Source organism: Pongo abelii, chromosome 1 (genome assembly GCF_028885655.2).
Source record: "Pongo abelii isolate AG06213 chromosome 1, NHGRI_mPonAbe1-v2.0_pri, whole genome shotgun sequence".
Lineage (NCBI taxonomy): Eukaryota > Metazoa > Chordata > Mammalia > Primates > Hominidae > Pongo > Pongo abelii.
In genome coordinates, this window is record NC_071985.2 from 86,920,794 (window position 1) to 86,992,882 (window position 72,089).

The window sequence follows — 72,089 nt, forward strand, 5'->3', positions numbered from 1 at the left end:
ATAATGCTTTTATATATTTTTGAGTTAGTATTGTAGTGTATAATTTTATATAAATGGTTGAGGCGATAGATATTTTGAAAGTACACTAGTATTTAAAGAAAATGGTAAATTCTAGTAACACTTTTGAATATACAGCATATTCACTGGGTGGCGCTGTTGCATTAATGTTAACCTTACATATTTTGAAAGTTTTATTTCATTTTCATTCATAAAAGTAAATTAGAGTGATAAACATTGAACACAATGTTCTGGATGAAAAAAATTAGATTCTAAATTTATTGGCATTAGAATACATGTTTAGAGCCCAGGGTTAAGAAGAAAAATAGCATTGAATTCAAAATAGCTATCTGCTCTTTATTACCCTTTCATCATTACAAGCCTGTTAATCCACTTGACTTCTCAGCTGTGTTCATCTTTATTAGTGGATTTGAGAACTGAGCTGTACATTTGCAATACAGTATCTTTGTTAAGGACTCGCATGGAATTCTTAGTTTGGAACTATAAAGTACCTATTCTTTGCTAATTTGTGGTGAGCTCTAAACAAGATCCAGGGAAGCAAAAAGTTGCTATATTAAACTCTAACCTCTCTAGTATCATTTCCCCAACTTTCACAGCAAGCTCTATTATTTTAATATAGTTAGTATAGAGAACCTTAGGAATTATCGGCTGAAACAAATTAGATATTCTTAAAATTTTTTGTTCAATGTGACTTTTTAAAATTCAGTTTTCTTTTATAGAGATGGGGTCTCACTATGTTGGCCAGGCTGATGTCGAACTCCTGGCCTCAGGCAGTCCTCCTGTCTTGGCCTCCCAAAGTGCTGGAATTACAGGAATGAGCCAACATACCCGGACTAACTTCAATTTTTATATTCTGTATATTTTCAATATTAGTATTACAATATCCAGTGCTATTTTTCAGTTATTTCAAATGAGTTAATGAGATTCTCAAGAAAAATACTGATCTTAATGTATTCTAATTTTATTTGAATAGTTTTTGGGGCACAGGTCATTTTTGGTTACATGGTTGAATACTTTATTAGTGATTTCCGAGATTTTAGTGCATGTGTCACCCGAGCAGTGATTGTACTCTAATTTTTAAATTAGTCAGTTATAACACATTTTAGAAGGGTGTCTTAGTTCGTTCAGGCCGCTGTAACAAGCTACCACAAACTGGGTACCTTATAAGCAACAGAAATGTATTTCTCACAGTTCTGGAGGCTGGAAAGATCAAGGCTCTGGCAGCTTTGATGTCTGGTGAGGGCTTGCTTTCTGGTTCATACATGGCATCTTCTAGCTGTGCCCTCGCATAACGGAAGGCTTGAATGAGCTTTGTTGGACCTCTTTTTTAAGGGCACTAGTCCCATTCATGAAGGCTCCCCTGTCATTAATTAATCATTTCTCAGAGGCCCCACCTCCTAATATCACCTTGGGAGTTGGAATTTCAAAATATGAATTTTGGGGAGACACAAACATTCATGCCATAGCAGAAGGGGAATTTTTAAAAAATGAAACCCATAATAACTATCATAAATCAGAAAAATTTGGGGATAAGTAGGTTTTTTTGGTTGTTGTTTTGTTTCATTGGTGTTTTGTCACAGTTCTGGTGCCATGTTATCATTCTCATGAATTCTTTATGATAGTGATTTATATTGTCTAGAGTACATTTTCTAATATGGACCGTTAGGAGAAAATCACTTCTAAGTTCTCTATATCTTTTTCTAATCCTATTTTCTCAAAAAGGGGTCTAAGTCTATGCATTTCTATATAAGTACCAAGTAATATTATCTCATTTCATCTTTAGTCTTTGGAAAAATCGACTGCCAGTTTTTCTTTACTCTTTATTAAGCAAGTTCAACCTCGTAAACACAGATTGACCATATCTATTCAAAATTAATACCTGAATATTGTTCCTAGGACAATCCATTAAGATAATTTCCATTTATACACCTTTATACAATATTTTATAATAATGATAGTGCATATTTGCAGAAGATGTACCAGATGCCAGGTCTTCTCCATGTATTACCTCATTTAATTATCACAACAACTGCATGAAGTAGTTTCTCTTCCTATTCCATTTATAAACACACACACACACACACCCCTTATTTACTTTAAGAAAACTGGAACAACTAGCTCAAGGTCATGTATCTAGGAAACCAGGAAGAGAAAAGTTGAACCCAAGTAATTAATGTTAGAAGCTCTGTCCCTAGCTCCTATACTGTGCTTCCTAATCTCAAACCCTTACACTGGTGGAGGCAGTGTTAATTTTTGTAACCTGTGCAGCAGACCCTTTTTATGTTCTACAGATTTTATCCCTGAATCCTTCTAGAAAGGATTGTATCCTTAGATACCTACTATTCTACCACTTCCCTACAGTACAACACAAAATACGTAGACCCATGAAGGATTCCTCAGTTCCGTGGGGAAGGATTTAGTTGATTGGATACTTTGAATTTTTTTGCTATGCTTTGTTGTTCAAGGGATTGTGTGTCTCTCTCCCTCCATAAGCCTTTGGGTGGGTTGGCAGTCTCACACAGACCTTCTAGGCCTTCAGAGATGTCCTACATATGTATTGTCTCATTCCTGACTGTTTTTCATTCCGCTGGAAGCCTCTATGGTCTCTCCCATCCCTTTCTTTCCTAGAATCTCCTATCACTCCAAAGAGAGAATAAAGTTCTCTCTCAGTTTTCTTCCTTTGTGTTAAATATTTCACAGCTTAGTGATTTGTTGATTGCTAGTTGCCTCTGGTTCTGTTCATTGGCTAGGGATTTTCTGAAGATTTTCTCCTAGAGTTAGTATTAACTAAAACAAAACACATTTAACCATTTATTCTACCCTGAGGATTAATTTTTTAAAGAAAATAACTATTTTTCTGCATGAGGAATTTATAGTAACATAATTTTGACATTATTTCTTTAGAATAAACCAGACTATATTGTGTTAAGAGACATTTCTACCCCAATTGATATTGAACTATTTATCTGAAGTCACTGTTTATCCCCTTACCACAGCTCAGGTGTAACGTTATATGGGGAATTAGTACATTTTATTTCACCCTGTTATATTTTTATTTTAGGTTGAAAGACAGAAAGTAGAATGGGAAACCATGCAGGTAGTTAGCTAAGTAGAAAGTAGAAGTTTAAACTAAGATTCTAATCTCAAGATAAATCAGACTTGGCAGATATTGCAGAGATTTTGTGTGGATTACAAATACAATAGCCATCATGCCATCAACCAGAATTCATTTTATACTTGAACTTGTCAGACCCTGTGTTTTCACAACCAAAAGTTAGGACAGATTACTTACCAGTACAAAATAATGTTTTCACTTTGGATTCTTCCCTGTGTGAGAAACTGTAATGCTCTTATATCTGCTGGAGTCCAGACTCCTGTCTAGTAATCCATTTTTCACATCATCACAATCTACCTTTTTTTATCTAACCTAATCATCCAATACTGTTTAAAATGTATTCTCTGCTTTAATCAGGCTAGTTTCCTTAAACAATCCTGGTTCATATCACTGTCATTTTCAGTAGCTTACTTCTACCCTGTGCGCCTTGCTCCTTTTCCATTTAGGATTCCCTTTGCCCTCTTTTCAACCTAGCCAAATTTAGTTCAGCTACCACTTCTTTCACCAATCCTTTAGTTGCCACTTCACTTCATACAGATCTTTCTGTCTCCCATTACATATAATTACTATCTGTCCCACATAATTATTGTATTAGTCCATTCTCACACTACTATAAAGAACTGCCCAAGACTGAGTAATTTATAAAGAAAAGCGGTTTAGTTGACTCACAGTTCAGCATGGCTGGGGAGGCCTCTGGAAACTTACAATCATGGTGGAAGAGGAAGCAGGCATGTCTTACATGGCAGCAGGTGACAGAGCAAGTGAAGGAAGCCAAGGGGGAAAAGCCGCTTATAAAACCATCAGAACTCATGAGAACTCACTCACTATCATGAGAACAGCATGCGGGAAACCACCCCCATGATCCAGTCACCTCCCACCAGGTCCCTCCCTCAACACCTGGGGATTACAGTTCAAGGTGAGATTTGGGTGGTGACACAAAGCCAAACCATATCAATTATATATAAGTATATCTTTTATTGCACTTCACATATCTTGTTTTATTGTACTTCACTTTATTATGCTTTGCAGATACTGCATTTTTGACAAATTAAAGGTATGTGGCAGCCCCATATTCAGCAAGTCTATCAGTGCCATTGTTAACAGTGGCATGTGCTCAATTTGTGTCTTTGTCACATTTTGGTAATTCTCTCAATATTTTAAACTTTTTAATTATATATCTATTATGGTGATCTGCAATCAGTAATCTTTGATGTTACTATTATAATTGTTTTGGGGCACCAAGAACCACACCCATATAAGAGAATAAACTTAATAAGTAAATATTGAGTGTGTTCTAACTGCTTCATTGACCAGCCATTTTCCCATCTCTCTCCCTCTCCTTGGGCCTCCCTATTTCCTGAGACACAGCAATATTTGAATTAGGCCAATTAATAACCATATAATGTCCTCCAAGCCTTCAAGTGAAAGAGTCAAATGTCTCACTTAAAGTAAAAACTAAAAATGATTAAACTTAGTGAGGAAAGCATATCAAAAGCTAAGATAGGCCAAAAGCTAGGCCTCTTGTGCCAGACAGCCAATTTGTGAATGCAAAGGAAAAGTTCTTGAAGGAAATTAAAAGTGCTTGTCCAGTGAACACGCAAGTGATAAGAAAGCAGAACAGCCATATTGCTGATATGGAGAAAGTTTGAGTGGTCTGGATAGATCAAATCAGCCACCACATTTTCTTAAACCAAAGCCTAATCCAGAGCAAGGCACTAGCTCTCTTTAATTATATGAAGGCTGTGAGACAGGAGGAAGAAGAAAAGTTTGAAGCTAGCAGAGGTTGGTTTATGAGGCTTAAGGAAAAAAGCCATCTTTATAACATAAAAGTGTGTTATGGTTAGGCTTTGTGTCCCCACACAAATCTCATCTTGAATTATAATCCTCATAATCCCCACGTGTCAAGGGAGAGAACAGGTGGAGGTAATTGGATTATGGGGTGATTTCCCCCATTCTGTTCTTGTGATAGTGAGTTGTCATGAGACCTGACGGTTTTATAAGGGGCTCTTCCCCCTTTGCTCAGCATTTCTCTTTCCTGCTGCCTTGTGAAGAAGGTGCCTTGCTTTCCCTTTGCCTTCCACCATGATTGTAAGTTTCCTGAGTCCTCCTCAGCCAAGCTGGACTGTAAGTCAATTAAACCTCTTTCTTTATAAATTACCCAGTCTCAGGCAGTTCTTTATAGGAGTATGAAAATGGACTAATACAAAGTATAAAGTGAAGCAGCAAGTGCTAAGGTAGAAGCTGCAACAGATCATGCAGAAAATCTTGATAAGATGATGAAAGCGACTACCCTAAATAACAGATTTTCAATGTAGACAAAACACCTTCTTTTGAAAGAAGATGTCATCTAAGGACTTTTTTTTTTTTTTTTTTGAGATGAAGTCTCGCTCTGTCGCCCAGGCTGGAGTGCAGTGGCACGATCTCTGCTCACTGCAAGCTCCACCTCCCGGGTTCATGCCATTCTTCTGCCTCAGCCTCCTGAATAGCTGGGACTACAGGCACCCACCACTGCGCTCGGCTAATTTTTTGTATTTTTTAGTAGAGATGGGATTTCACCGTGGTCTCGATCTCCTGACCTCGTGATCCACCCACCTCGGCCTCCCAAAGTGCTGGGATTATAGGCGTGAGACACCGCGCCCGGCCCATCTAAGGACTTTGATAGCTAGAGAAGAGAAGTCAATGCCTGGCTGCAGAGCTTCAAAGGACAGAATGACTCTTGTTAGAGGATAATGCAACTGGTGACTTTAAGTTGAGGCCAGTGCTCTCTGACCATTCTGAAAATTCTACAGCCCTTAAGAATTATGCTGAATCTACTCGGCCTCTACTCTGTCAATGGAACAACAAATCCTGGATGACAGCACATCTATTTAAAGCATGGTTTACTGAATATTTTAAGCTCCCTATTGAGACTCTGTTGAGACCGGAAAAAAAAGATTTATTTCATATTACTGCTCATTAATAATGTTCCTAGTCACCCAAGAGCCCTGACTGAGATTTACAAGGAGATTAATATTGCTTCTTGCCTGCTAATACAACATCTATTCTGCAGCCCATGGATCAAGGAATAATTTCAAACTTCAAATCTTATTATTTGAGAAATATATTTCATAAGGCTAGACCTGCTTCAGTGATTCCTCTTATAGATATGGCAAAGTAAACTGAAAACTTTCTGGAAATGATTCACCACTCTAGATGCCATTAAGATTATTTGTGATTCATGGGAGGAGGTCAAAATGTCAATTTATTATAATAGGAATTTGGAAGAAGTTAATTCCAGGCCTCATGAATGACTTCATGACTTTAGTGGAGGAAGTACCTGAAGATGTGATGGAAATAGCAAGAGAACTAGATTTAGAAGTGGCACCTGAAGATGTGACTAAATTGCTGCAATATTATAATAAAACTTGAATGGATGAGGAGTTGTTTCTTGTGGATAAGAAAAAAAAAAAGGTTTCCTTAGATGGAATCTATTGCTGGTAAAGATTCTCTAAACATTGTTGAAATGACAGCAGAGGATTTAGAATATTACAAAACTTTGTTGGTAAAGCAATGGCAGGGTTTGAGAGTACTGATTCCAATTTTGTAAGAAGTTCTATGGGTACAATGCTATCAAACACCATCACATTCTGCAGAGAAATCTTTCATGAAAAGTCAACTGATGTGGCCAACTTCATTTGTTGTATTATTTTAAGAAATTGCTGCAGCCATCTAAACCTTCAGCAACCGCCACCCCCCCTTTTTTTTCTGTCACCCAAGTGGGAGTGCAGTGGCACTACCATAGCTCACTGTAACCTCTATCTCCCCAGCTCAAGTGATCCTCCTACCTCAGCCTCCCAAAGTGCTGGGATTACAGTCATGAGCCACTGTACCTGGCCTATCAGTCACCACCCTGATCAGTCAGTAGTCATCAATACCAAGGCAAGACCCTCTATAAGCAAAAAGGTGATGACTCACTAAAGACTCATATGAGCATTAGCATTTTTTAGCAATAAAGTATTTTTAACTTAGGATTTGTATATTTTTAGACATAATGTTATTGCACATTTAACAGACTATAGTGTAAACATAACTCTTTATATGCACTGAGAAACCAAAAAATTTGTGTCATTCCCTTTATTGTGATACTTTATTGCAGTGGTGTGGAACTGAACCTGCAATATCTCTGACGTATGCCTGTACATAATTATATACTATTTTATATTGGTTTTGAGTCATTTCATGCAGGTAAATTTGATTATCTTAATTAAATTGCAATACCTTTAAAGTCAAAGACTGAGTCTTCTTTGGACTTTTTATTCTCATGACAGTGAACTATTGGCATGGCTCAATCCATTGACCTGTTTTGGTTCCTGATGAAGTTTTGTTAATTTAAATGAGAAAAATAAGGACAGTGAAGTAAGTTTTTTATAAAACTAAATTTATTTGCTTTATAAAACAGTTTAATATTATGCCTTTCCTATATTTTTTGTGTCAAGTTATCTCTTTTTCTAGATGATTATAATAGATGATAATTTTTAAATGTTTCTATTTGTCAAAGTACAACATTGTCCATCCTGTGTCAATGTCTAACTTTTCCTTGTACTTATTCAAATAATCTCATAGTTGGAACTTATTAAATACTTATTGTGTCACACAATATGCTGGTAAACACTGAAATGGGGAGGGGTTATTTTCATTCTATTTTAGAATGGCACAGTTTCTATGGTATAGTGACTAATCTGAACTAATACGTAAAAGATTAGGAATCACTTGAGAATCATTTTCAAAGAATAACTTTTTTAAATGTAGCACACTGCTGACTTGTGTAAAAATTAAATGTGATGCTGAACTTGTTTGAAACTCAAATTTTTGGACCCCACCCACAGACCAACTGAATCAGGATCTCTGGGTTTAGGAACTTTAAACTCACACTTTAAAGTAGTTCTGCAAGTGATTAGGATGCAGATGGTTCATGGAGTTAAGAACAACTGCTTGAGCCGAGATCGCGCCACTGCACTCCAGCCTGGGCGACAGAGCAAGACTCTGTCTCAAAAAAAAAAAAAAAAAAAAAAGAACAACTGCTATCCTGGCAGGCTGATGCAGATGTAAGTTTCTATCTCATTTCTGCCAGTTACTGCTCATTGTTTTCTGGATAAGGTTTCTAAACATCTTTAAGTCTCAGTTTATTCTTCTATAAAATATGGTTACTAATAAGGCTGCTGTGGTGAAGTTTAAATGAGATAACGGATATAAAGTAGTGTTACAATGAAGGTGGTCAATAAATATTAATTTACTTCTTTCCTTTGAAATTCCGTTGTACTTCAGTGATGAGTAGTATCAATAATTTCTGATTCATGTACTAGACATTGCTTTTGGCTGCAGATCTCATCACTGAACCGGTCGTGTGTTACTAAAGCTCCTTTTTTTATTATTATTACTCTTAAAGCCAGAGTTATCTCACTTGCCATTAAGTTGCAGAAGTACAGTACTTTCCTAATCCCCAGGCTTCTGCATCTCCCATCCTTAACCGGCATGGGACCCAATGGAAGGATTAATGGACTAGAAATAATTTGGGTATTGATTCCTACTTAGTAAAATGAGGGACTTTTTCTACATGATTTGATATTTCCTTTCTGTTAAAAAAAAAAGTTCTCACTTTCATGTCACACATAAAATTGAGAAGACATTGTTAAGTTCTCCAACTATTTTACCACTTGCCAATGTAGTCCCCTAGATTTATGTGGAAGAAAATTACTTCATTTCAGAGAAGAAAATAAGTAGAGGATCCACTAGAATCAATTTTTATTTGACATTGTTATCTCTTTGATTTAGAAAAGGGATGTGATAGAGAGGGATAGCAGCTAGAGATCTAAGGGCAGGAAAACCATGCTTTGAGGAACCTCATCTCATATCAGAATCTCAGTAGCTCTTCCCTCTGTTTCAGCCCTCACTTAAAGGAGTTGTTCCCAAGTGGGAGGTGAGCCCTTTTTATATATTCAGAATATATATAATTCAGAAATTAGGAGATTAGAAATAAGATACAATGCATCAGTTTGCTAGGGCTGCCATAACAAGTACCACCAACTAGGTAGCTTAAACAACAGAAATTCATTGTCTCACAGTCCTGGAGCCTAGAAGTACTAGATCAAGATATCAGCAAGGTTGATGCCTTCTGAGGGCTGTGAGGGTGAATTTGTTCCATGCCTCTCCCTGACTTCTGGTGGTTTGCTGGCCATCTTTGGCATTCCTTGGCTTGTAGATGTATCACCCCAATATCCTTTATCTTCACATGGCATTCTTGTGTGTATTTTTATGTCCAAATTTCCTTTTTTTAATAAGGACGTTGATCATATTATATTAGAGTAAGACCCAAACTAATTACCTTAGTTTAACATGATTTCCTCTACAAAGACCCTATTTACAAATAAGGTCACATTCTGAAGTATTTGGGATTAGGATTTCAACATATCTCTTTTGGAGGACAAAATTCAACCCATAAAACATGGCTCACAGCATCATGAGCCAGAAGCCTTCCTGGGCAGGCTCTATATAAATAGCCTGATGGCTCAAACCAGGACAACTATACCAGCTTGCCTCAGAACAAGATGCAATTCCTGGATTTTTACCTCCTTTGAAAACTGAGTACTAATTACTTATTTTTATATTACCAATGCTCTTTGAGTGCAACATGCTGAGTACATGTGATTCATTTTATTTTTCTTAGAAACAGAGCGCTTAAAAAGCACTGTCTGGATATCTTCAGAGGGAAAAAGGAGAAAGTTAATTGAATTGGTGACACTTCGGGTCTCTCACAGAGGAAGGTAAGGTTTCAGTCAACAGCACATAGAGGATTATCCTCATTTACCCAGGACTGACGGTGTTTGTGAATCCTAAAGCTGTGCATGTAGTGAATATACAAGATAAAATTGAAATGAGAATAATGGAATAGCAGTGTAGAAATGATTAAAATGTGCTCAAGCCCCAAGTTTTCAGATAACATGATAGTTTTCTAATGGTGAAACTGTTTAAGATATATAGTCATAAAAAAGATTAAAAAAAATAAGAAACAGATGTATAGCCAACTTTTAATAATCTGTGTTATAGACTCCATAGCAGATCTGAAGGTAGCTATATACCAGCAGCAGAAGGTGCACCCTGGAGCACAGTTTTGTAGCAGTACTCCAAGCTGACCAGCTGAGGACTAGTGAGCCTACTTAAGAACAGTTGGCTAAGAGGATAGTCAAGTGAGGGGAATGTGCTACAAGAGAATCGTAGTAGATAGAGATGCCAACAAACGGGAGAGTCTGTCTTCCTGTTCCTTTCTGATCTGTAGAACCTGCAGGCCCACTGTAGAGCTCCCACTGGAGTACAGTGGAGCATGAAGAGAGAATCCTTAGGAGAGCTTGTCAAGGAATTTGTGGGAAAAGTGTGTTTGCAAACATGGGGGAAAGTACCTATTAATCATTTAGATGTTCTGCAGGCAGAAAGCTTACTAGTGTAGCGTGTAGGGCTGCAAGCCACCAAAGTAATGACTACTTGAAAGAGAACCAATAGTTTCTGAAGCTCTGTGTGAAAAGATACAGTGGTTGGGGTGGGGTGCGGAATCTCTAGAGCAGCCCATACAGCCACAGGGCAAAGAGAGGGAACCCCCACACAGAAAAAAAGATTGCAGCAGGGATGGAGAGCTAGTAGCTTTAGGACAACTAGACACTTCTGAAAGTGAGTACTCTGTCCTTACAGAGACCACCAAATCAACAGAAGCCACCAGGACAGCACACAGCCATTCCAAAATTCCAAACCAGGATCATTCCATAAAAGCCTTACATCTCAGTCCAGTATATGGATGGTTTTGTAAGATGACCTATGATTTTTCTGTTCCTCCTTTCTGCCCCTAACTTCAGAGAAACAGACCTAGAAAGAGGGAAGGAAGGAGTGAAAGAGCGTGCCATACTTTACCTTCTCCCCTTCTGTTTTAAACTAGACAAATCTATATTTTAATTATTATAAGTAACCAGAAAGTTATATGGTCTGGCCAGGATGGCATTAAAGAAAATGAGAGAGAAAAGTTTAAGATAGTATGGTTGGAGACAATAATTAGAAGAAACCAAGTAGTTCGAGTTTTATAACGCTCTGTCTTATAAACACTCTTGAACCAATAATAATGCTATTACTGAAATGCTACACATAATTGAAGGCTACTTGTTAGACCAAGACCTTAAAAACTTCTTTACTGATTATTCCCAATGTGTGGCCCTGGTAATCATTGAAGAATCATTGTATTGACTATTAATCATCTAGGGATCACCTGTTTAAATCAAGTTAACAAAACACTTACTTAACAAATATATATTGATTGCCTACTATGAAGTAGATGCTATAGTAGGTGCTGGCAGTATAAATATGAAGAAGACATTGTGTGTGCATATTAATATACAGTGAATTAAACTTCAGCCAGAGAAGTACTATACTAGAAGGTTGATAGAAGTGTGGTGGTAGCTCGCAGGAGGAAGCAGTTAGCCTCCTTGGAAATGAGTAGTCTTCACAGGAAGTGACCTGCTTCTTGGAGGAGATGCATATTAAACCTATTAAATCCATGTCAGCCTTTAACACCTTTGCTCAGATTAGTTTCTCGAGCTGTTTTTCCATCTGGTGAGCAGATAAGAGCAGGACAGGAAAGTTCTGATGAAAGGAAGAAGTTTCAGAGAGAGAAGGCCTTGCAAGGAAAGAAGCCTGACAGGCAGGAGCCCCTGAGTATCCTAAGGAGAAGTACTAGAGATTTAGGGAAGAAAATTGCTGCCAGAAGTGCAGGAAATAAAAATTCTGACCTAGATCATTTTGCTTATGTCTTCCCTGGTTCTATGAATATATCTCGGGGGTCCTTTTATAATCATATTTCATTAACCAGGCAAGATTAATCAGTGACCAGATAGAACAGTCACTGACTCTTAAGACTTTACAATTTGCAACAATGTGTACAAATGTATAGCGAGACATGTAGACCAGTGGGTCTCCAACCTTTTTGGCACCAGGGACTCATTTTTGGAAGACAATTTTTCCATGGGATGGGTTAGGGGAGCAGGAGTTGGGTGTCAAGGGCATTGGATATGTGGGGGGATTGGTTTTGGGATGAAACTGTTCCACCTCAGATCATCAGGCATTAATTAGATTCTCATAAGTAGTGTGCAACCTAGATCCCTCGCATGAGCAGTTTGCAATAGGGTTCACACTCCTTTGAGAATCAAATGTGCGGCTGATCTCATGGGAGGTGAAGCTCAGGCAGGTGGTAATGCTTACTCATTGCCACTCACTTCGTGCTGTGTGGCCTGGTTCCTAACAGGCCACAGACCGGTACCTGTCTGCAGCTGGGGGTTTGGGAACCCCTGATTGTATACCAGTAAAACAAGGACTGATAGAGCTGCTAATGCCAGTCTCAAAAGAGTGAATGAGCAAATACGGAAGTACAGTTTAAGTATACAGAAGTTCTCTTCATCCTTGTAGCTCTCTGACGTTTTGATGATTCTACTTTGTATTTTTAAGTTCCAATTTTAAAGAGGTGTGTAATTGAGTGTTAGTTGTGTGAGTTGGAGCAAGTCTCTGAGAGATCTGTTTTTAAAAAAATAATCCAAAAGCTAGAAGATTGGACTAAATTACCACTATGATTCTTTTCAAAGCTATCTTAATTTACGACTATTTGAAGTTACTTCAGCCAGTGCTAATGATACCGTAGTCGCAGATTTGAACCACTGAGATGCAATTCACTTATTTAAAAACTACTTGATAAGGGTTTGTTGGGAGGATTGCCAGATAAAATATGGGACACTTAGTTAAATTTGAATTTTACATAAAGAATGAAGATTTTTTAATGTAAGTATGTTTCATATAATATTTGAATATGTAAAAATATCCAAATATACTTAAAAATTATTTGTTCTCCATTTGAAATTAAAATTTAACTATGTGTTCTTTCAAAATCTAGCATTCTTACATCTATGTTAGCTTCAATATAGAAGCTAGGCTCTGTGGAAGACAAAACGGTGAATCAGTCATAGATCCTTCACTCAGTCTAGAGGGGCAAATGAGAGTCAAATATTAATAATGATATTACAAAGTAAAAAGTGATGAGTTCATGAGAAATATACCAAGAGAGTGCTATAAAGGTTTGCAGGAGGGAGAAATTACTTCCAGTCAGAAAAGCAAGAGAAGAACTTGAGCTGGGCTGAGAAAGATGGCAGGATCAAGGCTTCTGAATGTGGTGTAAGGAAGGGGTAAGGTCATTTCCAGTAGAGTGAATGGCTTGAGTAAAAGCATGGAGATGGGAAAGCACAGAGGAAGAGAGGACAGCTAGTCATTTGGTTTGACTGTGGCTTGATTGGGTAAAGGGAAATTAAAGCAGAAAATATTAGAAAGGGAAGGAAGGGCCACACCAAGAGAGCCAGAGGTAGGAGGGAAGAAGGCTAGAAATCTGAATAAGCAAAAGAATTTGATTTGATGCTTGAAGGTTTCTGATCCAGGGTGACACTGCATACCAGTAGCGACAAGGGAGAGTGTAAAGAATCATCCCAAACGAATCACTTCCAAGAAAAACTTGGGCTATTAGTGTTGTTTTTAACACATAGCTTAAGAAACATATTAGGTGAAAAGGAAATATAGGTAAGTGGGAAAATCACAAGTTTAGGTATGAAAAGATTCTGGGTTCAAATCCACATTCTCCTTCTGTATGATCTTAAGTTATTTCCTATCTGAAACTTAGTTTCCTTGCATATACAAAAGACTACAAATGCTCTCATTATGCTTGGAAGTTATAAGTACCACTGTATACCTGGCACATATTGGGAGCTCACTAAATACTAATTGCCACATGAATTGTTATTTACTTATTCTCCTCTAGTCTTCAGAGTATCTTATTTTATTGTATGTAGCAGGTGAAGATGCTCCCAAGAGATTTAACAAAATGTTTTTCAAAATATTTTTCTTTTTATGAAAAAAATCTTTTTCTTAAAATAAAGAACAGCATATCTATCTGAACTAAAAAAAAAAAAAAACAGGAAAAATTAAGAAGCCAATATTTGGAAAATTTGGTCCAAATACTTACTTTAAATTGATTTCTTCAATACTAGAGAAAGCTAGATTTTCTTCCTAATTGAAATATCACATGGTTAAACCAGGAACCCTGGGAAAAGCTGGGGTATCTTTCGATAATTATGAAGTGAAAGCAAGAATTTCTATTTAATTATTTACAGCCTGACCAAATAGTATAGAATTTAGGTCAGCAGGTGAACCAGGGAGTCTCACGGATCCTGTGTACTTAAAGGAATAACAAAGCACGGGGGCTCATGGCCTGTGAAAGCCAGAGTGAAGGGGAGAATTGAGCAGTAATAGACTCATTGTTTTTCTTTATAAAGACTCATTCTGGGCCTGGCGTGGTGTCTCACACCTTTAATCCCTGCACTTTTGGAGGCCAAGGCGGGAGGATCGGTTGAGCTCAGGAGTTTGAGACCAGCCTGGACAACATGGTAAAACCCTATCACTGCAAAAAATACAAAACTTAACTGGGTGTGGTGGCATGCACCCGTAGTTCCAGATACTCAGGAAGCTGAAGTGGGACGACCACTTGAACCCAAGAGGCCTGGGCTGCAGTGAGCTAAGATGGTGCCACTGCACTCCAGCCTCAGTGACTGAGTGAGACCCTGTCTCAAAAAAAAAAGACTCATTCTGGATAATTGCCCTTGTTTCTGATTTTTTTCCTCTAGAATTCTGATTTTTTTCCTCTATCTCAGTTGTGTCTTTGTCCATTAAAATAGGCCACAAAGATTGATGATAAATTTGTTCTCTGAGATAGCACCTAGAGGAACAGTTATCCAAAGTGTCCTGTGCCCTATCAAAGACTGAAATAACCACCAGTGCTGAAATTATGTGTTTATAGATAATGCCTCCCTATTTTGGCATTTTTCTTTCAAAAATAAATTATCACCAGTACCCACCTTTATTCATATATTTTATCCACAACCTCATTGCTGAGTATCTAAAATAGATTTGCAGCTGAAGAACTACTCATTCCCTTGTCTTCCCATACCAGGCCTGTAGCCTGCTTTCAAACTTATTCCCCATGCACAACACAATGTGAGCTGTATCTTAGATTTATTCTCACTTTGTATTCGGAGTCAATACACTTGGTAAGTGCACAGCTGTGACACACTAGGATTCCTACAGGCTTTAAGCAAATGTACGTGATTTTATCAGTCCCAGAAGACTAGCCCTTGAGAGATTTGCTTGGGTAACATTTTTGGCAGTGCTTCTTTCTTTGTTTTTATTAATATTCTGGATTCATGTTTGTGAGACTCTCAAATTTATTTCAGATTAGATGAAGGTGACCTTCCCCTTCACCAAGCAGAATCTCCCATGAGACTCATGAATCCTCTTGAGGCCAATTACAGCTATCACTTGTTAACTATTGGAGTACCTTCAGTCTTAAAAGAGCTGCTAGAAAATTAAGGCTGCAACATGAAAGAAGAACAAAATGGTCAGGCATATCACACATTTTTATCAAATGATTTGGTTTAGGACTTTATAACCTGGTTAGTACTTGAGCACTGAAAGATATTTTGAATTTAAAGTAAGATGGAGAAAGTGATGGAAGCTAAATCACAGAGGATAGAAATACGATCAATCATATTCAGAACAGAAGCATCTTGGGCTCGATGTCTGGGAACAATGAGATTAGGCTGCTTTAGAACTTAGCTGTCATTTGTTTTGGTGACCTCCACCTGCAAGAGGACACTCTTCTGTCCCAGTGAGACTGAGGTGAGAATCACAAGACCACTGCCCTCTATCTCATCTTTTCTCCAAGCCTTAGACCATCATGGGATTCACTAATATCATTCACACTTCAGGAATGGTATATCAGAGTGAGCCCCTCTTTTCTGCTCATCTTTCTGCCTCTCTAGAAAAGAGATAATTTCACTGTTTACCTCAGGAAACACAAAAGCTAATGATAAATGTAAATGATAGATGAAGGAAGCATTGAAAGCTGTAAAGTTGAAAGTAGGACCTAATACCCTGTAGTAATGTGTACTCCTTTTTAAAAGAAAACACACGAGTCATTTTAGAAAGGTTAATTTCTGCTACCTTTCAAAAATAGTCTCAGAATAATTGGAGAGAAAAATTGTGACAAAACACTGAGGGCACTATTGGTGAAAGAAAACTGTATATTCTTGTCTTTCAGTCAGGAAAGAATAATATCTACTTGATGGAAATGATTTTTTTTCCTCAGAAACTGTAGTACTGGCTACAAGAAAACAGATAATTTAAACTATTATTTCTCAGAATGTTTTATCTCCATGACCCAAAGATAGCTTCCCTCCATGAGAAAATATCCCGGTGTTTGTTTTCGAGTTGTCATCAACACAAAGCAGCAGCACCTTCACATATAATGTGTTTCCACCTTTTCAAAGCATTTTCACTTGTTTCTCAATTGTTTATTACAATAATAACCCTGTGTTGACATTATTATCTTCATTTCACAAATGAGGCAGCTCAGATTCAGACATTAAGGGACCTTCACAATATACTTAGCTTATGGTGGCAGAACAAAGGCAAAACCAAAAGTCCTTGCCAAAGACTACTCCATTTGTCTTCAATGGACTCCCTGAGTTTTTCATTGTTGCTCTTTTGTGGTATGGCTGAAGCCCTCCAAATATGGAAAAGACAAGCAAGTACAAGATAGGCACTTAGATTGTCATTCCTCAACTGTCTTCTCCACAGCCTTTTCCTCCCAATATATAAAATACAGCAATAAAGGACAGAAGACTAACATTTTAAACACTGAACTGTTGCTCAAATTTACTCCTACTGTATAATAGTATAATTTGTTCTTATAAGGTTGTAAAACTGCACTGCATACTTAAATTGCATGTTTCACATGTCTATACTATTCAGCTCCTTTTCTCATCTCTGTGGTGCCTACCCCCAACATACTACTGGCTTAACAATTCCCATGAAACAGTGTTTGAATTTAAGAGGCAGGGCTGTGAGAAACACAAATGGCCATCCTGTCATGTATGTGCTTCTATCACAGAAATTTGATTGTTCTCTAAAGGCAAGCATGGATTTTTTTTTATTTCCAGCAGCTTCAAGGTAATTATCTACTTAACCTGCATAGTAGCAGTTGTTGGGGCTCAGTAAACCTCAAAATGTACCATTTTGGTATGCTAATTATTTCAAACTGAGGGCACTTGGGAAACAGCAAATACAAGAAAGGGCTCTCTCTGAACTCCCGTAAGTGGCTGAAGATAGAGCCTCCAAAAAGTAACACAATTGTCATAGGTATCCTCCCTGGGAATCTCATCAGTGAAGGAAGATTAACTCACAGGAGACACCACACTCCAGAAAGACTTTGTCACAAACTATCCATCACCTCTTCTTCCGATGAGATCCTTGGAGACAACTTTTATTACCTGAGAGATGTTATCTGTATAACAAGACAACCTTTGTTCTCCATGCATTCCTTCCTCTTACTGTCCTGCAGCTTGTATAGACACCATCCCCCATAAACCACCAACCCCTACTCCTTTCTTTAGCTCAGGATGCTATAAAAAATTCTATCATCTGGCCCCTCTTCAAGTCCTCTACTTTGTGGGACTCCTGTGTGTAATTAAAATAGCTTTTCTCCTACTAAACTGTCTACTGTCAGTTTATTTCATAGATTCAATTATTGAACCTTCAGAGGATAGAAAATTTTCTCTCCCCTACACAATTATAAGAGTAATTTAGAATTTTACTTGTTGTTTTATATCATTAGTTATCTTTATTTGTATACATGCATATGTCTTCTCTGTCACTCCAAATGAAGTGATACGCACATATATATGTAAAATACATATTTCATATTTCTGTGTCCTGTTTTCCCTCCATCCCTTGCATTTTGCCTTGTGTATTGTTAGTGTTCAAATAAATATTTGTTATATCAAACAAGGAAATTAAAGATTGAAAAGTCCTACAAACCTATCAATAGTAAACAATAGTGGCTGTACTTTTCTTTCAGAGAAACAAGTCAACAGTTTTCAAACAAAACCAGTCTTGGAGATATTCCCTAATGACTTGGCAGTCAACAATTCTCAGCTCAAAAAATTTAAAAAGATAAAAGATTTGTACCTTTATTGTTACAAATGTCTTCAAAAATAATTTGTTTATTATAAATTTAGTTACGATTTAATTGTTTTGTGAAACTATTGGGAATGTATTTCATTTTGTTTCTTGTTCTTGTAGAGAAGAAAAACTAATTTTCTCTCTTCTCTGTAGTTCTTAACTGAAATTCCTTGTAACAAAAGACAGATTAACAAGCAGAAGTTTATTAAAATGTATACTTAATGTTACATGTTACATGGGAGAAGATCCAGAGAAATGAGTACAACTGTGGAGCAAATCTCAAAGAAAGTTTAAACTTTAGGATAAATGCCATTGTTTTTTGAAACAAGAAAGAAGGATGTAGGGAAAGACCCAGCTAAGAGGAGATAGCTAGGAAAAGTATCTTAAACAAAGGTAATGGGGAATCCTAATTAGGGAAAGGGAATCAGGCTGGTGGGACCAAGGGAAAGCAAAAAGAAAAAGCAGATAAGGTATAAGACTACCTTTCTTCATGGTCCAGAAAACATAGCTCTCCTACACAAATAACTCACAATCTTCATGTGTCCAGCTATCACCAGACTCTTTACTGATCAAAAAATGCAAGTTAGCTCACTGAAACCTTGACACATTATCTGTATTGCACAAAGCCCTCTTCAGCACACAGCACAAGCACCATGCTATAAAATCACCAACAAGCCTTTGTCTCTTTGTAGTCAGCTCCTCTCTTGCTGATTTGCCTGTGGCTTTCTTAGGATGCATTTTCCTACTTTAATAAATCTGCCTTTCTTTACCTCCAACTGTCTTGGTAAATTATTTTAACCACCCATCTGACACCAGCCCCAGATAGTCACCATCTGCAATAGATAAGGATGATTATGCAAACTTAAGTCAATACCTTTTCCATTTTGTTTAAGAGTCATTAGTGATTTAGTGTCCTTTTCTTCCTGATGCAGGGAGAAAGACTCTTACAAATAAAGATTCCTTTTACAGATGTAAATTTCTCTCTCTAAAAAAGTAATTTTTTAGGGCCAATCCTGTGTCTGGTGTTTCTCAAAAGAACTCATTCAAAATAATATGTCAAAGATTTAGGGTGGCATATTCTGTTCTTCTACAGTCATATTTTGGGGTAGTGTACCTTGAGCACGCCATATTCCTGTTTACAACTTTCCCAAGAAGTTTCACAATCCAGAAACTGAGTTGGTAGATTATCCCATGACCTAGGGCTTTTTAATGAAAACAAAAGGAAAAGGTTAATAGGATAAACTATAACCTAGTTTTTTAGTTTGGAGTGCAAACAGTCAAGAAGGTTTCTAAATGTTTGCCTTAAAGCATCTTTTGTAGTTTGAATACCTCCAGTGATGGCTGAGTGGCCCACAGCAACAAGCATGAAGGTTGTCCATACATGAGCTGTTATGATGATTTATCTGCAGTTTATATCAAGTAGTCCAGTTTTAGCTCACAGGGCTTTAGTAAAGGGGCAGTCTTTATTTTTAGTGATTCCATGTCAGAAAAGTGGAAGAAAATTTGAAATGTTAGTTTTAGGAGGTTTGCAAAGTCTTAGCCAAATATTAGAAGAATTCGGGGTCAGTTAAAATTTACAGGTAGATAGCAAAACCTCAAAGACAATAAATAGGAGTAGAGTCTAATAACAGGTGTACTATAGTTTTCTACTGGAACATAATTTTTGTCTCTACAGCCACCCCTACTTCTGCCAAAGATAGTTGCAGTAAGAATGATTAGTTTACAAAATAAGTCTACTGTCATCATGTCCTGATTATTTACATAAGTGTAGCAAGAGTAGTGATTAACCATAAAGGCTCTTTTTAAGTTGGCTTCACTGGAACTTTAATAAGAAATATCAGATTGGACTTTTTAAAGCATCATAAGGCTAAGATGCCAACCTAAGAACTTGCCATCAGATATTGTAGCAGGATAAATTTTTTTTCCTCTCACTCCTTTGTCTGTACTCTGCCCATTTCTGTGAAAACAGAGAGTTGATTGAAAAAAAAAGATTGATACTTAGCGTAATAACAGGCAGTCAGTATTAGCAAGAGTAAGGGATTTTGGTCTTGTAAATACCATGTTTTGAAGAAATTAAGGCTTCAAAGCCTCACTTGAAGATTCACGATATCAATCTGATGTCATCCATCAAACTGAAGCCAGGATATTTGCTTAAAACCTTGATGCCTTTGAAGATTCCACTTCAGGATGGATTCAAGTACTTGGCATTGGGTGTGGGGATAAACAGATGGTAGAAAAAGTATAAAGAATCTTGGAAAAAGAGAGGAAGACCATAGGGAGAGAGAACAATTTGCATGTACTCATCTGGGAACCAATATTGTGTAGTGGTTAATGTCAGCTTCTCTGGAATCAGATGGCCAAGGTTAAAATCAGCCACCTTGTTAAATGAGGAATATAACAGTCATAACATCAAATAATTTTTTTAAGGGTATAAACTTTCCCAAGAAGTTTCACAATCCAGAAACTGAGTTAGTGGATTATCCCATGACCTAGGCCATTTTTATGAAAACAAAAGGAAAAGGTTAATAGTTAGAATAAATTATAACCTAGTTTTTTAGTTTGGAGGGCAGCCAATCAAGAAGGTTTCTAAATGTTTGCTTTAAAGCATCTTTTTCAGTTTGAATACCTCTACTGCTAATAAAGATTTATTTTATTAGCATTGTGAGAACAGACTAATACAGTTAATTGGTATTGGTAGAGTGGGGTGCTCCTATAAAGATACCCAAGAATGTGGAAGTGACTTTGGAACTAGGTAAAATGCAGAGATTGGAGGAGTTTGGAGGGCTCAGAAGAAAACAGGACAATGTGACAAAGTTTGGAACTTCCTAAAGACTTCTTGAATCACTTTGACCAAAATGCTAATAGTGATATGGACAGTAAAGTCCAGGCTGAGGTGGTCTCAGATAAAGATTAGGAACTTATTGGGAGCTGGAGCAAAGGTGACTCTTGCTATGCTTTAGCAAAGAGTCTGGCAGTGTTTTTCCCCTGCCCTAGAGATCTGTGGAACTTTGAACTTGAAAGAGATGATTTAGGGTATCTGGAGGAAGAAATTTCTAAGCAGCAAAGCATTCAAGAGGTGACCCATTTTTTTCTGAAAGTGTGCAGTTATATGTGCTCACAAAGAGATGGTTTGAAATTAGAACTTAGGTTTAAAAAGGAATCAGAGAGCATAAAGGTTTGGAAAATTTGCAGCCTGACCGTGCAATAGAAAAGAAAACCCAATTTTCTGGGGAGAAATTCAAGCCTGTTACAGAAATTTGCATAAGTAATCAGGAGCCAAATGTTAATAGCCAAGACAAATGGGAAAATGTCTCCAGGGCATGTCAGAGATCTTCATGGAAGCCCCTCCCATCACAGACCCAGAAGTCTAAGAGAGAAAAATGGTTTCGTGGGCCAGGCCCAGAGCCCTGCTGCTCTGTGCAGTCTCAGGACTTGGTGCCCTGCATCCCGGCTGCTCCAGCTCCAGTCATGACTAAAATGGGCCAAGGTACAGCTTGGTCCATGTTTCAGAGGGTGCAAGCCCCAAACTTTGACAGCTCCCATGTGGTGTTGGGCCTGTGGGTACACAGAAGACAAGAGCCGAGCTTTGGGAGCCTCTGCCTAGATTTCAAAGGGTGTATGGAAACACCTGGATGTCCTGGCAGAAGTCTGCTGCAGGGGCAGAGCCCTCATGGAGAACCTCTACTAGGGCAATGCAGAAAGGAAATGGGGGGTTGGAGTCCCCACACAGAGTCCCCACTGGGGCACTGCCTAGTGGAGCTGTGAGAAGAAGGCCACCATCCTCCAGCCCCCAGAATGGTAGATCCACTGACATCTTGCCCCGTACACCTGAAAAAGCCGTAGGCATTCAATGCCAGCCCATGAAAGCAGCTGTGGGGGCTATACCCTGCAGAGCCACAGAGGCAGAGCTGCCCAAGGCCTTGGGAGACCACTCCTTGTATCACTGTGCCCTGGATGTGAGACATGGAGCCAAAGGAGATTATTTTGGAGCTTTAAGCTTTAATGAGTGCCCTGCCAGGTTTCAGACTTGAAAACAAAGTGCCTGTGGCCCCTTTGTTTTGGCCAGTTTTACCTATTTGGAACAGAAACATTTACCCAATGTCTGTACCTCCATTGTATCTTGGAAATAACTAATTTGTTTTTTATTTTACAGGCTCATAGTTGGAAGGGACTTCGCTTATCTCTGATGAGACTTTGGACTTAGACTTTTGGGTTAATGCTGGAATGAGTTAAGACTTTGGCAGACTGTTGGGAAGGCATAGTTGTGTTTTGAAATGTGAAAAGGACATGAGATTTGGGAGGAGCCAGGGGCAGAATGATATGGTTTGTCTCTGTGTCCCCACCCAAATCTCATCTCGAATTGTAATTCAAATAGTAATCCCTAAGTGTCAAGGAAGGGACCTACTGGGAGGTTACTGGATCATGGGGACAGTTTCCCCTTTGCTGTTATCATGATAGTGAGTTCTCACAAGATCTGATAGTTTAAAAGTGTGGCACTTCCTCCCCTTGCTCTTTCTCCTGCCACCATGTCAGATGTGCCTTGCTTCTCCTTCACCTTCTGGAATGATTGTAAGTTTCCTGAGGACTTCCCAGTCATGTGGAACTGTGAGTGAATTAAGCCTCTTTTATTTATAAATTACCAAGTCTTAGGTAGTTCTTTATAGCAGTGTGAAAATGAACAAATACACCTTGCTTACACCACTTACAAAACTCAACTTGAAATGGATTAAAGACTTAAATGTAAAACTCCAAACTATAAAAACCGTAGAAGACAACCCAGGCAATACCATTCAGGACATAGACATTGGCAAAGATTTCTTGATGAAGACACCAAAAGCAATTACAACAAAGCAAAAATTGACAAATGGGATCTAATTAAACTAAAGAGCTTCTGCACAGCAAAGGAAACTATCAACAGAGTAAACAGACAACCTACAGAATGGGAGAAAATTTTTGCAATCTATCCATTTGACAAAGGTCTAATATTCAGCATCCATAAGGAACTTAAACAAATTTACCAGAAAACCAAAAAACCCCATTAAAAAGTGGGCAAAGGACATGAAAAAAAACATCTCAAAAGAAGACATACATGCAGCCGACAAACATATGAAGAAAAGCTCAACACCACTGATCATTAGAGAAATGCCAATCAAAAGCACATTGAGATACCATCTCACACCAGTCAGAATGGCTATTACTAAAAAGCCAAAAAACAACAGATGCTGGTGAGGTTGTGGAGAAAAACAAATGCTTTTACATTGTTGTTGGGAGTGTAAATTAGTTCAACCATTGTAGAAAACAGTGTGGTGACTTTTTAAAGACCTAGAGGTATAAATACCATTTGACCCAGCAATCCCATTACTGGTATATACCCAAAGGAATATAAATCATTCTATTATAAAGATGCATGCATGTGTGTGTTCATTGCATCACTATTCACAATAGCAAAACCATGGAATCCACCTAAATGCCCATCAATGATAGACTGGATAAAGAAAATGTGGTACATATACACCATGGAATACTATGCAGCCATGAAAAGGAATGAGATCATGTCTTTTGCAGGGACATGGATGGAGTTGGAGGCCATTATTCTTAGTAAACCAATGCAAGAACAGAAAACCAAATACCACATGTTCTCACTTATAAGTGGGAGCTAAATGATGAGAACACATGGATATATGTTGGAGAACAATACACACTGGGGCCTGTCAGAGGGTGGAGGGTAGAAGAGAGAGAAGATAAGGTAGAATAGCTAATGGATGCTTGGCTTAATACCTGGGTGATGGGATGATCTGTGCAGCAAACCACCATGGCACATGTTTACCTGTGTAACAAGGCTGCACATCCTTCATATGTACCCCTGAACTTAAAAGTTGAAAATTAAAAAAAAAAATCATTTCTATTTGGGCTTGAAAAGTAATTATATTGGCACATCTATGCCTTTTATCCCAACGAGTTCTTCCTGCTCACTGCACAAACAAAATCAATTGCCACAGAGATCATGTCATTGCAGTGAAGAAAAATTTCATTAACACAAGGCTGGCCACACCACTCAGGAAATGGAGTTATTACTCAAATCAATCTCCTCAAGGACTTGGAGAGTTTTTCAAAGACAGCTTGGTGAGCAAGTGGCTAGGCTATGGGGAGTGCTGATTGGTTGGGTCAGAGATGAAATCATAGGGAGTCTAAGCTGGCCTCTTTCACTGAGCCACTTCTGGGTGGGGCCACAGGAGTGGTTGGTGCATCCAGATGGAGCTATCGGTTGTCAGACATGCAAAAAAACTGAAATGCTATCTCAAAAGGCCAATCTTAGATTCTATAATAGTGATGTTACCTGCTGAAGTAACTGGGGAAGTTGCATATCTTGTGACCTCTAGAATCATGGCCGGCTATCATTTATATCTACACATTAGCAGAATTGTGGCTCCTCTATCCTCCTAGCCTGGTGGTCTGTCATTAACTTCACAAAGGTGGTTGAGTTTGGGGTAAGTACTATTACCACTTAAACTATAAACTAAATGTCTCCCAAAGTTAGCTTGCCATAAACCCAGGAATACTTAAGGGCAGCTTGAAGGGTAAAGGCGTGATGGGGTTGGCTAGATTACATCCCCCCCTGCCCGCCGCCATAATTTTCTCACTGTTATAATTTTTGCAAAGGCAAAAATTCACAGCACATTAAATAAAATAAGGAAGCTTCATTACAGGTTTGACATGAAGTAGCATAGAGTTTTTATGATTCTACAGAGAACCTTTTTTTTTTTAATAAGTGGGCTTATTTATCGTTCTTAGAATGGATGCCCTGAAATGATGAAACTATCTGCAGTACTGGGGATTCACATGATATAAACAAAACCTTTTGATTCAGTTAATTAAACCAGTAAACTCTATGTAGTAGGAGAACAGTTTGACTAAACTGTTCTGTTATTTTAAATTATTAAATTCCTGTGGTTGGCATTTACAAGTAATGTTGGCCTTTTTCTCTCTAATGCTAAATCCAAAGAATTTACTTCAAATAATATTTCTTATTATAACCACCAAGTTTAGGATTGTGTTATAAATAAAATACTTTAGATTGGTTGATCTCATATAATATCAAATGTATCCTCTATTTAGTGAAGATATGAAAGAGGAATCAAGAGAAGCACATTTTCTGATATTTGAAATCTGATCTTTTTTCTTCTAACTATGGAAGCCCTAAAGTGTGAGATCTTTGAAATATTCATTTTTTTTTTTTTTGGTATGAGCTGCACATGTCTTCTGGACAAGATACCTAAATATGGACTGGTTGCCATGAGAGAGAAAATGTGATATTAATGTGGGGTTTATTATAAGAGAATAAATAAACCCCTGCTGGCAACAAATAAAGGCATAATTAGATTATTCTAAAGAAACTTCTCTATAAACACTCTGAGATGGCTTAGTAAACAATGAAGAAATGTTATGCAATAGTTTTGGCAAGAATTATACAGAAAGCAACAATGGTCAGATATTGTTTGTAAGATTAAATATTGAAGAGGTGTCATTTGTGTGGGGTAATACCCAAGGTTTGTTGCCTCACACCAAGGAAACCGAGGACGTGGACACAAACAAGGAGTGAGTTTAAGAGCAGAGGTTTAATAAGCGAAAGAAAAGAGAAAAGCTCTCTCTCCTGCAATGAGAGAAGGGCTCCCAGGTGTGTCTTCCGCTTTGTGGTGAAATGCATGGGGTTTTATAGAGGAGCCTGAGGAGGTGGTGTCTGATTTACACAGGGCATGAGAGATTGGTCAGACCAGGTGTGCTGTTTGCATAGCGTACAAAGAAGCTGGCCATCCCACCCTAATCTTTTATTAAAAAGATAGGGGTCTCATGTTGCCTGCTTTTTTACTGCACATGTGGCAACAAAGAAAAGGGAAGAGGGAACCTCCATGTTGAATATACCTGGCTTCCAGGTATCCCTTTTCTATTGGCATAGCTGCCAGCATTTACCTATGCAAGCTTTTAGCTTGCTTACCTATGCTTGCAGCTTGATTTTTCAGGCTGCTTTTTGTTAGAAAAGAAATTATTTGGGGGCTGCTTTTTATAAAATGGAAGCCTTACCGAGGGCTCCCTTACCCTCACTATCTGCCTAAATAATTTCTAGCTCGTGTATCAATATGAAATGGCATATAGTTGCACTGAGCTAGAAGATAATGAAATTATATAATCAGAATTTTATATCAGGAAGGTATCTAAAAGATAAATTAACCCAAACATAGCATTTTAAACTATAAAATATAAGATTCAGAAAGATTGACTTTTTCAAAGTCAGATTAGTTTGGGTAATAGTCAATATCACAATTCAGTTTAATGGAACAGAAATATATAGAGCACTTACTATGTGACAGGTTCTTAGAAATTCAGGGAACAAAGATATTTAAAAAGGTGAGTCCTACCTTTGATCTTACTGTCTCATTAGAGAGCCATTCATTTTATGCGTTCTCTAGATTTGAAAACTTAGTATGGTATTATAGTACAATGATAGAGTATACAAAGTATCTGATTTGCTATTTCTGAAAATCCTTTCTGGAGGAAATGGCACATGAGTTGGACACACCAAGAAAGGTAGGAAGGGCATTTCAGAGAAGGATAACTGCAGGAGCAAAGGTATAGGGGTATTGTGTATATATGAATAAACAAGCAGAAAATGGTGGAGGCAGGAAGTGGCAAGAGCTTTGCTAGGTAGGAACTAAGTCTTATAGGGCAACATTGACAGGCACTTGGGTTTTATTCTGTAGAACAGTAATATATGACATTCAAAGGATTTCAAAACTGAGAATATAAATGTGAATTTATTTGATATTCTGGTTGCAATATGGAGAAAAGGTGACTGCTTAGGAAGTAACTAGAGTAGCCCAGGAAAGAGGTGATGAGGCCATGATCTAGAACAGTGGTCATACTGGAATATACCAACATAAAAATGCCAAGAAGGGGAAGATTCGAGAAAGATGAGAATTGTCAGAGGAGTCTATTATTACTTTTAGGTTTCTAATTGAGTATAGATGGTGTTGCCTAAGTATTGGAGCAAAATAGATTTGCATTTGTAATAAAACAATAAATTCCATTTGAACACAGTGAGTTTGAGGTACGTGTGTGGCATCCAAGTTGATATGTGCGGAAGGACATGTGAGGCTAAAGTTCATGATAGAGTAAGACTAGGGTGATATATGTGGGAGTCAGCAACTTAGTTGAAATGATGAGAGTGAATGAGATCACTAAAAGGTTATATAAATAATGAAGACTATTGGCCCTGCTAAAAGCCTGTAAAACATACACAAACACATACTTATTGAGAAATGATCAGAGAGGAAAAAAAGAATCAATAGAGCATTTGTATATGTGCTGAAGGAGAGAATTAAATTTCAAGAAGTGAGTGGTTAACATCAAATGCTTCGGAGAGGTCCAAAAAGATTTTGAAAATCATAGTTGGATTTGATCATAGGGGCATGTTTGGTAATCTTTGCGGAACCATGTGCTGCACATCACGTTGCACAGTGGAACAATAGATGACTGACAGTGACTCCCAATCCAGAGCTCTTTCCAGTATACCACTTTGTCAAAACTTTATCTTAAACTCTTTCCTCTCTACTCTCTCCCAACTACCTGAAGTCCATTTGCAGATTGTTATGTCTTTTTGTTTAAATACAATAGAGAATTATTGAAAGTAACTTCAGAGCTTTATGTTCAGTACTTTTTTGGATCTAAATTTGTAGGTTCTACAGTATCCATTACCTGAAAAAAAAAAAAGTGAAAAGTACCAGGGTCAAGAAAGGCCTTATAAAAACTGTCATGTGCTTTTAAATTTATCTAATTTCTAGAAAAAAATTAATATGTTTTCTGGCTGCATGTTTTACAATATGCTCAACTATCAAGATTATTAGAAATATTAAAAATCAGTTTTGGGACTTCAAAGTTACAATGACAGACTAAAGGCCTCCCTTCAGGGAATGCAGTGCAAATTACAACTAAATTGTAGCATAACTGAAGAAAAGTCTGTAAGGAAACCTTAAAATATAAAGGCAATCCACTCAATGCTGGAACATTAGGACAAATTAATGAGAAAGCTGTGGTGAAATGTAATAAAGTTCATGCAAAGTGGCTGCCCAAATATGACACCACCAGCAGAATTACCCAAAGATGTAAATAGGTTGAATGAATATTCTGTTAATTTAGGTAGTACTGGAGGAGTCATATTAAAGAGAAACATAATGTCTTACCCATCCAGAAAGCATATGGAACAAATTTGACAGGTGGACCTTTGGCCCAAAAGGACTAATAAGTTTATCTCAGAAACCTCATGCTGTTAGCCACCAGTTGTAACATACAATCCAATGGCATGGGCCAAACAAGTCCATTCCACAGGCTGAGAGTGGATAACCATTATTTTAGACATCTGCCAGTGTATAAATTTACTTAGGAAATGAATGGCATAGTCCTAAAAGCTCATGGTGATTCTTTAATGAACCAGTGAGAGCCAGGAGTGTGAGTGCATGAAAGAGCATGAGTAGCAGGGGTGGGGGAATAGGTGAAGGCCTGGGAGTATCTCTACAAAGCCCAGTTTCCAGATAAAGGCTATAAGGAGAGTAAGGCTCAAAGGGGGAACTGTTCTGCTATTTTCTTTGTCCTAGCATTCTACATAGAGAAACTGTCTAGTGTTGAGGCAAAGTAAAGGTAAGAAGGGAAACACAATTTTGCAGTTTTTGACCAAAAATCAGAAAATTTCTCCATAGGAAAACTTTGGCATACATAGTTTCAGTGTGAACAATATTACTAATTTTTTACTTATTGCACAGGAAATAAATGAAAACTGAGAGATATGTTCCGAGAGCAGAGGAACAATGAAGATCTTGTGAAAAAGTGTTCTGAAATAGTACCTACATTTAAGCTTTTATCTTCCCCAGATTGACCCCACTTCACACACTTTGCTTTCACAAAATATATTTCCTGTTCAAAGATAAGCTATAAACAGCATGGGGAATATGTATAATTACTCTGAAGAAAGGAATGAAAGTAAAGGATATAATAACATTATCCCCTCTCAAAGGAACAAAAACTTAAATTTTTTTTTTCTAAATGTTCCAAAGAATTTGCATATGGTACTGCAAATATGAGCTAAAAATAAGAAGTTAAAGACAATGAGTATTGAGCTGGCAGAGATTACAGAAAAAATGGAAGACAAAAATAAAACATTACCAAAAAGAAAGTCAGGGAAGAAGCATCAGAAAGTATCCAAATTGTTTTTGAAAATATGATCATTGATAAGAAGAGTATGCTTGATAAAATACCATAAAACAAAACAAGAAACAATAAAAGGAAAATGAGATTAGGGAGATAATCATTTTATAAAATAGACTAATGACATCAAATATAAATAATAAGAAAAAGATAAAACAGGAAAAAATAATGAGAGACTTTACATATACATGTATACTGTATATTATATGTGCATAAATTAATTTACGTATGTAATTACATGACATATACATATATGTGTATGGTCATCCTCAGTTTCTGTGGGAGATTGGTTCCAGGACTCTCCCTACTCCCCACTCCCCGAGGATACTAAAATCTACTAATGCTCAAGTCCCTTATGTAAAATGGCAGTATTTACACATAACCTATGCACATCTTCTTATATATTTTAAATCACCTCTAGATTACTTATAACACCTAATACAATGTAAATGCTGTCTAAATAATTGTACTGGTTTCTTATTTGCATTATTTTGTCATTGTTTTATTGGTTTTTTTTTTTCAAATATTTTTGATTCATGGTTGGTTGAATCCCCAGATGCGGAACACATGGATACGGAGGACTGACTGTATATATATATATAGTGGGGTGTGTGTGTGTGTGTGTGTGTGTGTGCATGTGTGTATGTGTGTGTGTGTGTGTGTGTGTGCGCATAAATTAAATACTTGTATGAGTCTGTTCTCACACCGCTATAAAGACATACCTGAGACTGGGTAATTTATTAAGAAAAGAGATATAATCGGCTCATGGTTCTGTGGGCTGTACAGGATTCTGCTTCTGGGGAGGCGTTGGGAAACTTACCCATGGCAAAGGCAAAGGGGAAGCAGGCACGGTCTTCATATGGCCTGAGCAGGAGAGAGAGAGAGAGAGAAGGGAAAGGTGCTACAAACTTTCAAACAACCAGATTCCTTGAGAACTCTTATCAAGAGAACAGCAAGGGTTAAGTTCGCTCGCCTGATTCAGTCACCTCCCACCAGGCCCCTCCTCCAACACTGGGAATTGACATTCCACATGAGATTTGTGTGGGGACACAGAGCTGAACCATGTTTTTATATATATATATATTTGTTGTTGTTGTTGTTTGTTTCATTTTGTTTTTGTTTTGAGACAGAGTCTTGCTCTGTCACCCAGACTGGAGTGCAATGGTGCAATCTCCACCTCCAGGGTTCAAATAATGCCTCAGCCTCCTGAGTAGCTGGGTTTACAGGTGCCTGCCACCATGCCCAGCTAATTTTTGTATTTTTAGTAGAGACGGGGTTTCACCATGTTGGCCAGGCTGGTTTCGAACTCCTGACCTCAAGTGATCCTGACCTCAAGTGATCCACCTGTCTTGGCCTCCCAAAGTGCTGGGATTACAGGCACGAGCCACTGTGCCCAGCCCATATCAATACTTTAAAGGGGATTGTCCTTGGGAACTTGTCAAAGGAAAAGTTAATACAGAATAATTTACTGATATGGTTTGGCAGTGACCCCAGCCAAATCTCATCTTGAATTGTAATTCTCATAATTCCCATGTGTTGTGGGAGGGACCCAGTGGGAGATGATTGAATTATGAGGGCGGTTTCCCCCATACTGTTCTCATGGTAGTGAGTAAGTCTCATGAGATCTGGTGGTTTCATAAGGGGTTTTCACTTGGCTCTCATTCTTTCTTGCCTGCTACCAAGATTGTGAGGCCTCCCCAGGCACGTGGAACTGTGAGTCCATTAAACCTCTTTTTCTTTATAAAAATAACTTGAACTTGAAAGACATAATGAAACAGAGAGGGGAAGGGGGAAGGGAGGGGAGGAGAGAGGGAGGGACAAAGAGAGGGAGCTGGAGAGGGTAAGAGGAAAGGAAAGAGGGAGGACAGATCCTACTGGAGATACTTGATGTCTTGCCCATCCAGAAGACATAGATTACCTGCACAGCAGAAACAAAAGTTACCTACAAAGCAAAAAGCATAGGGTTGGCCCCAGGATTCTCTAAAGCTCTATTCATTATGAGAACATAATAGCATTCCATAAAGGGTCTGAGAGAAAGAAACCAAGACTTAAGAATTTTATATGCATTCATGAATTTTATATCCTGGTAATCTCAGTGGAAAAGATATGCTCACAGTAAGAAGAAAAAGATATTTAAATAGTGTCTGCACTATGAAACTGAAACAACAAACATTTAAAATGCACATCTAAATAAGTAAGCAGTATCTTAAGACTTAGAGTAGGTGACACTGTAGCCATGAGCATTAATAGATAGCTATGAAAAAGAATCAAATAGGGACTTTATGAATGAGGCATATAGTTGCTGAATGATAACGAGATGGGCTAACAAATCTAATGGGCACAGTTGGCGAATAAACCAGTAAGTGAAATGTTGGGCCAAGGATTTCACTTATTATGCAACAACAAAAGAGTTATAGGTCAGATTCTCTTAAAACAGGAATTCAAGCTACTATTTAATCATAAAGAAAAAGATCCAAAATACATCGTGACATTTTTTAAGCCCATTGCGGAAAGCTGTGTTAATTTTTTATTGCTACATAACGAGTGACCATAAACAGCAACTTAAGTAACATGTTTATGATCTCATAGTTTGTGTTGGTCAGGAGTCTGGATATGGCTTCGCTGAATTTTCTGTTTAGGGTCTCAAAGACTACACTCAAGATGTTGGCCAGGCTGCTTTCTCATCTGAAAGCTTGCCTGGAAAAAGAATACCTCCAAATACACTCATTATTAACAGAGTTTCATCTCCTTGCAGTTATGGAACATAGGGGTTTGGCTTCTTATTAGCTCTTAGCTGGAGGCTGCCCTCAGCTGCTAAAGGCTGTCTTCAGTTCCTTGCAATGTTGAGCTTTCACAACGTGGCAGCTTAATTCATAAAGCCTCTAGATGAATTAGGAGAGTCGAGGAGAGTCTCTAGAGTGAGCCTGCTGGAAGATCAAGTCTTTTTTTTTGTTTGTTTGTCAGAAAATATATTTATTATTGATAGTGACTGAAGTAAAGATGTGAGTATTCACTATAGAGGTTATATCAGCCAAGGTTGCCTTCATATTGATAAAAATACCTTATCTCACTTGTAATCATAAACATTATTCCAGTAGAAGAGGTATATTTTCTCTCCTTTTTGTCTTCTTGCCTGTATAATCACCATAATAAGTTAAAATGAAATAGCTCTTATATAATCAAAGGAGAAAAGAAAGAGAGACAAAACCAACATGCCACAGCCTAGACAATTCCATCCAGCACTGGTGCCTCCAGATCTGTTTTCTGGCTCTGTCAACCCAGCACTGCTGCCCCCAGATCTATGTTTTCTGGCTCTCTCCTCACCCCACTCCAATTAATTTAGCCCCCAACCCCATCCTACTTTGTTAGGGTGGAGGTTCACCAAATGATGGGGCTTGTTCCGAAGAGAAACATTTTATGACCAGTGGAAGTTGAATAGAAAGTACCAAAAGGTGGAGAGGGCTGCCCTTCTCTTTTAATCATCATAAGAGGGTTTACTAATACTGAAGAGTGTCCTTTAATGACTGATCCCTGATCAAGGCTTTGGCCCTTCAAATTGCTGCTGTTCAAAATTTGAAATGATTCTGCTGAATCCATTCTTGGTGTCTCTCTTTAGTGGTCTTCTCATTAGTGGTCTTCTCTTCAAATGGGTTGTTTTCTCACTAGGAAAAAAAAATGTTCTATCTCTGGAATTAACATTGATGGTGTTTTGCTCATTCTGAAAGTTTTTATCCTCCCTTCTCAAGCATGCTCTGTTGGACATGATTGACACAGTGCATATACTGGGTGGCCAGAGTGGAGCATTTGAGGGTCTGGTGGGTGTTCTCATGGCAACACTGAAGAATTTTGGCCTGCAGATCAGCACAGACTGGGTGAGACTCATACCGCTTGAACTTTGCTTCCACCTCTTCAGCAGCTTTCTGATATTGTTCAGTGGTGACTCTGTAGAATTCTGAGCTCCTCTCCTCCAGTCTAGCCAGCTATTCTTTGTAGAATGCATCCTGCTTCTTTAGCACTCGGTCTTTCTCTTCTAGCTGCCTAGCCAGGTGCTTTGCCTTAGCGCGTTCCTCCTCGCTAGATATCCCCTCCCGAAGGATGGCTCTGGTTAACTGCTCATTGGCAGCAGCCCTCTCTCGGTCCAGCTCTTTGGCTTGCTTTAGTCGTTTCTGATCTTCAGATTCTTTCTTGGCTTGCTCCAATGCCAGCTCCTCAGCTACTCTTCTTTTCAATTCTTCATCAGAAACTGAGGCACCATAAGCACCAGAATACCGCTGAGACTTCGAACCAGATGGAGAGGATTCCTTCATTCCATCAATCACATTTTCCGAAAGCTGGATGCCCTTCACCACGGTGATGTTCTCATTCTCGTCCACCTCGAAGGTGACCCGGCGGGTGCTGGTGGTCCCACCCATGACTCCGGCTCCTGCCCCAGCGGAGACCTAGCGGGGAACCACGAGCACTTTGGGGCCCCGGCGCCCACACGCGCGTGGAAGGGCCTGGATTCTTTTCCCGCACAGCGGGAGCAGGGCCACGACCCCGGAAGCAAGGAGAAGGCGCCGGTCCTGAACTCGATCAAGTCTTAAACAATGTGATGTAATTATGAGAGTGACATCCCATCACCATTGCCATATCTTATTGTTTAGAAGCAAGTCACTGGATTCTACATACACTCACGGAGTGGAAATTTCATGGAGGTATGAAATCAGGATACAGGAATGATAGGGGAGATACCTTAGAGGCTGCCCATCACAGAATCTGTACTATTATCATAATCATAAGTAAAGAGATAATTATTATTCCATTTTAGGTGACACATAATTGTACATAGTCACGGGCTGCAGAGTGATATTTTGATACATGTTTACAATGTGTAATGATCAAATCAGGATAATTAGTATATTTATCACCTTGAACATTTATCATTTCTTTGTGTTGTGAACATTCAAACATTCAAATCCTGTCTTCTAGGATTTTGAACACATACACTAAAGTATAGTTAATCATATTCTCCCTGCAGTGTTACAGAACACTAAAACTTATTCCTCCCATTTAGCTGTAACTTGTTAGCCATTAACCAACCTCTCCTTTTCTTTCCCCCCATTATGCTTCCCAGGATCTAATAACCACATTTCTATTCTCTAGTTCTATGAGCTCATTTTTTTAATTGCCACATATGAGTGAAAATATGTGGCATTTGTCTTTCTGTGCCTGGCTTATTTCACTTAACATAATGTACTCCAGTCTCATCCATGTTGCCGTGAATGACAGGATGTCATTTTTTTATGGCTGACTAGTATTCCATTATGTATATATACCGCATTTTCTTTATCAGTTCATCTGTAGATGGTCATTTAGGTTGGTTCCATATCTTGTCTATTGTGAATAGTGCTGCAATAAACATGGGGGTGCAGGTATCTCTTTGATATACTAATTTTCTTTCCTTTGGATATGTACCCAGTAGTCTAGTAGTAGGATTCTTGGAAAATATAATAGTTCAATTTTTATTTATTTATCTGTTTATTTATTTAGAGACAGGACGGTCACATTCTGTCCCCCAGGCTAGAGTGCAGTGGCACCATCATAACTCACTGCAGCTTTGAACTCCTGGGCTCAAGTGATTTTCCCACCTCGGACTCCTAAGTAGCTGAGACTGCAGGCAAGTGCAAACATGCCTGGCTAATTTTTAAAAAATGTTTTCATAGATACAGGATTTCACTTAGCCTATGCTTGTCTTGAACTTCTGGCTTCAAGCAATCCTCCTGCCTCAGCCTCCCAAAGTGCTGGGATTTCAGTCATGAACCACCACATCTGGCATATTTTTGTTTTTTGATGATAGTTATCCTAACTGGGGGGAGATGATATCTCATTGTGGTTTTAATTTCCTGATGATTAGTAATGTTGAACATTTTAAAATATACTTGTTGATCATTTGTATGTCTTCTTTTGAGAAATGTTTATTCAAATCTTTTTCTATTTTAAAATCAGATTTTTATTTGTTTGTTTGCTGTTGAGTTGAGTGGTTCGTATATTCTGGATACTGATAGTTGCTTGTCAAATGAATAGTTTCCAAATATTTTCTCCCATTCTACAAGTTGTCTCTTCATGCCATAGATGGCTTTCTTTGCTGTACAGAGCTTTTTAGTGTGATATAGTCCTATATGTCTATTTTTGTTTTTTTTTTGTGTGTGTGTGTGTGTGCGTGCACTTCTGAAGTCTCACCCATAATATCTTTGCCTACAATAATATTCTAAAGCATTTTCCTTTTGTTTTCTTCTAGTAGTTTTATAGTTTCAGGTCTTTAATTCTTTAATTCACTCTGAGTTGATTTTTGTATATGGTTAGAAATAGGGGTCTAGTTTCATTCTTGTGCATGTGGATATCCAGCTTTCCCAGCATGATTTATTGAAGACACTGTCATTTTCCCAATATATGTTAATGATACCTTTGTCCAAAATAAGTTGACTGTACAAACATGGATTTATATGGGGGTTCTCCATGCTGTTCCATTAGTCAATGTATCTGTTTTTATACTAATGCCATTATCTTTTGGTTACTATAGTTCTTGATATTCTTGATATGGTTTGGATGTGTGCCCCCTGCAAATCTCGTGTTGAAACATGATCCCCAATGTTGGAGGTGGGATCTAGTGGGAGGTGTTGACTTACGGGGATGGATCCCTCATGAATGGCTTAGTGCCATCCCTTTTGTGGTGGGTGAGTTCTTGCGTTAGTTTACATGAGAGCAGGTTGTTTAAAGGAGGCTGGCTGGCCCCCTCATCCTCTTTTCTCTTGCTCCTCCTCTTGCTGTGTGATATGCAGCTCCTTGTTTGCCTTGTACCATGCTTGTAAGCTTCCTGAGGCTCTCACCAGAAGCAGATGCTAGCATCATGCTTCCTGTACAGCCTGCAGAACCATGAGCCAAAATAAACCTTTTTTTCTTTATAAATTACCCAATGTATTAGTCCATTTTCATCCTGCTGTTAAAGACATACCTGAGACTGGGCAATTTACAAAAGAAAGAGGTTTATTGGACTTACTGTTCCATATGGCTGGGGAGGCCTCACAATCATGTTGGAAGACAAGGAGGAGCAAGTCACATCGTACATGGATGACAGCAGGCAAAGAGAGGGCTTGTGCAGAGAAACTCCCGTTTTTAAAACCATCAGATCTCATGAGACCCATTCACTATTCCAAGGACAGCACAGGAAAGACCCACCCCCATGATTCAATCATTTCCTACCTGCTGCCTCCCACAACACATCGGAATGGGAGCTACAGGATTAGATTTGGGTGGGGATGCAGAACCAAACCATATCACCTAGTCTCAGGTATTTCTTTATACTAATGCAAATGTACTAACACAGTTTTGTAGTGTATTCTAAAGTCAGATAGTGTGATCCTTCCAGTTTTGTTCTTTTTGTTCAATATTGCTTTGGCTATTCAGGCTCTTTTTCAGTTCTATATAAATTTTAGGATTTTTTTTTATTTTTGTGAAGAATGCATTGAATCTATAGATTACTTTGGGTAGGAATTGCATTGAATCTATAGATTGCTTTGCTAGTATGATCATTTTAACAATGTTGATTCTTCTAGTCCATGATCATGGGAAGTTTTTTTTACTTTTTTTGTGCTCTTAATTTATTTCCTCAGTGTTTCACAGTTTTCCTTGTAGAGATCTTTCACTTCTTTAGTTAAATCTATTTCTTGGTATTTTTTAAAGCTATTACAAATGAGATTCCTTTTCTGATTTCTATAGCTAATTTTTGAGAGTTTTTAACGTGAAAAGTTATTGAATTTTATGAAATGTTTTTTTCATACCTATTAAGATGATTATATGGGTTTTGGCCTTCATCCTGTTGATGTGATTTATCATATTTATTGAATTGCATACGTTGAAACGTCCTTGCATCCATGGGATAAATTCTACTCGGCCCTGACGTATTATCTTTTTGATGTTATTGGGTTTCATTTGCTAGTAACTTGTTGAGGATTTTTACAACTATGTTCCTCAGGAATATTGGCTTGTAGGCTTGGTTTTTTTTAATTTGTGCCTGTCTGGTCTTGGTATTAGGATAATGCTGGCCTCTTAAAATGATTTAGGAAGAATTCTCTCCTTTTCAATTTTTGGGAATAATTTGAGAAGAATTGGTATTAGTTCTTCTTTAAACATTTGGTAGAATTCATCAGTAAAGCCATCCAGTCTTGGACTTTTGCAGGGAGAAGGGAAATTTTTTATTACTGATTCAACTTTGTTATTCATTATTGTTCTGTTCAGAATTTCTATTTCTACCTGGTTCAATCTTGGTAGGTTATATGTATCCAGGAATTTATTTATTTTTTCTTGGTTTTCTTATTTGTTGGTGTGGTTTTTCATAATACTCTCTAATGATCATTTGTATTTCTCTGGTATCAAGTTGTAATACCTCCTTTTTCATTTCTGATTTTATTTGTGTCTTCTCTTTTCTTTCTCAGTCAAGCTAATGGTTTCTCAATTTTCTTTATCTTATCAAAAATCCAATTTTTCATTTTGTTTATCATTTGTGTTGTGTTTTAAAGTCCCTGTTTTGTTTAGCTCTGTTCTGAACTTACTATTTCTTTTCTTCTACAAATTTTGGGGTTGGCTGCTTCTTGCTTTTCTGATTCCTTGAGGTGCCTTGTTTATTTGAAATCTTTCAGTTTTTTTGATGTAGTTGTTTAGTGCTATAAACTTTCCTCTTAGGACTGCTTTTGCTATGTCCCATAGGTTTTGATATGTTGTGCTTTTATTTTCATTTGTTTCAATACATTTTTAAAATTTTCTTTTTAATCTCTTAATTGACTCAGTTGTTGTTCAGGAGCATATTTTTTTCTGTTTCTATTATTTGTACAGTTTCCAGAGTTCCTCTTCTTATTGATTTCTAGTTTTATTCCATTGTGATCCAAGAAGATACTTGATATTATTTCAGTTTCTTATATTTGTTAATATTTGTTTGATGGCCTAACATGGTCTATCCTGTATAATGCTCTATGTGCTGATGAGAAGGATGTGTATTCTACAGCTGTTGGAGGAAGAGTTCTGTAAATGTCTACTAAATTTATTTGGTCTATAGTAGACTTTAAGTCTAATGTTTCTTTGTTGATCTTCTGTCTAGATTATCTGTCAAATGCTGAAAGTGGGCTGTTGAAGTTCCCAATTATTGTTGTATTAGGGTCTAGCTCTGTCTTTAGCTCAAATAATATTTGCTTTATATCTCTGGATGCATGTATTTACAATGTTATAGTGTCTTGCTGAATTACCCCCTTTATCATTATATAGTGACCTTCTTTGTCCCTTTTAACCTGAAGTTTATTTTATCTGGTATAAGTATGGCCACTGCTGGGTGCTTTTGGTTTCCATTTTCATGACATGTTTTTTTCTATTCCTTCACTTTCAGTCTATGTGTATATTTACAAGAGAAGTGAGTTTATTGTAGGCAGCATATATTTGAGTTTTGTTTTTTAATTCACTCAGCCAGTCTATATCTTTTAATTGGAGAATTTAAACCACTTACATTCCAGGTTGTTATTGATAGGTGAGGACTTACTCCTGTCACTTTGTTAACTTGTTTCTAATTGTTTGATGTATTTCTTATTCCTTTCTTACTCTAATTTTTTGTCTTTGTGATTTGGTAGTGATAACATTTGATTTTTTACCCTTCTTTCATTTGTGTGTCTGCTCTACCAGTGAGTTAATACTTCTGTGTTTTCATGATAATAGAGATCATTCTTTTATTTTCAGGTCCTGAAAATGATCTCCCTTAAGCATTTTTAGTGGCCAGTCTAATGATGAATGTTCTCAGTTTTTACTTGTCTGAGAAAAATTTTATTTTTCCATTTCTGAAGGATAAATTTGTTGGGTATAGTACTTTTTTTCCAGCAGTTTTTTGTTTCAGCACTTTTCACAGCCTGTAAGGTGAGAAATCTGTTAGTCTGATGGAGATCCCCTTATATGTAACTTAATGCTTTTCTCTTGCTGTTTTTAGAATTTTATCTTTGTCTTTGACTTTTGACCATAATGTGCCTCAGACAGGACCTTTTTGGATTTAATCTATTTGGGACTTTTTAAGCTTCCTGTATCTGGATGTCTATATTTTTTGCAAGACTCAGAAAGTTTTCTGCTGTTATTTTATTAAATAGGTTTTCTATGTCCTTTTCTATCTCTTCTTTTTCTGAAATTTTAAACATTTGCATGTTTTTTTGCAAATGTTTAAAATTTCAGAATGTAGGCTTTCTCTATTATTTTTATTTATTTTTTCTTTTTGTCTGAGTTATTTCAAAAGATCTCTCTTCAACTTTAGAAATTCTTTCTATTGCTTGATCTAGTCTATTGTTGAAGCTATCAATTATATTTTTAGTTTCATTCATTGAATTATTCAGTTCCAGGATTTCTGATTGGTTTTTTAGTGATATCTATCTTTTCATTGAATTTCTCATTTGGATCATGAATTGTTTCCTTGATTTCTTTGAATTATCTATATGTGTTCCTCTCATGTTGGACCCCTGTTGATTCCAAGAGGGATGGCACCATGTCTCAGAGGCCAAAGAAGAGACCCAGAGACAATGAATGAGACACAGGACTTACTAGGTTGGACTTTATTAAGAGTACAGTGGTTATGGGCTGGACAGAAGAACCACTACCATTTATAAAAATCATCCAGTTTATATAACATTTTCACTTAGCTTTCTTCACCTAGCAACACCCATTTAACCCAAAACAAAAGGCCTTAATCCCCTGTATGTCCCACATTTTAAAGGATGAGCCAGGGGTTTAGTTGTCATTAATAGTGTGAACCAAAAAGTATCTGATACAAGTATCAATCAATTTAGAAAGTTTATTTTGGCAAGGTTAAGGATGAATTTGTGACACAGCCTTCAGGAGGTCCTGACATGTGCCCAAAATGGGTGGGGCACTGCTTGCTTTTATGCATTTTAGAGAGACATAATGCATCAATCAAAACATGTAAAATGTACTTTGGTTTTATCTGGAAAGGTGGGACAACTCAAAGCAGGAGGTTCCAGGTCATAGGTAGATTTAAAGATTTTCTGATTGGCAATTGGTTGAAAGAGTTAAGTTATTATCTAAAGACCTGGAATCAATAGAAAGGAACGTCTGGGTTAAGGTAAGGAGTTGTGGAGACCAAAATTTATCATGCAGATGAAGCCTTCTGGTAGCAGGCTTCAGAGAGAATAGATTGTAAATGTTTCTTATCAGACTAAAGGTCTTTGTTGATGTTAATCCTGGTCAGCTTTTTCTGAAGTCCGAAAGGGAGGAGGATATAATGAAGCATGTCTGACTCCCAATTCCTATCATGACCTGTACTAGTTTCTCAGGTTAATTTTGGAATGCCCTTGGCCGAGAGGAGGGGTAGGTTCAAAAGGCTGGAATTTTATTTTTGGTTTACAGTCTTCCCCTTCTGGCCAAGATTTGTCAGAGTCAACATTAATGGCCACCACATTTTTATTTTGTCCTGTAGCATTGCCAGGGTGGCATAGCTGCTGGCCTCAAGTTCATCTTGTCCCTCGTTGGGATGCTTATGGCCAAGAGACTTAGAGTCAAAAGACAGCCAATATAAATGTTCTAGGTCAGACAGGAATGGACATGGATAGCCATTCATTAACCTTTAAAAATGTTTAAGTAATATAAAAACCAATAAACAAAAGTGAAGGCAAATCTACAAAATTCACTTATCTTTAACTTCCATTTGTTGATCTACTATAATCTTGGTTTTAGTTACAGACTTATAGCAATTAGATATACAAACATAAGCATTGTTATGAAAAAAAATTTAAATATATATCTATCTGCATAACTCATAACTGAGAGTATTATACCCGGTAAGTGTTGTCATGAGTATCTTTATCCTCTCAGTAATTTTTTTTTTTAATTCTATAGGAAGCAGGAAATTCTTTATGTTTGGGATGGATAAAAATGTGCCACATAGCTGGGTGCGGTGGCTCACGCCTGTAATCCCAGCAGTTTGGGAGGCCAAGGCAGGCAGATCACCTGAGGTCGGGAGTTCGAGACCAGCCTGACCAACATGGAGAAACCCCATCTTTACTAAAAATACAAAATTAGCTGGGCATAGTGGTGCATGCCTGTAATCCCAGCTACTCCAGAGGCTGAGGTGGGAGAATTGCTTGAACCCGGAAGGTGGAGGTTGCAGTGAGCCAAGATTGCACCATTGTACTCCAGCTTGGGCAACAAGAGTGAAACTCCGAAAAAAAAAAAAAAAAAAGATTGTGCCACAGAATAATGCAGGAGGTAGACTCTTAGTTTACCAGCTATTTAGACATCTGTGTACCCATTCTTGATTTGGAGGATTTGGAGGCTCTGAGGGGCCTGATCTAATTCTATCCCTCAAAACCAGCCCTTACAATTTCCACATATATGGTTTGAAAATTTTACTTATTTCTTTCCTTACTTCCTTTCTTCCTCCCTCCCTTACTTATTATATATCCCGAGCATCTATTTTCTTTAAAGTAATCTTTATTCAAATTAGCCCTATTTCTGCCATGATGTAGGGAGATTAACATATCCTCTCCTGAAAAAGCAATTATAAAGCTAAAAAGAGATGTAAAAAAATAACCATTTCAGTTCTCTGGAAATAACCCAAGTTTCCAATAAACTGAATAACATTTAGTCTTGACATTTATTCTTGAAAATTACTATATCAGCTTTGTTGGCATAGTAATTCAACCAGAGTAGGACAGGCTGTGAAAATCAACAACTTAGCTACCACTGCTAGAAGGTGTCCCCCTTAATCTGGACTTTAGTTATTTAAAGTGTTGATCTCATATGCTTAAGAGTAAACAGGATGAGTCAGCATCTTCACTAGGCTGATGTTACAGCCCTGTTTGGGGACCATGCAATGGACTAGCAGATTTGCAAGACATTTAACAGTGAAATCTTGGACATGAGCTAAACCTGGGGGCACTAAGAAGATTTATTGCATGTCCTAGGTTGATCGGAGACCATGGGTAGCAGGGACTGGAATGGGCTCAAGCCTACCATACATCCCTAGAATACAGAGCCATGCACAAAGACAGAGGAGATGTGTGAGAAGTTAGGGGTTAATAAAAACCAGAGAAGACTTGAGAACCGCCTAAACTTTTTTGTTTTTGTATTTGAGACAGGGTTTTGCTCTGTCTCACAGGCTGGAGTGCACTGGCATGATCACAGCTCACTGCAGCCTCAACCTCCCAGGCTCAAGTGATCTTCCCAACTCAGCCTCCTGAGTAGCTGGGACTACAGGTGTGCACTACCATGCCCCGCTAATTCTTCATTTTTTGTAGAGATGGAGTTTCCCTATGTTTCCCAGGCTGGTCTTGAACTCCTTGGCTCAAGCTATCCTTCCACCTTGGCCTCCAAAAGTGTTGGGATTACAAGTATGAGCCACCATACCAGGCCACCTTGAACTTTGAATGCATCTCTAGCTCTGAGGTGTTTTTTAACACTAACCAATTCAATTATCTTATTCTCACAACAACTTGATATCCAACAATTCAATTCAATTTGGACACTATCTACCTGGAGCTAGCTTCAGATCCCTCACTTAAAGGGCTCAGTCCCACAGAGTGCCCCCAATTCAAATGCCAGTTGCAAGTTTCAGGCCAGGTATCCTGACAAACAAGTTATAAATTGAGAATTCCCACATCCATCCCCAGGTTCAATAATTTGCTAGAACAGATCGCAGAGCTCAGGAAAACACTCTACTTACATTTGCCTGCCAGTTTATTGTAAATGATACAAATGAATAAGCAGATAAAAAGGTACACAGGACAAGATCTGAAAGGGACCCTAGCACAAGAGCTTCTTTTCCCTAAACTTGGGGTCCACTACCCTTTTGGCGTATGAATAATGCATTCACCAAGAAGCGCTCTGTATCTTATTGCTCAAGAGTTTTATAGATTCAATCTCCAGCTCTCTTCTCTTTTCCCAGGAGGTCAGTGGGTGGGGCTGAAAGTTCCAACCCTCTAATTTCTTGTCTCTCTGGTAATCAGCCCTATTCTGAGGCTATCTGGTAGTCCCACTCTGTCACCTGATTAGCATACACTCAGGTGTCATTATCAAAATGAGCTCCTTATGATAACAAAGGTACTCCTATCACTCAGGAAATTTTAAGGGTTTAGGAGCTTTATGTCAGGAACCAGGGTCCAAGACCAAATGTATTTTTATTTCCACGCCAATTCACACACAAATCCATCAGCAGAGACTAGACACCTTACTGGCCGTGACCAATCTTTGGCTAAACATTAAGCTATGCAGGCACAATGGTGACCTTAGTAAGCCAGGCTTAACTATAAAAACAAGAAAAAACCCAAAGACATTATCAACCATACATTCCAGAGAATCAGATTTCCCAAATTTAGTCCAGGCAAGTTACTAAACAAGCAAAACATTAACTACAAATCTCAGAGGAGAAAATAAAGATCCCAAGATACTGATATACAATATATTATCTGAAATGTCTTATATTCAATAAACAAGACAGACGGAAAGAAACAAGAAAGTGTGATACGTACTCTGGGAAAAATAACAGTTCATATAAACTGTCTCTGAGTGGTCCTATATGTTAGATTTAGAAGAAAAAGTCTTCAAAGAAACTATTCAAAGAACTAATGAAAATGATGTTTAAATAATTAAAGGAAAGTATGATAGCAATCACCCCAATGATTGAATGAATAGAAAATTTCAGCAGAGATAAAAATCATATAAAAGAACCAACTGGAAGTTCTGAAGTTAAAATATTACTAGAATATTTCATAAAAATAAAAGGTCAAATAATCAGGAAGATATAATAATTTTAAGTGTATTTCACCTGAAAACAGTGTCCCAGAATATGTGAATCAAAAAAACTAAGAATTGAAAGTATAGACAACAATAATAGATGGAGATTTCAATACCCACTCTTAATAATTGATAGACTGCCTAGACCATAAATTGGCTAGGGTAAAGAAAATTTGAGCAATGCTATCAACCAACTTAATATAACTGACATTTACAGAACGCTCCACCCGAAGAGTTCAGAATACACATTCTTTTCAAGTTTATTTGGAAAATTCTGCAGATAGATGATGTACTGGGCCACTAAATATGTCTCTGCATTTTTTTTGAAGAAAATTAATCATATGAAGTATGTTCTCTGACTACAACAAAATTAAATTGGAGGTCATAATAGAAACAAATCTGGGAAAATGTCAAGTATATGGAAATCAAATGACATACTTATGGAAAAAAACCCTCATGATTCAAAAAAGAAATCACAATGGAATATTTTAAAATATTGTGAATGAATGGGAACAAAACCGCGAACATGAGCCACCATGCCTGACCTGTCAATTTTTATAAAGAAAAATAATTGGCAATTTATACTACCAAATTCCAAAACTTATCATAAAGCTGTAGTAATAAAAATAGTGTGGTACTGGCATAAAGATAGGTATATAGATCAATGAAAAAGAGTTGAGATCAGTGGAACAGAAGTGAGAGCCCAGAAATAAACCCATGTATCTATGGTTAGTTAATTTTCAGCAACAGTGCCAAGACAATTCAAAGGGGGAAAGGATAACTTCTTTTTTAACAAATGATGAAGGAATAATTAAATATAAACCACAACAAAAAAAACTTAGGCCCCTACCTTATGTTCTATTCAAAAATTAACTAAAATGAGTCATATAGCTAAATATAAAAGTTAAATCTATAAAATACAAGAGTAAATCATAGGAGGACATCTTTGTGACTTTGGGTTAGCCAAAAAGTTCTTAGATAAGATGAAAGCAGAAGCCATACAAGAAAAAAAATTAGTGAATTTTATTTCATTAAAATTGAGAACTTTTGTGCCTCAAAGGATACCATGAAGAAAATGAAAAGATAAACTTCCGCACTAGCAGAAGATATTTGCAAAGTACAGAACTGAAAAGGACTTGTATCCAGCATACATATCTTTATAACTCAATATAAAGAAGGTAAACAATCTAAAACATAGGCAAAAGGTAGGCATAGACATTTTACCAAAAAAGATATATGAAAGAAAATGTAATCCTCATTATTAGTCATTAGGGAAAATAAAATTAAAACCACACCAAGATACCACCATATACCCACAAGAATGTCTATAATAAAAAACATAGACACCTCAGCCTCGGTGACACAGTGAGACTTCACCTAAGAAAAAAAGAAAAAGAGAGAGAGAGGGAGACAGACAGAGAGGAAGGAAGGAATGAAGGGAAGGAAGGGAAGGAAGGTAGGAAAAGAAAAAAGACAATACAGAGCATTGTTGAGGAAATGGAGCAGATGGAACTCTCATTCATTGCTGATGAAAATACAAAATGCTGCAGTCACTTTGGAAAACTGTTGGGTAGTGTCTTAAAAACATTAAACATAAATTTACCATATGACCCAGCAATTCTACTCCCAGGAATCTAAGCAAGAGAAATGAAAACATATGCCCACAAAAGGACTTAAATGCAAATGTTCATAGCAGCAGTATTCATAATAGGCTAAAACTAGAAACAATCCAAATGTCCATCAACTGGTGAGTGATTAACATGTGGTGTGTCCAAACAACAAAATACCACTCAGGAATGAAAAGTAAAAGAGTGACACATGCTACAACATGGATGTCAATTGGGGCTGATTTAATAAGATACCATAGACTGGGTGGCCTAAACCAAAGAAATTTATTTCTCATGGTTCTGTAGGCTGCAAAGTTCAAGATCAGGATGCCAGCAGATTCTCTATCTGGTGAGGGCCTTCTTACTGGTTTGCAGATGGCCATCAAGTAGTATCCTTACATGGCAGAGACAGCAAGCTCGAGTCTCTTTCTCTTTTTCGTTATTAAGAACACTGATTCCATCATGAGGGCTCTACCTTCATGACATCATCTAAATCTAAGTAGCTTCCAAAGGCCCCACCTTCTAGTACCATTCCATTGGGGGTTAGTTTGCAGGAAACACAAACATGCAGTCCAAAACAATTAACCTTAAAAATATTATGTCAGGGGTGCCAGATATAAAAGACTCTGTATTCTATGGTTCCATTTTTATAAAATGGCCAGAAAAGGCAAATTTATAGGGGCAGAAAGAAGTGCTTGATTGGAGACAGAGAGTATGGTGCACTGCAAGTGGGCTTTAGGAAAATTTGGAGGCAATAACAAACGTCCTAAAACTGGATGGTAGTGATAATGCAAAACTATAACTCTACTAAAAATCATTGCATTGTATACTTACAGTGGATAAAATATTTACATTGTACCTCAACAAAGCTGTATATATTTTAAAAAGCTTTAAAAAACGCCAAGGAATGGGAAAGACCAAGGCCTCTGGTCAGGTCTGGCTCTGCATATTTAGATAAAGACTGAGCTGTAGAGTGATTATTTTTCTTCCTCATTGTCTGACTTGATTAATTCTACTTTCAGAAGGAAAAGTTCATGGGAAATTTAGATGCCTAACTCCCTAGAGGACTTTGAATTTTCTGTTATCGTTGGAGGAGAAACATCCAAATAACAGATGTATGAATTTCATTAATAATGAAAACTGTAGAATTAAAAAATACTTTTGTAGGACAGATTGTCAGTAGTTTTATTTATTTTCCCAGTAGTCTGTCTTCTCAACAGGTAAATTCATTTTCTGGCTCCCACAAATTGAATTAACTACAGAGTTATAAGGTCCGTGTGTACTCTTTTTTATTTTTATTTTTTCCTTTTTAAAGAGAGGGTCTCTGTCTTGCCCAGGCTGGAGTGCAGTGGTGCAATTGTGGCTCACTGCAACCTTGACCTTCTGGGTTCAAGCAATACTCCCACCTCAGCCTCCCAAGTAACTGGGATTATAGATGTGCACCACCAGGCCTGGCTTTTTTTTTCTCAATAGAGATGAGTTCTGCCTATGTTGCTCAGGTTAGTCTCTAACTCTTGGGCTCAAGCGACCCTCCTGCTTCAGTCTCCCAAAGTGCTGGGATTACAGGTGTGAGCCACCATGCCCAGCCCCTTATGAACTCTTCAGGCAAAGAAAAAGAACTGTGTCAAGAATTCAAACATCTCTGAGCGATTAGAGGAAGTGACCCCAAGTACATATATGCTGACTCTATATTCATGAAGTTGTAAATAGTTATGTACTACTTATGTAAGGAGGTCAAGGCTGCAGTGAGCTGTGATCATGCCACTTCACTTTAGCCTGAGTGACAGTGAGACTTAGTCTTAGGAAAAAAAATGAGTTAACAGGAGCTGTGAATTCTTTAGAATTTAATAAGAGATCTTCTATTTAATTGCTGTGTTTAAGTTTATGTCTGCCTTTCCAGTTAGATTTGACAGATTCTGTATAATGTCAAAATAAATGGTTTATTCACTCAATTTATTGAGAGAAAGAGATCATTCTAGAAAAGACAGTCAATTCAATTTTATATGCATGCAGATTGGTGGTTATTCTTTTGTCTCCAAATAATAGTTTAAAAACAAAACCAAATGAGGTGAATAGTAGATCAGAAGTCGGAAAACCGAAGCTTGTTTTGTTAGTAATAACTGTGATTTTTAAATTATAGGCATTTAAAATCTTTAATTCCCTTTTTCTCTTCATATATTAAATGGATTTAGTAATAACATAATAGTTACATGGTCCTACTTTGATGATAAGAAAATTAATATTTAGCCAATCTCAAATAACATGTCTCCAGGCCCCATAACCAACCCTAGAGTGCATAAAAATGAACACAGAACTTTCTTTGATTGTCCCAACCAGAATTTTTTTCCCCACTGAATCCTGTAGTGTCTTTTCCCTTAAACCCCTCTGGCCCTGCTATGTTGGAGAGATGCATACGTGTTATCTAAGCTGAAAGCCCCCATAGAAAGTAACTGGGTCCATTGACCTTCTGTTTGCAGCTATGTTTAGCACCATGCCTTACACAGATACCCATTAGCTAAGAAATAAATACAGATGGGCAAACTGAGGTGCCCTTCTCTAGTACCAGCCCAATTTTTTATTAACCCCTTTTCATATATGTGTACACTCATAAATATTTCCTAGATTTCTTTAGATAGCCCCACAAACAGTTGTAATATACTATATTTGCATAGAACTTAAAAAATTATTTTCTAAGAGCAATTTATCTTTGTAAGCAAATTTGGTTCTCTCCAGAGATACAATCCCTGGTCTTTATTCCTTTCAGGACTGCAGGAGAAGATGCTACATGGAAGTAGTCGATAGTATAGAAGTCTAGCGATCTGGAGTCTCTGGTCTTAGCCATTTAACTTTTACAACTAACCCATTTGACCTTATTCAAAATGTACCTCAGATTGTGGTAAGACAACAGACATGGAAATGATTGTCATGAGAAAGATGTATACTAACAAATTCCTAAAAATAAGAGATACACCATGCCATGCAGGGCCACAGGAAAGAACACCTAGACCAGTCAGAAGGCAGAAGGAAGAGAGGGGAGAGCATTGCCCAGAGCCTTTATTAGTGTTTTCTCAGGAACGAATGGGAAACACTTAAAGGAAACACTTTAAGATTGGATAGTTTGAGTAATTTTGGTAAGTTGTGGGCTGTAGTAGTGGTGCCTAGCTGTCAGATAGGTGGTCCAGAGGTGATTTAGGACAGGGGGAATATTGGTTTGGCATGCAAGAGTTTGATAAAACATAGAGTTGGGGATGTGGGTTCTGGATTGGTAGGTTTAAATATCCAAGGCACATATGCTGGGGAGTTTGCTTTCTCTAGGAATTAGCTAGCCCTCGGTGCAACAGTCTCTCCAGGATCAAGGCCTTAAATGCAAGAGCATCAAGAATACAGAAAATAAGACATAGTCAACACAGATTTTAGTCAAGTCACTTCAACTCTCACACCTGTTTTCTAGTCTGTAAAATGAAAATATTGAATGAAGTCACCTCTAATGTATGTCTCTGGCTATAGGGAAGAATCCTATGGCTCTGGGTTCTGTGCTTCACGCTTCTTCTTATGCCAGTGAGTAATTGCTACAGTTAAAACACTGCTCTGTCCCAATAAGGAGGGTATTGTTTGTGTCTGGAACAACTGTGTATTTTAAAAAGGAGATGGGCTAATAACCCTACCACCAAAATGTTTAGTATCTCATTTACACATTTTTTTCCTTATTAGGAGCTGAGTGGATAAAATGTTTGAGTTCAATCTAGTAAAGCCACAGAAACCTTAGGAGGTGGGGAAAATGTCAGCCAAATCTCATTCATATTTGCTAAAAGAATGCAAACCAGTTGGGTCAGATAAGGTATAGTTATTTATAAATCACCTGGGAGCAAGCTATTATTTTAATTGGAGAAAATTTATTATTCAGCTCCTTGAATAATTTGCCAAATATGGTTACAAGCACGTCTGTGAATGAATGAAATTTATGAAGGGTAGGCATCACTTAGGTAACTTAAGAAGTATTCTTTTCAGACTACCATCCACAACACAGAAAAAAAAAGTTCAGAAAATGTCATTTTCACTTCATGATTTCTATTTATGACCTATGCCCTTGAATTTGTATTCTGACTCTCTAACCCTTATAAAACTCAAATGATCTCCCAATGACACTAACCTGGCTGTATATATTGCATATATACAGCATATATATATATATATATATATAATATATATATATATATATATTGCATATATATATATATATATTTGGAACAGACTCACAATAGGAGTGCCATGTGTGGTATATAGATTGTGAGCTGCTCAACTCTAGGGGGCATAATTTACAATCAGACTCAATCCTGGGCATCCAGATGCTTTCAATTTGGATGACATATAGATGTGAGGGGAAAGGCATGAGAGGGTTGCATAGGATGGAAAAATAACTTATGATTTAAAATTACCAAAGAAGCTCAATGTTCAAATCACAACCCTTACGTGTCTTTATCTGCTTGTGCTGCCATAACAAAACACTATAGACTGAGTGACTTAACCAACATACATTTACTTCTTACATTTCTGGAGTCTGGGAAGTGCAAGTTCAAGGTGCCTGGTGAGGACTCTCTTCTTGGCTTTCATATGGCTGTTTTCTATTTTCTCACATGGAGAGGGAAAAAGAGAGAGAGGGTGAGAGCATGTACACCCTCAAGTTCTCTGGCATCTCCATTTAGAAGAACACTAATCCCACTGTGAGGGCCCTATCCCCATGACTTCATCTAATCCCAATACCTTCCAAAGACCCTGCCTCCAAATACTGTTACATTGAGGGTTAGGGCTTCAACGTATGAATTTGGGTGGGACACAAACATTCACTCCATAACACCATATAAATGGCACTTCCTAGAATTATGGAGTGCACAATTTTTACAACTGTTCTTTCCCTCTTTCTCTCTGGAGCACCTTCAACCCTATTTTATAATATGATATTATTTCACTCACCTTTCAAGGCCCACTTTTCAAGTTTCCAACTCCTTTACCATTTATTTTAAAATGCTTATTGAGAACTAGGTATTTTCCAGGCACTGTAGTGGGTATTGAGCATATAAGATATGCCTCTGCTTTCTCTTTCCATGCAATCAAGAGGGGGAGATAAATGCTAAATGCAGTGAAGTATCAAAGATGTAGTAAAATAAGTCCAGACAAGGAAAACTATTAGTACAAAAAATAAAATGACTCATTCTACCGGAGGAAGATGAGAGAGGCTGTGTGGTAAATGGAGTGACATACGAATTCACAGAGAAAAGTGAATTTTGAGCTGAATCTTGAAGAATGAATAAGCATTAAATAGGCTGAGTTGAGGGGTATGGGCATTAAAACATTGAGGCAAAGCATGGAGATAGATTATAAAAGCCCTTTATGACCTAAAGGGTTAGAACTTTAGCTATAAAAAGTAGGGAGCTATTGAAGAAAAACATGGTGTTTTAGAAACATCATTCTTATAGTGATTTGAGAGATGCAAGTCCAGAGTAATACAGACAAATTAGGTGACAATTGCAAGAATCAAAAAAGAGATGATGAGGCCCGAACTAGGTAGTAGTGGAATTAATGTGGGAGTGAATATGAGACATATTAAACAGAGAACATATATAGGATTTGATAAATGAGTGAATGTGAGAGGGGATAAGTGGTAGGGAGGAGATTAGAGTGACCCTTAGTTTTCTAACTTAGATGCCGGGGTCTGGGTCTTGCCATAAATTGGGGTTGTAATAAAAACAGAGGAGCAGACCCCTCTGAGGTTGCTGGGGTGGCAGTGCTGTAGGAGATTAGTTCAACACTGAACTGTTGCTGGCCTGGATGTTGAGACTGTTGCAGCCTCCACCTGGAGTCCAGTAGGCAGTTGGGCTGATAACTCTAGGGCACAGGGACAAGTATAGGCTGAAAATGTAATCTGAACAGGTATATTTATTTGGGGGTTGATTGAAGCCCAAGAAAACCTAAAGAATAAAAATAAGTGAGTGCCAGGGATGGAGAACCTTGGAATGGCTAACTTTTAACAAGTAGGCAAGAAGATGAGAAGCCAGAAAAGGAAATGGTTATTGAGGTAGGGAAAAATCAACCATAACAGGAACAAAAAGATGATTATGTGGAAAAGTTTTAGAGAAAGAGTGAGGATAAGTGAACTGAAATCTGAAAAGATCCTTTCAATTTGAAATGAGTCGCAATTTCCAAAGTATAATGGGAACAGAACCCTGAAGAGTGATTGAGAGGTTGAGACGCATTGACAAAAGAATACATAATCTTTTGAACAGTTGAGTTAAAGGAAGGAGAGATATAAGGGTTTAGTTAGAGAAGGATGCAAAGTTCAAAAAGAAAATTTATTAGTATTATTACTACTATTATTATTTATAGCCTACTTGAAAGGAGTTTAAAAAGAAAAGAATAGTAAATGCAGGTTAGAAGAGGATGATAAAGGTACAAGTTGCCTTACAAGACTAGGAGAGCAGATGTAGGAAATATGGAAATAAATTAGCATTGAAGTAAAAAGAGAAACCTCTTCCTTTGATATAGAAACGAAAATAGTGGGGATGAATATATATTTAAGTAAATGTTAAGATTGTAGGCTGAAAGTTAAGATGGTAAGGAAGTTCTTGTCTACTGGCCTTTTTTCCCCCTATGAACTTAAGGGATATGATCGTCATTGAAGTTGCAGCAGAGATGGAGTAGGTATCCATCTTTACACTGAACAGTTTACGAAGTGTAAAGAAACTATGGACTAACCTTTGTGAGACACAGAAAAGACACTGAAGCAGTGATGGTGAAAGGATTGTCAAACAGTACAGGACATACTACTGAGTTGGAGTCCACAAATTTCTAGGGGCAGTAATATACACAAATATGTAATATGCTTTTGCAATGCTTAGCATTCCAAGTGCACAAGTGGAGAAGGCATGTGGCTGGGTTTACTATGGAGGTAAATTCACAAGGTGGATTCAGAGGGTTAAGGGTCTATGGATTTTGAAGTGCTAGTGAGAGTAGGAGATTCACCATGGATCTAGATTGGTTAGAAAAAGAAGTCATCAGGAGAGTGATGAACTGGGAGAAAATAGGAGGATTTAAAGAACTAATTCTCAATGAGGTTAAAGAGCAGGTTGACATAGGGAAATATAACAACTCTAAGGATAGGAGATCATAATCAGATATTGAAATATTGGAATTTACCATTTCAGAGATGAGGGTACTCCAAGGTCCAGATTCAGCAATGTGTTTAAATTATTAAAGTGGAAGAAGGACTCTGAGGTCAAAAAGTTTAAGATAAGTTTGTTGGATAGTCATGCATGTGCATGATACAATCATGAATGATCTTAGCAGGAGTTGGGACAGAAATAAAAATTGAGTCACACTAGAATGCTCAAGGATGAAATGTGTGGGGTGTAGGATACAGGGGAAATAATGAACAAAAGAGCTTTTATTCAAATTAGAGTTTACAGTGTGGTATTCACAGATACGATTTCACTTAATTTTCATAATCTATCAAGTAGATATGACTATTAGTCTAATTTTATAGATAAGGAAACTGAAATAGAATTTGGGACTTGCCAAACAAACATCACTCAAGTTAGTAAGTGACAGAGCTGACAGAGCTGGAATTCAAGCCCATATTTTCTGACTTCAGATCTCATGTTCTTTCCAGGATAACATACTATCTTAGCTGAGATGAAATCGCACCCCTTGGGGCACACATTTAGCAGAGGGTACTCTAAAGATATAATGCCTTAAACCAAACAAAAAAAATAATATAAATGTGAAATTTAAGACCTCTTATTAGGTAAGGGGTGCTTTCCCTGAGGCAATGATTAAAGAAAGGAATTTCCCCCAGTTTGTGCCAAAGAAAATGAAAGGCTTACATACATACATCAGTCAAAACCCCCCTCAGCTGCTCCAAGGTAAAGAGCAGAACCAACCCTCAGCCATACACCATAGGTGCTTCTTAATATTCAGTTTAACTCAATTACACCTGGACAAAAATATCAGGTGACAGGATCAGGAAATAAGGCATGGAGCATCTAGTATCCTACTTAAAAACAACATAAAAAATGGATGGTTCAGGTCTTGTTATTCATATCTCTTTCATGATTCTCATTTCCTCTCAAAGACAAAAGTACTGATAATAATTTAAACAAAATATTCCGAAAACACCAAATCTTTCTGGGAACAAGAATCAGAGTCCCCACTTTTAGACAACATTATGGCAATTTCTTTCTTCTGTTTGATTTAACATAACTATTAAGGCAGGAAAAAAAGATTTAATCCTCTTTCCCACTTTCCTATAATTTTTGCCACTAGAGTTCATCCATGACAAAAGCAGTGAAGGAATGGGATTGGTCTTTGGGAGTTGTTGGGGCTCCTTTCCTACCCAGTAATAGTGGTTAGAATATGGCAGGTGTTAACAAATGGTAACTAAGTTATACTTAGCCTAATAATTAACTGAGGGCACTGCCCACTAGGAGAGAAAACATTCCAACAATGGGAGATTCAAATACTCAAAAAAACATTTTCAGAGAGCTTTGAAGGGGAAAAGAACCTAATTCAAGAATCTGAAGAAGCAACACTCCTTCTTGAATATGGACAGGGCTGAATATTTGGAAGACTCAGGAAAGGGTCCTCTCTTAGGGAAATGCCTAGTGGGCATATTACCATGAGTTTAGATAGAGTGGGCCCATAGATGGCAAGCCAGGAGAAAATTGAAATTACGGAAATTACAGAAGATCTTTTGTAAGATGCAAAAATGTTAAGCAAGTTACAGCTGCCCAGACTGCATGAAAACGGTTTAAGCTATAAAGCCCAAGCAATGAAGTCCCTGAGGTTCTTTATTTCATAAGATGTGGGTTTGGGTGTAGGTAGGAAGCAGGCTTAGCTGAGAGGTGAGCTTCAGTCAGATGCTGCCCGACCAGTTTATGAAATTAATTGCACCTCCATGCCCAGTAGAGAATTTACCACTACTCAAATAGATGCAGGAATCACCAGCCCATGGGATCCCTAGGGTCAGAAAGAACTTTGATGTGATAACAGTAATATAAAAAGTTTAAAAACTCAGTGTGATCAGCTCTTCTCCCAGAACATAGACTGGCTTCTCAATTCCAGTACTAACCATGTCAGCCAGTTTGACTACTGCCTCCTCCCCTCTAGATTGTTACCTTCATTATGGAGTAGATTATCTGATATTGTGTGGATTGCTTTGCTCAAGAATATCATTGTCCTAGATGCCAATTTGTTACACAGACCTAGATCATCCCACCTTGAGGAGGGAGGAGAGGTTGAAAAACTGAATGAGAAATACTTTTTTTAAAAAAAATAGGAATGCAAAGATTTACTAAGAGAAGAATATAATAAAATAACATTTTTGAAATATTATCCTTCTCCTCCACCATGTGTTCCCATTTTCTTTACAAGCTAATAGTTCTATATAAGCCAACAGTTATCTGTGTTTGTCATTCTAGGAAAGGACAAAAAGCTTGTGAGCCTCTTGATCCTGGTTTGTTTTTCAAAGGCCTTTCAGGAAAAAATGGAGGGGATCCAAAATGTTTGGGAAACATACAGATGGAGGAGTGAGGCGTTTCCCATTGCACACTAGAAAAATATTCCTCCAGGTTTGGGAAGGGAAAGGGTACTAGAAGGGAGTTGTTGAGAACAGAGAGTTCTGTGGACCCAAGAAAGAAAGACTCTCTTCCTTTTCTTCTCTGATGTAAGCCCAGGAAGGTGGTTTGAGGTCTGTGGTGGTCTCAAGAGCAGAGGATGGACCTAGTTTTCTAAATGGAGATGCTTAGACTATCTATGCAGGGAGGACAAAAGGCAATCTTTAGGAGATGGCTGAAAAGTAGCACAAGAATTCTTGTGTCTTTATGTATGAGAAGGAAGGGGCAGAGAAAACTGCCATACCTAGAAGAGCCACTGAGAGAGGACCATGGGCATCACAGTGATGACTGGTGTGGATGGATGCATGAGGTCCAGACAGCATCCCTACTAGTCTTGGCCTATATAAGCTCCCCAACTAATCTTAGATTCAAACTGGGAAAAGGAGAGGAAGCACACAAAGTTTGTACCATCCCAGCAGAATGTGAGTTTGAAATCCAGTTTAAGTCAAAATACAAAAGTTAACTTTCAATCACATCTGAATTTGAGGCCTCAGATTTATACAAGCTTAACTGCCACTGTATTGTCAACTTCATTCATTTGTATCTTGAGTTTCCAATTACATGCACACATTGAGACCAAATGTCTTATGCATTCTTTCATTCCTGTCAGCACTTCATGGTCACACAGTCATTTAAACAGCTACTTGTAGAGCACCTACAAGTTTCCAGGACTACTTACTTTTTGAGGACACATCTTTGAACAAAACTGAGACTGTTCTTGATCTCATGAAGCTCACAGTCTAGTACAGGAAACAGGCAATAATCAAAAGAACAAATACATGACATGTTAGGTAGTGGTTAAGTGCAGTAAAAAATATGAATCAAAGCAAGTGGAATATCTAGAGTGTTCACTAGTATTGTTTTCTTTCATTTTTATTTCAATAGCTTTTGAGGTACAAGTGTTTTTTTGTTACATGAATAAATTATATAGTGGTGAATTCTGAGATTTTAGTGCACCCATTACATTATGGTAATGAGTACATTATACCTAATATGCAATTTTTTATCTCTATGCTACCTCGCACCCTCCCCCTGCTGAGTCTGTAAAGTCCTTTATACCACTCTGTATGACCTTGGGTTAGAGTGTGCACTAATTTTGAATCCATGATATTTGCTCAATAAAACTGTGGAACTGAATTGACTGGAAGTCATACTCTTTAAAGCACTGGCGATAATTTCAATAAACTAAGACCATTTTCTAAAGAAAGCCAAAATAGGCAAATGAAAGAAACAAATATTTATATAGGATTAAAAAATGATGCAAACCATCCAAAGATCTCATCAATTGACTGTAAAGCAAGAGAAGCAAAAAGAAAAATCACTCAGGACCTAAATTTATTTTTATTACTTCAAATCCAAATTAATTTCAAACTCAAGGCTTGTGCAGTGTTATGGCATCATGAGAAAAAAGCATAGGCTTTGAATCTGAATTCTATATCCCTGTATTACATACAACACTGGAAATGGAAATGATTTATATGGATTATCATTGCATATGATCATCGTGGAGCATGGGGATATTGTGAATATCTAGAGGGTGCCCTCAGGGTTCTATTTTGGAATTTGCATGTGGCCCTCTTTCTCCAGCACTTACTTCTGAACCTTGCCTTCCTGGAAGAGGATACAGTCAGTATGTTACCTCAGTACCTCAGTACCTCAGTACCTCCTGCTCCACCTGCAGTCCTCTCTAGCAAGCCTCTGCCCCCACTGCCAGCCCCTCCGGATTTGCTGATGCCATGTTCTTTCCTCTTTCCAACTCTTGAGACTTGCTTTTCCTAATGTCTTTTCTTCTAATCAGGCTAATTGAAGTTTCTTAATAGATTCCTAGCAAATTATGTAATACTAGTGAGTGATGAAAAACTTCTGTAGCACCCAGAAGTTATGTGATAATAACTCCTTCCGGCTTTTAGGAGTTATATATCATATGGTCCCTCCCTGTCTCCAGCTGTACTGATGTTCTTTCAACATACCTGTGGTTCCTTCCATTACAATTGTGTACCATACTGTATTGTGAGTTGTTTATGGATCTGCCTTTCCTCAGGGACTGTGAGATCTTTAAAGACTAACACTGTGTAGCTGGGCGCAGTGGCTCACGCCTGTAATCCCAACACTTTGGGAGGCAGAGGCGGGCGGATCACGAGGTCAGGAGATCGAGACCATCCCGGCTAACACGGTGAAACCCCGTCTCTACTAAAAAAAAAAAAAGAAAAAAAAATTAGCTGGGCATGGTGGCAGATGCCTGTAGTCCCAGCTACTTGGGAGGCTGAGGCAGGAGAATGGCGTGAACCCGGAAGGTGGAGCTTGCAGTGAGCCGAGATCACGCCACTGCACTTCAGGCTAGCCAACAGAGTGAGACTCCGTCTTAAAAAAAAAAAAAAAAAAAAAAAAAGACTAAGTCTGTGTCTTATTTTATCTTTTAACTACAAGCTTGATATAAACTGGGAGGTCAGGTACCTTGTTTGACAAAATGAAGAAATAAACTACCATCGTCGTCATGTTATATACATGGAACACCTTGGCTCTTTGCCTAGCATTATGTTAGTAATTTTACATGTATTAAAATATTCATTTTGGCAGGGCATGGTGGCTCACACCTGTAATCCCAGCACTTTGGGAAGCCGACATGAGAGGATCACAAGAGCTTAGGAATTCAAGACCAGCCTGTGCAACGTAATGAGACCTTGTCTTTACTAAAAGTTAAAAAAAAACTAGCCAAGCATGGTGGCACACCTGTTGTCACAGCTACTAGGGAGGCTGAAGCAAGAGGATTGAGGATTGCTTGAATTTGGTAGATCAAGGCTGCAGTGAGCTATCATTGCACCACTGCACTCCACCCTAGGCAACAGAGAGACACTGGCTCAAAAAAAAAATTGTACACACATATGCACACACTTACTTTAGCATTTTCCTCTTGAAGATAAGGGTGTGGATGTTTTGGTTAAATAACCTGAGGTGAACAGCTAATAGAAAAACTTATCAGGCCAAACCACAGGAAGCTTCAGTGGAGAGAAACTTTTTAGCAGATTTTTTTTTAGCTTTTAGCTTTCCCAAATCACATATAAATGTTTCCGCCTCTGTGTACAATACCAGTTTTGGCTTTGGGATCCTGAATGAGTCACTGTACAAAGACACAGAAGGGGAAAGGGCTTTGCCACGTTTAAGCATTTCTATTTACTCCAGATTTATATCCATATTCCATCCACCCACAGCTAAATTCTGAAAAGGGCATTGTTTTGACAAGTTGTTTCCTTGAGACGATCTGGAATACTATCTTCATTAAGCTGCGGTTTTCCCAGAAGAATGCCCTGAGAAACTAGTTGGGGTTCTTCACTAATAACATTCAAAGCCATCAACTAATTCTTCTAGGAACAGATTCAAACCACAAATGTTGTAAATGGCATTGGAAGAAACCAGACCAGCTACAGACATTCATATTTTTTTCAATGTAGGATCAAACTTGCTTGCATCCTAGCTGTGCTGAGAGGGCCTGAGCTGGTGGGAACGCAGCAGCTGGGGTCCAGCAATCCTGAGCCCTTCATCTCCCGAGGGAGCACTGTCTTTTAAGGTGCCATAGGGATCAGCTAATTAGGCCAGACTGAGGTTCTTGGGTCATGTCTGAAAGAGGAAACGACAAAATCTTCATGGGAAAATTATGCAAAAATTAAAATAGCTGGAATATACAAGTATTATCTAGCACCCTAGGGAGATTGTAAGTATAGCCTGAAAAAGAAGTAGGCGGGAGAGATAATGGAAAAAAGAAAAAAGAATTGGATTAGAAGTTTAGACCCAGCTGTGTTACAATATTTCAGTGTGTGTTGGTATCTTTGTCTAGGCCTCAGTTTCCTTCCAGGAAATGTCACTTCTAGTTACATTCTGTGAGATACTTTCTAGTGTTGAAATTCTGTGGTGCTGTTTTCAACTAAAGTCCCCTAGATTAAAAGCAAAATAGATACAAAAGAGAACATAAAACAAGATTAATTTTAAATGTGTGAAAAAAGTAGTAACATGGAAATAGAGGGAAAAATTTGGGTGTTTGATGGCAGGCTGGGAGTCTGGGGATCTCTATCCACCTCACTTCCCACCCTACATCTGAGCTTTGTATCTCAGAAAGAACAAAACTGGTGATGTTAGATCCCCAAATGGGACCCTTAAAAATCGTCTTTGACTATGAAGAACCCAAAGAGGACCCTAGACTTAGAGAATCCTCTTTGGCTATGAAGTCTTTACTGATCTCGCCCTCCCCAACCCCAGGTCCCCCTCCTGTGGGTTTTTCACTTGCCCAGATAGAAATAAGCATTCCTCCTTTTTGCTTTAAATCACCCCTAGTACATATCTCCGAAAAACCACATCTTATTCTTTAATAACTACTTCTTTGGTTGTCCTAATTAGACTAACCTAGACAAGAATGTCAGCTCCTTGATGAAAAGGATGCTGTCTGAATCATCTTGGTGTTCTCCAGACCCATGACAGTACTAGGCCCATAATAAAACCTCAAAAAAAATATGTGCTGAGTAAATGGGAAAGTGAATGATTATGATGAAAAAGAAATTTGAGCACAGATAAAAGGGAAAGGTGGTTGGCAATAGATTACCTTTCAAATCCTTTCCAAACTTGATATTGTTAAACTTTTATTGATTCACTTAACCAAGTTGTTTTCTAAATATTGGTGTGATTTTGTGACTATGCTCTTCCCTACCCACCCTCATCACTGTGTTCTTAGACACACTTACCTCTTTCTTGCACTTACCTTTCTGCTTCTCTCTCCTCCAACACCAGGATATCAGCATTCTTTGGCTGACTACTACATTCATCCTTCTCTTCTCTCTGTATCTATAGATTATTCCTTATTCCCTACTCTTAGGATGACAGGTTAGGAGAAAAGCATCTTTTAAACTGATTTCCAAATTGCCTAGGAGATGTAGTTTTCTTTGTGAAGTTCCTTTTAAGCAACGGTGCTGTTGCAATTAATTATAACCCAGTTTTAATGATACTCTTCTTACTGGATGAATGCATATCTGCCAACTGATTAATAAATCATCACAGGCGTATTCATCAACTTCTTCCTCCTTCTTTCTCACTCCTGCTCCCCTCTACCTCCAAACACCACTTAACTTTAAGAAAAATGGTCTTGGCCAGGTGCGGTGGCCCATGCCTGTAATCCCAGCACTTTGGCAGGCCGAGGTGGGTGGATTGCCGGAAGTCAGGGGTTCAAGACCAGGCTGCCCAACATGGCAAAACCTTATCTCTACTAAAAATACAAAAAAAAAAAAAAAAAAAAAAGTTGGGCATGGTGGCATGTCCCAACTACATGGGAGGCTGAGGCAGGAAAATTGGTTGAAGCTGGGAGGCGGAGGGTGCAGTGAGCTGAGATCGTGCCACTTCTCTTCAGCCTGGGCAACAGAGTGAGACTCTGTCTCAAAAAAAAAAGAAAAGAAAAAGAAAAATGGCCTTATCTGTCTTAGTTTATTCCTGATCATGATCACTGATTTTCAGTTTTGATTGAGATCAGAAAGAAAATGATCAGAGAACTGGTATGTAGATTTCAGAGTACTCTGACACAGGAAACCTGGAGAAGTGGAGGACGGCTTCAACACTTTGATTCTAGAAAAAGCAGAAAACACCTTGTGTTTTTATTGGGAAGATGTTGCAAAAAATTTGTTCATCCTAGTGAAATTTTAGGGATCACTTAAACATACCCAGTGCTCAAATCATACCTATTGTTTAGTGTTCCCAATCAGAATCCTGCAACACTTTCATCACAGATGAGATTCCCATCTGCAACTGGATAGAATACTGATATGAGTTAGAATTATACGATGTTAAATATGCTCCAGATTATTCATTTTTACAGATGATGAAATTTGGGCTCAGAATAGAGTGGCCTATCCAAAGTTACACAAACAATTAATGGTAAATCCAAGGCTAGAATCCATGTCTAGTGGCCATCTGTTAGCAATATAATGGCATTTTCCAAACAACTCCCATAAAGATGAAAATTCCCACCCTTAAAATCACTTCTTATTTGTTTTACATTTGTCCCCAGAAAGCCCCAAGCAAAGTACCAATATGCAAGTCGGGAGAACGCTGCATTCTTATAGCATTCATTGCCATAAATTTGGTTCTTAGAGTAGTTTCTGATCCTTAGTAGAAAGTAGAACTCTGAGAGAATTGAGAACACTTGGATGTTGGGAGTAAAAGTCAAGAACTTTCTAGAACATTTTCAAGTATGTGTTTTTCAGAATATTTGTGATCTATAACATGTGAATTATGGACCAAAAAAAGAGATAATCTTGGTCAAATCAACTGAGAAATGTCAAAATGTAGTTAAATTAATTTTTTAAAGACTTTTGCTCCACAAAAGACCCTGTAAAGAGGATGAAAGAACAAGATCAGATGGAGAAAATCTTTGCAAACCAAATACCTAACAAAAGACTTTTATGTAGAATATATAAAGAACTCTCAAAATTCAACAGTAAAATTTGGAAAATGGGCAAAAGACAAGAAAGGCATTTCATCAAGAATATATGAATGCAAAATTATTAATGATGTTCAACATGCCCACTAGAATGGCTATAATCAGAGAGACAGGCAATACCAAGTGTTGGGAAGGATGTGGAGAAACTAGATCTTTCATACATTGCTCATGGGACTGCAAAATGGTACAGCTACTCTGGAAAATAATTTGGCAGTTACTTAGTAAACTAAATATATATTTAAGATACAACCCAGCAATCATGTTCTTGGTGTTAATCTCAGAAAAATGAAAACATACATCCACAAAAATATATACATGTATATGAATATTCATAGAAGCTTCATTTGTAATAGCCAAGAATTGGAAACAACTCAAATGCCTTTCAATGAATGAATGTTTAAATAAATGGTGGTATATACATAGCACAGAAAATGAGTCAACAATTGATACATGTAGCAACATAGATGGATCTCAAAGGAATTATGCTGAGTGAAAATAAGTCAATCTCAAAAGACTATACATGATTGTATGTATGATTCCATTTGTATAACATTCTCAAAGCGACAAAATTATAGAGCTAGAGATAGTGGTTGCTGAAGACCAAGGACACAGCTCTGTATAACCACAGGAGTAACACAGTATCTAGGTTGCAGTTATAAATCTGGGAATCATCAGCATACATATAGCATTTAAAGCCATGAGATTGAATGAGATCACTTTGGGATAAGTGAAGATAGAAACGATAGAAAAGATGAGAAGTCCAAGGACCAAACCCTGGGTTCTGATACATTAAGAATCCAGAAGAAAAGGAGGGATCAGCATAAGATATTAAAAGACATGGCCAGAGACTGTTAGAGTGGTGGGATTGGGGTTGATTTTTCTCTTTTCTTTACATTTTCTTCACTGTGGCTTTATTACTTTAAAAAATTTTAAAAAGGTCTAAATATATCTTCTCTTCTTTGATGTGTTTGTAAACTCCTTGAAGACAGAGCAAATCTGTCTTGATTTGGGATTATTTATATACTTCAACTCCACTGAGAAACCAATATTCTTCACAGAGAAAAAGATTGTTAATTTAAGGAATACATTAGCTAAGGCATTCAGTAGGCATGATAGAGGATTGAGTTCATCTCGTATAGGTTTGCATTGTCTTACATAAATGTAACTTGAGGAAAAAAGAAAAATTATAAAATGTATTACTAGATAACCTTCGGGGTTGAATTTTCCCTCTTCCAGATTCTAAGCTTCATAAGGTCAGGAACAGTATCTATCCAGTTCTTTTCACAGTGCTTTCCATTTAGTAAGGTTCCATAAAATTTGAAACATGTATGTCTGCTAAAATCCCCCAAAACCCAAATGCTACATTTAGGAAAAACTATTTTTCCAATAACTGAGCTCTGTGCAGAACTTGCTTATAATTTTTATATGTTCAAATTTTTTCCCTTTTATGGATGGAGTTTTATAGATCATAAATTCAACTGCTCAGACAACCCTAGAAGTTATTTATTCTTACCCTCTCTACCAATCCTCTTATGTTGAATTACTGACTCAACAGAGCTTAGCTGAAACTGGCACTTTTCTAACACTAATAATATTTTCTATTTTTTCGGGGTCTTTCTGCCAAGAGCTTAAAAAAGTAGTGAGGTAAGCAGTAAAAGGCATTTCCTCTCTGAAGGCCAAATCTTGAAAGTTCACATCAAGATTTGCATCAGCCAATGTAAGACTTTCTCCATTCCCACCATACCTGACTTTAGCAGCTTTTCTTTAGCAGAGGTTTAGGGAACGTGGGTTCTGTTTGCAGACAAATCATTTAATCTCAAAGCTGTAATGACTCAATTATAATGCCATAATCACCACATCACCTTCGCATCTCATAATTTTGCTGTGGGAACATTTGAGACAATATTCATAATTGGGTTCAAGATATATTGATGGTTAAAGGCCACTGCCCTAAATACAGATGTTCTTTACATATTTGTCTTTGGCTCTGTTTTTCTTTGCACTCATTTATGATAATTGCAGTGATTGCTTCCAAAAGATTAAATCCGCTACTTGTATCCCCAGTCTTCCTCTCTCTCTAATGCTCAGTTCTGGATAATCAGTAAGTAGCTCTGTACCAACATAGCCTAGGCCATGTTTTAAGAAAAGCTTAGGGCCCAGCTGGAGAACCCAATGGTCATCTTCGGGGCCTTGTGTCCTGAGTCAGCCCAGATTCATTAGGTGGTATTAAGTTAAATGAATTAGCTGAGTACTTCCAGCCTCAAGCCCATATTAGTCTAAGAACTGTGGCAGTGATGTACCTAACAACAGGAATACCATGTACTGAACTAGGGCAGCTGAGAGAAGGCAGAGAAAGATAAATAGATGAGAATCATAACTAGCAATAATTTTAGTGCTTTATGATGTGAACTCATCTATCACCAAAAGCTTGCATGGCAATTACCATCTTCCCCATTTTATCTTATTTTATTTTACTTTATTTTATTTTATTGATTTATTTTGAGATAGAGTCTTGCTCTGTTGCTCAGGTTGGAGTGCGGTGGCGTGATCTCAGCTCACTGCAACCTCTGCCTCCCGGCTTCAAGCGACTCTCCTGCTCAGCCTCCCAAGTAGCTGGGACTACAGGCGCCTGCCACAATGCCCAGCTAATTTTTGTATTTTTAGTAGAGACAGGGTTTCGCCATGCTGGCCACGCTGGTCTCCAACTCCTGACCTCAGGTGATCTGCCCGCCTTGGCCTCCCAAAGTGCTGGGATTATAGGCGTGAGCCACCGAGCCTGACCTTCCTCATTTTATTAAAAAGGAAATAGCAGCATGGAAAGAGTGGGTGATTTTCTCAAAGAAATATTAAGGGTTTGGCAAAAGGTTGGAGTCACAGTTTAATCTTCTAAAAGACAGATCATCTTTCATGTTGTGAAAAACATAAATGAAAAGAATGATAACCAACATACTAATTAAGAGACTATTGTCATAGTGCAGGTGGGAAGATGATGGAGACTTAAACTAAAAGCTTCTATATGGAAGAACTTATTCTTTCTTCCTTACATTTCCATAAAGGAAATGTACTGTACTCCTCATAGAGAAGATAATATTGAAGTGAATACTTCCAGTTTCTCCATCTTCACCTATGTTTTTTCCAACTCAGGGAGCAGAGATAGATGACTTGAAATTTGAGCACCTCATGCCCTATAGGGTAACTTCACTTAAAGATGTTTATTCAGTTGAATGGCAATATCAGCACATTTCTCTTGTAGCTTTTTGTGTTTTCTGCCCTGGGTCTTATAAGAGGGAACAGGGCTTTCTCACCTCTTCCTCCCATTATGAAGCAGGCAGAGGGGCAGTTGTTCTCCCACTTGGTTGAGGTGGGCCATTCTTCAGCTTCCTCCTCGACATTTGGGTGAGTAAATTGGGCTCAAATGTTCCCACCCATTTGTGCCAATGTCCACATTTAGGGTGAGGTATAAAGATGGTCACAGGTCAACTCCAATCACAATCTCAAATCCAGCTTCACCAACAAGCTTTGTATTTTGTTTTACTGAACAGCCATCAATAAAGCTGACTCTTTCTTCCTTCTATCTTTCTAGACCTGTTAGAGTGCTAAGGAGAAGACAAGTTATTAGCACCCAAAAGAAGCACCAGTGGGGATGGAAATACAAGGTTGACATTCACTGAGCTGTGTTTTTTTTCCAGGGAAATGGATATTCTTGATATTTTGAGCAAACTCTTCTTCTCTGTTTGATCAATGCCCAGAACAAGGAAACAGGTTAGTCTCTCTGAGCCTTAGATTCCTGATCTGCAAAATAAGGATTAAGGATAGCTCATTTTAAACAAGGGTAATGCTACTTTCTACCCCTTAGGCTTATAATAGGATATGTACAGAGCCTGGTGAGTTTTATATCATCTCATCTTGAATGGCAATCAAAACTCCTTCTGGGCCTCCAGGACACCCTGATGGAGTGTCAGCAGTTATTAAAGTAAAAGAGCAAAGATAAACAACAGGAGTCTTTGATCCTAGGGCCTGGTAATCAGTCCATTAAAAAAATAGAGGATGAGATCCAGTTATGCTCTCTAACCCTATTAAAACCTAGGCAGATCTGACTCTGCATGTTTCCTGGGCCTGCTGGCCTTACCAGATCTAATAAAGAAAGTGGTTTTATTTTTGCTCTTACTAACACTCTCACTCTCTGTACTAAGGGAGGTAATAAGGGTGAGAAGAGAGTGGGATCTGGAAAGCTGAGCACCAGCTGTTCTAACTACATATTTATGAGATACCCTTTGTGTCTAATGTCTCTTTTCCATGGGAGAAACAGAGTCAAGGTCCATAAAGATTGATGACATGCTCAAAGTTACAGAGCAAGTTGGAGTAGGAAAAACTAAGAAAATGTGTTAATTGATTGAAAGAACATTGATTGATCATCCGCCATGGGCCAACATTATGCTAGGCTGTAAGAGTAGAATTAAAAATATGAATAAATACGAGTCCTTTCTCATCCCTTAGGAGCGATAAAATATTGGTGGCTCTATAAGAGAACATTGTAAAAGATACAACAAAATCACTCAGGGGGAAGTGCCCATTTTTCTAGAAGAAAAGATTCAGAATATCACTATCAAAAAGTTATATGTAATATAAATTATATATCAAAAAGGTTATATATAAAACCTATACCTATCCTATATATGTCATATGTATACATATATATATATAAATCAACTTCTATCCAGTTCAATTGCAATGTAATTTCCATAACTAAAGTGGTACATATAGGTGATTTTAAAATGTTTTTAGTAGAGTTAAATGCAATTTAATTGGATTTGTTTGCCTGATAGTGAATCTTAATAGTTACTGATTACATATTAAGTTGATCTAAATTAGCGGGTTACCCCGTCACAGATAATATGGTTAGTAATATACAGCTTAAGAATGGCACCATATCTCTGTGCTGAGAAAAACCTTGAAAGCTCAACAATTCATGTGACTAGAACAAAACTCACATTTTCTTATCAGTTCTTTTCTTATAATTATTCAGGTGATTATTTTCTTTCCAGCTTTTATTTTAGGTTTAGGGGGGACATGTACAGATTTGTTACATGGATAAATTGTTTGTTGCTGGAGTTTGGTATACAGATTATTTTGTCACCTAGGTAATGAGCATGGTAGTATCCAATAGGTAGGCTTTCAATCCTCACCCTTCTCCCACCTTTCACCCTCTAGTAGGTCCTGGTGTCTATTATTCCCTTCTTTGTGTCCATGTGTACTTAATGTTTAGCTCTCACTTATAAGTGGGAACATGCAGTATTTGGCTTTCTGTTCCTGCATTAATTGACTTAGGGTAATGGCCCCCAGCTGCATCCATGTTGCTGCAAAGGACATGGTTGCATTCTTTTTATGGCTGTATAGTACTCCATAGTGTATATGTACCACATTTCTTTATCTGGTCCACTGTTGATGAGAATCTAGATTGATTCCATGCAGATGACTATTTTATGATATTGGAATGACTTTCTAATTTTTGGAAAGTTTATCATTGCAATAAATTCCAGAGGAATCAGCAGGTAAATCTAGACTCATCATAGATTGCTCGCAGACACAAGTGGGTTTTGTAACAATATATCACTGTAAGAAGAACTGTTCTTCCCAATGATTACAGTTGTAGTAAAGTGCTTGGGTATTGTTTTGTGTTTTGTTCTGTTTTCGTTTTGTTTTGTTTTGTTTTTTTGTTTTTGTTTTTGAGACAGAGTTTCACTTTGTCACCCAGGCTGGAGTGCAGTGGTGCAATCTAGGCTCACTGCAACCTCCACCTCCTGGGTTCAAGCGATTCTCCTGCCTCAGAGTCCTGAGTAGCTGGGACTACAGGTGCGCACCACCGTGCCCTGCTAATTTTTTGTATTTTTTAGTAGAGATGGGGTTTCACCATATTGGCCAGGCTGATCTCAAACTCCTGACCTCGTAATCTGCCCGCCTCAGCCTCCCAAAGTGCTGGGATTACAGGTGTGAGGCACCACGCCTGGCCTGTGCTTGGGTATTCTTTATTATTATTATTATTATTTATTTATTTATTTAATTTTTTTTTTTTTTTTTTTTTTTTTTTTGAGACGGAGTCTTGCTCTGTCGCCCAGGCTGGAGTGCAGTGGCGTGATCTCGGCTCACTGCAAGCTCCATCTCCCGGGTTTACTTACGCCATTCTCCTGCCTCAGCCTCCCGGGTAGCTGGGACTGCAGGTGCCCACGACCACGCCTGGCTAATTTTTTGTATTTTTTTTTAGTAGAGATGGGGTTTCACTGTGTTAGCCAGGATGGTCTCGATCTCCTGACTTCGTGATCTGCCAGCCTCGGCCTCCCAAAGTGCTGTGATTACAGGCGTGAGCCACAGCCCCCGGCCTGCTATTCTTTCTCACAAATGGCTTCTTGTTTTTAATTGATGGCCAACTTGAAGGCATAATCTCAGTGATGTATCTGAAGAAGATTATTATACCTCAACGTTACAGAAATGAGTTTATTTTTAAGCTACTATTTATTGAGCACACACAATGGATCAAGTGCCATTTTAGATGCTTTTTGTATATTGTCATAGGTAATCCTCATAAACCTTTGAAATTGGTATTATTATACCCATTTTACTGACGCATAATCAGAAATTCAAAGAGGTAAAATAATACATCTAAATTTACACAGGTACTAAGTGGTAAAACTAGGATTTGCTTTTGCATTCTCAACTGTGATACAATAATCACTATGCCAGGCATTTCAGATGATGAGGCAATACAAAAGCCTTGGTTCCTGATTTTTAAGATCTTAAGATATGTTTGGAGAATCAGATATTTATGAAAGCAAAATGATGTCAATGCTAAAGTTTTAGAAGCAAAATCTTATAGCAATATTTACAAAGGAAAAATATAGATAGGTTTCTTGGAGTTTTGTGAAACTTCAAAAGAAAATGTTTTCAACAAGTTATCATGGGGAAAAGAGAATTCTGGGCAAGTGTTCTTGTACAAATATGTGAGCTTTGCTCAGATGTCCATGGGTAGGTGGCTGAATAGAGTTCATGATGCAGTACATGAGGGATATAGGAGAGGATTAAGCTGGAAAAGTAGAAGTGAGTGAAAAGAGAAAGATGATACACTACCCATCCTGCAACACACGCAAAAGGAAGAATTTTAAAGCTATGAATATTCTGGTGTATTTCAGGATTTCTTAGTGGGAAAAAATCTTTTTCATTGTTGTTTGAGGAAATTTACTCAGCAGACTATATTCAATAATGTGACCTAAGGTTTTATTTCTCAGACCTTCTCTTTCCAGTACCTCCTATCTATCTAGATAATATGGAAGCCAGGGAGAAGAATGGGAACCCAAGATCTATGAGCCCTTATGACATATGAAAAGTGGGTGTTATCTGAAAAGTAGAACTCTAGATGAAACCAGGCCTTTCCCAACAATGGAGCCCAGGACAATGCTGTCTTCAATGTCCATACCATTAGACTTGTTATAGATGAACTTCTATAATGATGGCTTTCTGGTTAATTAAACCCTCTGAATGATTCTGTGTAACACTGACTTCCGTGATTCATCACAGAACAAGTCTTCATTCTTTCATGGATTATTACTGTTTTCAGTGACTATATTTGGTTGTTTACTCTTTTTGGCACCAATCGCCCAGTGAGTCAACAACCAGAGTTGCGAACAAATTACCCTCATTGTCTTTTCCGAGTCCCTTAATTTACTTTATTTTTCATTTGTTGCAAATGTCATTGTTTCTGCTAATGTTGTTTTTTAACATCTGCCAAGATAAAAATAAAAAAACCACTTGTAATCCTCATAGCTTGTTTTCTTCACGAGTCATAGAAGCTATTGTAAGATAAACTTCAAGCAGTTGGGAACAATATGTTTGATAAACTTTGCTGGGTTAAATGCTTTGGAGATCATTCCTGAGCAGGAGTAGCATAATGCATTAATAAGTATATAGTGAAACTTCAGGAGAGATGGAAAGTGTTTACTCATTGAAGTAATTTCTGGGAAAGCAACTTGGAACAGACTTTAGAGGATTCTGTGTTCTGTTTCTGGGTCTTCTTTTGTTAAAATGGCAAAATTATAGCTTTGGAGATGATAGGCTTTATCTTCTTCACTCTGTAGACCTCAAGCTGTTTCCAGTTAATGCTATTACCAAATTACTCATTGACTTGAAGTACATCTCAAATTGACAACAATAGTGAAAAAGGCAATAGTAGAAATGTTAGCTCTCAGCTATTGTGTGCATACAATAGGTGAGAACTATACTAAATCCTTCTCATAGGTTATTACATTTAATGTTTAACAAAACTTAAAAGTAAACATTTTAACTCCATTTTATATTAGAGTTTAATTATCTTAAGCAAAGTTACACAATGAAGGAGCCAGTCTTTTGTTTGATTATAAGGCCCATGTCCTTAACCAATACAATATTCTATCTCTCAGATTCACTGAGTCTTTGCCAAACCAACATGTGTATGTGTGTGTGTGTTGTGTGAATGTGTGTAAATGCCTCCTCCTTCTTTTTTTTCTCCTCCTTCTTTTTTTTTTAATGTTACTTTAAGTTCTGGGATACATATGCTGAATGTGCAGGTTTGTTACAAAGGTATACCTGTGCCATGGTGGTTTGCTGCACCTATCAACCTGTCATCTAGGTTTTTTTTTTTTTTTTGAGACGGAGTCTCGCTCTGTCGCCCAGGCTGGAGGGCGGTGGCGCGATCTCGGCTCACTGCAAGCTCCGCCTCCCGGGTTCACGCCATTCTCCTGCTTCAGCCTCCCGAGTAGCTGGGACTACAGGCGCCCGCCACCAAGCCCGGCTAATTTTTTGTATTTTTAGTAGAGACGGGGTTTCACTGTGTTAGCCAGGATGGTCTCGATCTCCTGATCTCGTGATCCGCCCCCCTTGGCCTCCCAAAGTGCTGGGATTACAGATGCGAGCCACCGCGCCCGGCCTGTCATCTAGGTTTTAAGCCCTGCATGCATTAAGTATTTGTTCTAATGCTCTCCCTCCCCTTTACTCCCAACCCCTGACAGGTCCCAGTGTGTGATGTTCCCCTCCCTGTGTCCATGTGTTCTCACTGTTCATCTCCCACTTATGAGTGAGAACATGCGGTGTTTGGTTTTCTGTTCCTGTGTTAGTTTGCTGAGGATGATGGTTTCCAGCTTCATCCATGTCCCTGCAAAGGACATGAACTCATTCATTTTTATGGCTGCATAGTATTCTATAGTGTATATGCACCACATTTTCTTTATCCAGCCTATCATTGATGGGCAGTAAATGCCTCCTTCTATGTATAAAGACACCTATACAAATGTATCTTTGCACTTCTGAGTATAGAATGTTTGCAAACACATAGTAGAACTATTACCACTCACAGTGAGTTGCAGTTATAGAAACTCCTTTTATTCTGTCTTCCCCACAGTCTAACCAATACTGCTTTGCAGAAGTAACTTTATTTCAAACAGATCCGACCATGTCACTACTGCCCTCAGAAAACGTTAGAGGTTCCCTATAGAAAATGTAATGAAGCCTAAATTCCTCAGCCCTCTGTCAACATTTCCCTTGCTGAACTTTCCAATCCTATATTTCATCACATCTTCCTTCCAATTCTAAGCTCTTCTCATAGTAGGCTACCATCATTCCCACCAATATACACACAATTTCCTGACTGTGCACCTTTTTTATGCTGTCCCTTCTGCCTGACATTCAATACTTGTCCTAAGTCTTAAACATCTTTTAAGCCCCAGATGAAAACACTTAAGAACAGAATCTGCCTTATTTTCTCATTGAATATTACATTTGATTATGGTGTGTTTCAAAGTTTGCCTTACAGCATAATACTCATTTGTGTATGCATCTATCTTATCTCACAACTCTCTTCCACCTGTGCTCCTTTCAAGCACGAGTACACCTGGTTTATTTGGTATTTACAGTTTCTTGCATAATGCTTAACACATGCTCAGAAAATGTTGGTTAACTTGAAGCAAATGTTCACCAATATTATTTATTTTTATAACTACTTCATT

General features: G+C 37.9%; 1 long non-coding RNA gene and 1 pseudogene across 3 annotated transcripts; one reads left to right on the top strand and one right to left on the bottom strand.

The window, feature by feature from the left end:
* The first annotated feature begins 5,498 nt into the window (after positions 1–5,498).
* On the top strand, positions 5,499–24,946 carry LOC129049012 (uncharacterized). Of its 3 annotated transcripts, XR_008511726.2 has the most exons (5): positions 5,499–7,528; positions 7,999–8,217; positions 9,837–9,933; positions 14,515–14,625; positions 22,410–24,946. It is a non-coding gene; the product is annotated as an uncharacterized LOC129049012 (long non-coding RNA). The 3 variants fall into 3 exon arrangements; XR_010141293.1 differs by lacking the exon at positions 22,410–24,946 and having other exon boundaries at positions 14,515–17,787; XR_008511725.2 differs by lacking the exons at positions 5,499–7,528; positions 22,410–24,946 and having other exon boundaries at positions 7,644–8,217; positions 14,515–17,787.
* Positions 24,947–33,048: 8,102 nt separating this feature from the next.
* LOC100939933 (MICOS complex subunit MIC19-like) lies at positions 33,049–34,041 on the bottom strand (annotated as a pseudogene).
* Between the last annotated feature and the right edge of the window lie 38,048 nt (positions 34,042–72,089).